Source organism: Procambarus clarkii, chromosome 81 (assembly GCF_040958095.1).
Source record: "Procambarus clarkii isolate CNS0578487 chromosome 81, FALCON_Pclarkii_2.0, whole genome shotgun sequence".
NCBI lineage: Eukaryota > Metazoa > Arthropoda > Malacostraca > Decapoda > Cambaridae > Procambarus > Procambarus clarkii.
In genome coordinates this window covers 3,717,306-3,778,253 of record NC_091230.1, presented here as the reverse complement: position 1 = coordinate 3,778,253, position 60,948 = coordinate 3,717,306, and the positions used below count along the sequence as shown (strand labels likewise).

General features: G+C 45.5%; 2 protein-coding genes and 1 long non-coding RNA gene across 3 annotated transcripts in view; 2 read left to right on the top strand and 1 right to left on the bottom strand.

Moving 5' to 3' along the window:
* Window positions 1-5,863: 5,863 nt before the first annotated feature.
* Window positions 5,864-45,106, top strand: LOC138358106 (uncharacterized). The gene is made up of 3 exons (XR_011225222.1): window positions 5,864-5,893; window positions 38,165-38,255; window positions 45,014-45,106. It is a non-coding gene; the product is annotated as an uncharacterized lncRNA (long non-coding RNA).
* LOC138357969 (uncharacterized) lies at window positions 14,506-25,366 on the bottom strand. The gene is made up of 3 exons (XM_069315177.1): window positions 24,906-25,366; window positions 24,209-24,788; window positions 14,506-14,543 (listed from the first exon to the last, which is right to left on the bottom strand). The coding sequence occupies exons 1-3, from the start codon at window positions 25,296-25,298 to the stop codon at window positions 14,506-14,508; spliced, it is 1,011 nt and encodes a 336-aa protein (XP_069171278.1). The 5' UTR covers window positions 25,299-25,366.
* Window positions 45,107-52,508: 7,402 nt separating the features above from the next.
* LOC123747915 (tyrosine-protein phosphatase non-receptor type 7) overlaps window positions 52,509-60,948 on the top strand; it is a 76,554-nt gene continuing 68,114 nt past the window's right edge. The window contains exon 1 of the mRNA XM_069315603.1: window positions 52,509-52,717. Coding sequence (XP_069171704.1) covers window positions 52,607-52,717 — 111 coding nt within the window. The 5' untranslated portion in view covers window positions 52,509-52,606. The remainder of the gene's footprint in view (window positions 52,718-60,948) is intronic.

The window sequence follows — 60,948 nt, the reverse complement described above, 5'->3', positions numbered from 1 at the left end:
GTGGTGGTGGTGATGAGTCACCTTCACACACTAAGTGGTGGTGGTGAGTCACCTTCACACACTAAGTGGTGACGGTGAGTCACCTTCACACACTAGGTGGTGGTGAGTCACCTTCACACACTAAGTGGTGGTGGTGGTGAGTCACCTTTACACACTAAGGGGTGGTGGTGAGTCGCCTTCACACACTAGGTGGTGGCGGTGAGTCACCTTCACACACTAAGTGGTGGTGGTGAGTCACCTTCACACACTAAGTGGTGGCGGTGAGTCACCTTCACACACTAGGTGGTGGTGAGTCACCTTCACACACTAAGTGGTGGTGGTGAGTCACCTTCACACACTAAGTGGTGGTGGTGAGTCACCTTCACACATTCAGTGGTGGTGGTGGTGAGTCACCTTCACACACTAGGTGGTGGTGGTGAGTCACCTTCACACACTAGGTGGTGGTGGTGAGTCACCTTCACACACTCAGTGGTGGTGGTGGTGAGTCACCTTCTCACACTAGGTGGTGGTGGTGAGTCACCTTCACACACTAGGTGGTGGTGGTGAGTCACCTTCACACACTAGGTGGTGGTGGTGAGTCACCTTCACACACTAGGTGGTGGTGGTGGTGAGTCACCTTCAAACACTAGGTGGTGGTGGTGGTGAGTCACCTTCACACACTAGGTGGTGGTGAGTCATCTTCACACACTAGGTGGTGGTGGTGGTGAGTCACCTTCTCACACTAGGTGGTGGTGGTGAGTCACCTTCACACACTAGGTGGTGGTGGTGGTGAGTCACCTTCACACACTAGGTGGTGGTGGTGGTGAGTCACCTTCACACACTAGGTGGTGGTGGTGGTGAGTCACCTTCACACACTAGGTGGTGGTGAGTCATCTTCACACACTAGGTGGTGGTGGTGGTGAGTCATCTTCACACACTAGGTGGTGGTGGTGGTGGTGAGTCACCTTCACACACTAGGTGGTGGGGGTGGTGAGTCACCTTCTCACACTAGGTGGTGGGGGTGGTGAGTCACCTTCTCACACTAGGTGGTCGTGGTGAGTCACCTTCACACACTAGGTGGTGGTGGTGGTGAGTCACCTTCACACACTAGGTGGTGGTGGTGGTGAGTCACCTTCACACACTAGGTGGTGGTGGTGAGTCACCTTCTCACACTAGGTGGTGGTGGTGGTGAGTCACCTTCACACACTAAGTGGTGGTGGTGAGTCACCTTCACACACTAAGTGGTGGTGGTGGTGAGTCACCTTCACACACTAGGTGGTGGTGGTGATGAGTCACCTTCACACACTAAGTGGTGGTGGTGAGTCACCTTCACACACTAAGTGGTGGCGGTGAGTCACCTTCACACACTAGGTGGTGGTGAGTCACCTTCACACACTAAGTGGTGGTGGTGGTGAGTCACCTTTACACACTAAGGGGTGGTGGTGAGTCGCCTTCACACACTAGGTGGTGGCGGTGAGTCACCTTCACACACTAAGTGGTGGTGGTGAGTCACCTTCACACACTAAGTGGTGGCGGTGAGTCACCTTCACACACTAGGTGGTGGTGAGTCACCTTCACACACTAAGTGGTGGTGGTGAGTCACCTTCACACACTAAGTGGTGGTGGTGAGTCACCTTCACACATTCAGTGGTGGTGGTGGTGAGTCACCTTCACACACTAGGTGGTGGTGGTGAGTCACCTTCACACACTAGGTGGTGGTGGTGAGTCACCTTCACACACTCAGTGGTGGTGGTGGTGAGTCACCTTCTCACACTAGGTGGTGGTGGTGAGTCACCTTCACACACTAGGTGGTGGTGGTGAGTCACCTTCACACACTAGGTGGTGGTGGTGAGTCACCTTCACACACTAGGTGGTGGTGGTGGTGAGTCACCTTCACACACTAGGTGGTGGTGGTGGTGAGTCACCTTCACACACTAGGTGGTGGTGAGTCATCTTCACACACTAGGTGGTGGTGGTGGTGAGTCACCTTCTCACACTAGGTGGTGGTGGTGAGTCACCTTCACACACTAGGTGGTGGTGGTGGTGAGTCACCTTCACACACTAGGTGGTGGTGGTGGTGAGTCACCTTCACACACTAGGTGGTGGTGGTGGTGAGTCACCTTCACACACTAGGTGGTGGTGAGTCATCTTCACACACTAGGTGGTGGTGGTGGTGAGTCATCTTCACACACTAGGTGGTGGTGGTGGTGAGTCACCTTCACACACTAGGTGGTGGGGGTGGTGAGTCACCTTCTCACACTAGGTGGTGGGGGTGGTGAGTCACCTTCTCACACTAGGTGGTCGTGGTGAGTCACCTTCACACACTAGGTGGTGGTGGTGGTGAGTCACCTTCACACACTAGGTGGTGGTGGTGGTGAGTCACCTTCACACACTAGGTGGTGGTGGTGAGTCACCTTCTCACACTAGGTGGTGGTGGTGGTGAGTCACCTTCACACACTCAGTGGTGGAGGGGGTGAGTCACCTTCACACACTCAGTGGTGGAGGGGGTGAGTCACCTTCACACACTCAGTGGTGGAGGGGGTGAGTCACCTTCACACACTCAGTGGTGGAGGGGGTGAGTCACCTTCACACACTAGGTGGTGGTGGTGGTGAGTCACCTGCACACACTAGGTGGGGGTGGTGAGTCACCTTCACACACTAGGTGGTGGTGGTGAGTCACCTTCACACACTCAGTGGTGGAGGGGGTGAGTCACCTTCACACACTAAGTGGTGGTGAGTCACCTTCACACACTAAGTGGTGGTGGTGAGTCACCTTCACACACTAAGTGGTGGTGGTGAGTCACCTTCACACACTAGGTGGTGGTGGCGAGTCACCTTCACACACTCAGTGGTGGTGGTGGTGAGTCACTTTCACACACTCAGTGGTGGAGGGGGTGAGTCACCTTCACACACTCAGTGGTGGAGGGGGTGAGTCACCTTCACACATTCAGTGGTGGAGGGGGTGAGTCACCTTCACACACTCAGTGGTGGAGGGGGTGAGTCACCTTCACACACTCAGTGGTGGAGGGGGTGAGTCACCTTCACACACTCAGTGGTGGAGGGGGTGAGTCACCTTCACACACTCAGTGGTGGAGGGGGTGAGTCACCTTCACACACTCAGTGGTGGAGGGGGTGAGTCACCTTCACACACTCAGTGGTGGAGGGGGTGAGTCACCATATTGTGAGTTACAATGTTACGGTGTCTGGAGCCTGGGGGATCCAGATAACGCAGTGTTCCCGGGTACTGTTGCTGTAGTACTAAGGTACTGTTACTGTAGTACTAAGGTACTGTTACTGTAGTACTAAGGTACTGTTGCTGTAGTACTAAGGTACTGTTGCTGTAGTACTAAGGTACTGTTGCTGTAGTACTAAGGTACTGTTACTGTAGTACTAAGGTACTGTTACTGTAGTACTAAGGTACTGTTCCTGTAGTACTAAGGTACTGTTACTGTAGTACTAAGGTACTGTTGCTGTAGTACTAAGGTACTCTTGCTGTAGTACTAAGGTACTGTTGCTGTAGTACTAAGCTACTCTTACTGTAATACTAAGGTACTGTTCCTGTTGTACTAAGCTACTCTTACTGTAGTACTAAGGTACTGTTGCTGTAGTACTAAGGTACTCTTGCTGTAGTACTAAGGTACTGTTGCTGTAGTACTAAGCTACTCTTACTGTAATACTAAGGTACTGTTCCTGTTGTACTAAGCTACTCTTACTGTAGTACTAAGGTACTGTTGCTGTAGTACTAAGGTACTGTTGCTGTAGTACTAAGGTACTGTTCCTGTAGTACTAAGGTACTGTTCCTGTAGTACTAAGGTACTGTTGCTGTAGTACTAAGGTACTGTTACTGTAGTACTAAGGTACTCTTACTGTAGTACTAAGGTACTGTTACTGTAGTACTAAGGTACTGTTGCTGTAGTACTAAGGTACTGTTGCTGTAGTACTAAGGTACTGTTACTGTAGTACTAAGGTACTCTTACTGTAGTACTAAGGTACTGTTCCTGTAGTACTAAGGTACTGTTGCTGTAGTACTAAGGTACTGTTACTGTAGTACTAAGGTACTGTTGCTGTAGTACTAAGGTACTGTTGCTGTAGTACTAAGGTACTGTTCCTGTAGTACTAAGGTACTGTTACTGTAGTACTAAGCTACTCTTACTGTAGTACTAAGGTACTGTTGCTGTAGTACTAAGGTACTCTTGCTGTAGTACTAAGGTACTGTTGCTGTAGTACTAAGCTACTCTTACTGTAATACTAAGGTACTGTTCCTGTTGTACTAAGCTACTCTTACTGTAGTACTAAGGTACTGTTGCTGTAGTACTAAGGTACTGTTGCTGTAGTACTAAGGTACTGTTCCTGTAGTACTAAGGTACTGTTCCTGTAGTACTAAGGTACTGTTGCTGTAGTACTAAGGTACTGTTACTGTAGTACTAAGGTACTCTTACTGTAGTACTAAGGTACTGTTACTGTAGTACTAAGGTACTGTTGCTGTAGTACTAAGGTACTGTTGCTGTAGTACTAAGGTACTGTTACTGTAGTACTAAGGTACTCTTACTGTAGTACTAAGGTACTGTTCCTGTAGTACTAAGGTACTGTTGCTGTAGTACTAAGGTACTGTTACTGTAGTACTAAGGTACTGTTACTGTAGTACTAAGCTACTCTTACTGTAGTACTAAGGTACTGTTGCTGTAGTACTAAGCTACTCTTACTGTAGTACTAAGGTACTCTTACTGTAGTACTAAGGTACTCTTACTGTAGTACTAAGGTACTGTTGCTGTAGTACTAAGCTACTCTTACTGTAGTACTAAGGTACTCTTACTGTAGTACTAAGGTACTCTTACTGTAGTACTAAGGTACTGTTGCTGTAGTACTAAGGTACTGTTACTTCTACTCAAGTACTAATGTAGAACTAAGGTATTATTAATGTAGTACTAAGGTACTGTTGCTGTAGTACTAAGGTACTGTTACTGTAGAACTAAGGTATTGTTACTGTAGTACTAAAATATTACTAAGGAACTGTTACTATAGTTCTAATGAAATACTAATGTAGTACTAAGGTACAGTTACTCTCATAATAAAGTACTGTACTAAAGAACTGGAAATAGAAAACTGTATTATCAAGGTACTTAAGTACATGTGCTACCTTACAGACGCATCACAAGTACTAAGGTACTAAATTGTACTACCTTACAGACGCAGTACTAAGGTACTAAAGTACTTGTACCGCCTTACAGACGCAGTACTAAGGTACTAAAGTCCTTGTACTACTTTACAGACGCAGTACTAAGGTACTAAAGTACTTGTATTTTCTTACAGACCCAGCACAGTAGTAAGGTACTAAAGTACTTGTACCGCCTTACAGAAGCAGTACTAAGGTACTAAAGTACTTGTACTACCTTACAGACGCAGTACCAATGTACTAAAATACTTGTACCACCTTACAGACGCAGTACCAATTTACTAAAGTACTTTTACCACCTTACAGACGCAGTACCAATGTACTAAAATACTTGTACCACCTTACAGACGCAGTACCAATGTACTAAAGTACTTGTACTACCTTACAGACGCAGTACCAATTTACTAAAGTACTTGTACCACCTTACAGACGCAGTACCAATGTACTAAAGTACTTGTACTACCTTACAGACGCAGTACCAATGTACTAAAGTACTTGTACTACCTTACAGACGCAGTACATCTACAGTCACAAGCTGCTACAAGAAGTGTTGTCTGAGGGCAAGACCAGCTACACCTGTGGAGAGTTCCCTCATGTGGTGGAGGACCTCCGTCTCCCTCACCCTCCCTCCAACACCTCCACCATACTCCAACAGTTCCAGGTGAGACATGTGTGTCCTCCTCTACTACCAGTATCACTCACCCTCCCTCCAACACCTCCACCATACTCCAACAGTTCCAGGTGAGACATGTGTGTCCTCCACTACCAGTATCACTCTCCCTCCCTACAGCACTAACACCAGCTCCACCACCCTAACACCAACACCTCCACCCTAACACCAACACCACCACCCTAACACCACCACCACCACCCTAATACCAACACCCCCACGCAAACACCAACACCACCCCTAACACCAAATCCACTAACCTAACACCAGCACCACCACCCTAACACCAGCAACCCCACCCAAACACCAGCACCACCATCCTCACACTACCACGACCACCCTAACACCAACTCCACCACCCTAACATCAGCACTACCACCCTAACCCAAACACCACCACCCTAACACCATCACCACCACCCTAACACTAACACCACCACACTAACACTAACACCACCACCCTAACACTAACACCACCACCCTAACACTACCACCCTAACACTAACACAATCACCCTAACACTAACACCACCACCCTAACCCTAACACCACCATCCTAACCCTAACACCACCACCCTAACACCACCACCCTAACACCAGCACAACCACCCTAACACCAGCACCACCACCCTAACACTAACACCACCAGCCTAAAACCAACACCACCACCCTAACACCAGCACCACCATCCTAACACCAGAACCACAACCTTAACACTAACACCACCACCCTAACACTAACACCACCACCCTAACACTAACACCACCTCCCTAACACCAGCACCACCACCCTAACACTAACACCACCACCATTAACAGTAACACCACCACCCTAACCCAATCACCACCACCCTAACATCACCATCCTAACACCATCACCACCACCCTAACACTAACACCACCACTCTAACACCACCACCCTATCACCACCACCCTGACACTATCACCACCACCCTAACACTAACACCACCACCCTAACACCATCACCACCACCCTAACACTAACACCACCACCCTAACACTAACACCACCACCCTAACACTAACACCACCACCCTAACACTAACACCACCACCCTAACGCTAACACCACCACCCTAACACTGACATCACCACACTAACCCTAACACCACCACCCCCCTAACCCTAACACCACCACCCTAACACTAACACCACCAGCCTAACACTAACACCACCATCCTAACACCAGCACCACCACCCTAACACTAACACCATCCTAACACCAGCACCACCACCCTAACACTAACACCACCAGCCTAACACCAACACCACAGGCCTTGGAAGAGCTCGAAATTACGAGAGAGGAGGTCAAGAGACACCTGCTGGATCTGGATGCTAGAAAGGCTGTTGGCCCAGACGGGATCTCACCATGGGTACTGAAAGAGTGTGCAGAGGCACTTTGCTTGCCACTCTCCATAGTGTATAGTAGGTCACTGGAGACGGGAGACCTACCAGAAATATGGAAGACGGCGAATGTGGTCCCAATATACAAAAAGGGCGACAGGCAAGAGGCACTGAACTACAGGCCAGTGTCCTTGACTTGTATACCATGCAAGGTGATGGAGAAGATCGTGAGAAAAAACTTGGTAACACATCTGGAGAGAAGGGACTTCGTGACAAATCGCCAACATGGATTCAGGGAGGGTAAATCTTGCCTGACTTGCTTAATAGAATTCTACGACCAGGTGACAAAGATTAAGCAAGAAAGAGAGGGCTGGGCGGACTGTATTTTCTTGGATTGTCGAAAAGCCTTTGACACAGTACCGCATAAGAGGCTGGTACATAAGCTGGAGAGTCAGGCAGGTGTAGCTGGGAAGGTGCTCCAGTGGATAAGGGAGTATCTAAGCAATAGGAAGCAGATAGTTACGGTGAGGAGTGAGACCTCAGATTGGCGTGAAGTCACCAGTGGAGTCCCACAGGGCTCAGTACTCGGTCCTATCTTGTTTCTGATATATGTAAATGATCTCCCGGAGGGTATAGATTCATTTCTCTCAATGTTTGCGGACGATGCCAAAATTATGAGAAGGATTAAGACAGAGGAGGACTGCTTGAGGCTTCAAGAAGACCTAGACAAGCTGAAGGAATGGTCAAACAAATGGTTGTTAGAGTTTAACTCAAGCAAATGTAATGTAATGAAGATAGGTGTAGGGAGCAGGAGGCCAGGTACAAGGTACCATATGGGAGATGAAATACTTCAAGAGTCAAAGAAAAAAAAGACTTGGGGGTTGATATCACGTCAGACCTGTCTCCTGCAGCCCATATCAAGAGGATAACATCAGCGGCATATGCCAGGCTGGCCAACATAAGAACGGCATTCAGAAACTTGTGTAAGGAATCATTCAGAACTTTGTATACCACATATGTCAGGCCAATCCTGGAGTATGCAGCCCCAACATGGAGTCCATATCTAGTCAAGGATAAGACCAAACTGGAAAGGGTTCGAAGGTTTGCCACCAGACTACTACCCAGGCTGAGAGGTATGAGCTACGAGGAGAGACTACGGGAATTAAACCTCACTTCGCTGGAAGACAGAAGAGTTAGGGGGGACAAGATCACCACATTCAAGATTCTGAAGGGAATTGATAGGGTAGATAAAGACAGGCTATTTAACACAAGGGGACACAGGTGGAAACTGAGTGCCCAAATGAGCCACAGAGATATTAGAAAGAACTTTTTTACTGTCAGAGTGGTTGACAAATGGAATGCATTAGGGAGTGATGTGGTGGAGGCTGACACTATACACACTTTCAAGTGTAGATATGATAGAGCCCAATATGCTCAGGAATCTGTACACCTGTTGATTGACGGTTGAGAGGCGGGACCAAAGAGCCAGAGCTCATCCCCCGCAAGCACAACTAGGTGAGTACAACTAGGTGAGTACCACCAGGCTAACACCAGCACCACCGCCCTAACACCAACACCACCTCCCTAACACCAGCACCACCACCCTAACACTAACACCACCAGCCTAATACCAGCACCACCACCCTAACATTAACACCACCAGCCTAATACCAGCACCACCACCCTAACACTAACACCACCTCCCTAACACCAGCACCACCACCCTAACACTAACACCACCAGCCTAACACCAGCACCACCACCCTAACACTAAAACCACTCAGTGAGACAATCGCGTGGGAAAGTCGAGGGCTTGAGGCTCCGCATTAATCGTCCATAAAATCGGGCCTCTTAGGTTTACAGTGATTGATCACGGATCTGGGATATCACAAAGTGTATAACCGCACATAGAAAAAATAAACACAGTGATATCACTAGAACTTTTGTGTTAAACAGAATAATCAGAGCTCCAGGCCACGTGGGGAGCATAGGGCCTCGAGGCCGATGTTTACATATTTGTATCAAGGTGTACTCGGGCTATAGAGAACAGTGATACAGTAAATTAGTGAACAGTAACACAACAGGCGAAAGGATACAGCAAACTGAAACAACCAGCAGCACCGGTCCACTGGCACTCAGTGGAAGAGTGGGACTCCACACCACGTGGAGAGACGACGAATCCACCGAGGACCTCGACATAAGGACATCATTATAAACTCACCTGGTTGTGTGAGCGGGACGGTTTTGGCCGGTGAGTACTGCCTGCTCGGTTAGTTAACTGATGTACGGTTAGGTCTATTATAAGAGAAATCTTGTTCAGTTTATATATATTTAGACTCTCAAAGTGGCTCATTCCGGGTAGAAGTGTGACACACAGGGGACCCTCGTGACACGCACACGCACAAGCAAACACATACACAAGCAAACACACACACTCACAAGCAAACACACACACTCACAAGCAAACACACACACTCACAAGCAAACACACACACACACAAGGGAATCGACAGGGTTGATAAAAACAGGCTATTTAACACACGGGGCACACGCACTAGGGGACACAGGTGGAAACTGAGTGCCCAAATGAGCCACAGAGATATTAGAAAGAACTTTTTTAGTGTCAGAGTGGTTGAAAAATGGAATGCATTACGAAGTAATGTGGTAGAGGCTGACTCCATACACAGTTTGAAGTGTAGATATGATAGAGCCCAATAGGCTCAGGAACCTCCAGTCTCCATGGTGTAGTGGTAAGACACTCGCCTGGCGTTCCGCGAGCGCTATGTCATGGGTTCGTATCCTGGCCGGGGAGGATTTACTGGGCGCAAATCCTTAACTGTAGCCTCTGTTTAACGCAACAGTAAAATGTGTACTTGGATGAAAAAACGATTCTTCGCGGCAGGGGATCGTATTCCAGGGACCTGCCCGAAACGCTACGCGTACTAGTGGCTGTACAAGAATGTAACAACTCTTGTATATATCTCAAAAAAAAAAAAACTGTACACCTGTTGATTGACAGTTGAGAGGCGGGACCAAAGAGCAAGAGCTCAACCCCCGCAAGCACAACTAGGTGAGTACAAGCAAACACACACAGTGGCCGAGGTGGCCGAGCGGACAGCACGCTGGACACGTGATCCTGTGGTCCCATGTTCGATCCCGGGCGCCGGCGAGAAACGATGGGTAGAGTTTCTTTCACCCTATGCCCGTGTTACCTATCAGTATATAGGTACCTGGGAGTTAGTCAGCTGTCACGAGCTGCTTCCTGGTGTGTGTGTGTGTGTGTGTGTGGTGTGGAAAAAAAATAGTAGTATTAGTAGAATCAGTTGATTGACAGTTGCGAGGCGGTTCGAAAGAGCAGAGTTCAACCCCCGCAACCACGACTAAGTGAATACAGTAAGGGATGGAGTAAATCAAAATACGAAAAGTTTTTACTTATGTGAAACATCACACCAGTCACAGGATAAACCCCCCACCCCCCCCTCTTTCCCACCCCATCTTTACCGAAACCCTCCCCCCCCCCCTTCTCCATGCATGGGAACCCTTTAGATTGGGGCCTCTGACACTTAGTTGACAACTGTTGGACAACTGACCATACCTCCAATCTCTCGCCCTCCTCCTCCTTCCCCCTAAGCATACACAAATAGATCTCTTCTGTGTCTCTCCCCCTAACCTCCCCATACACATACTCCGTATGCACGCGCACTCACTCACGCACGCTCCCCATCTCACTACCAAAATACTCCCCTCCACTCCCACTCCCCCCTACAATTGACCAGATACACACACACACACACACACACACACACACACACAGTGCTGACATAATAGCACTAGAGATCTGCCATGAGGATGATAAACTAATGATCATAAATGCATATAGTCCACCGTTAAGCAGCACATGGTCAAAGGAGGAGCTAGATAGTAAACGAGAAGGTCTTATAACAATAATGAGAGAGATCATAGCGAGAGCGGATAACGATAGTTCACGACTGTTGATATTCGGCGACTTCAACTTGAAATCCATAGACTGGGAAGCATGTGAAGCTACAACAGAAGATTTCTGGACCTGTAAATTTGTAGACCTCATCCTGGAAACATTCTTGTATCAACATGTTAAACAAGCTACGAGGATGAGGGAAGGGGACGTCCCCTCCATGCTAGATTTGATATTTACCAGGAAGGAGGAAGAAATATTTGACATTCAGTACCTTCCTCCCTTTGGTAAAAGTGACCATGTCTTTTTGGGAATAAAGTATGCAATGCGATATAATCTGGAAGAAAATATGACGGTCGATGCAAATGAAAAACGTGACTTTAGGAGAGGACATTATGGCAACCTTAGAAAAATTTTTAGTGAGTATAATTGGACAGACTTGTTGCTAGGCAAGGAAGTGAATGAGATGTATGTCAGGTTTTATAAAATATATGATAAAGGCACAAAAAAATTTATACCAAAACAGAGAAGCAGAACTAGGAAACAGGATTGGTTCAACAGAAAGTGCGAGAGGGCCAGAGACCAAAAGACACAAAAATGGAATCAATACAGGAAGAGGCCAAACCCCCAAACATACCAGCGATACAAAGATGTGAGAAACAACTACACGGCAGTGAGGAGAGAGGCAAAAAGAAATTTTGAAAAAGGGATTGCAGACAAATGTAAAACAGAACCAGGTCTATTCTATAAATTCATAAACAACAAATTGCAGGTAAAGGATAATATTCAGAGGATGAAAATGGGAAATAGATTCACAGAAAATGAAAAGGAAATGTGTGAAACATTAAACGAAAAGTTCCAAAGTGTGTTTGTACAAAATGAAATCTTCAGGGAACCAGATACAATAAGAATTCCAGAGAACAACATAGAGCACATAGAGGTGTCTAGAGACGAAGTGGAAAAAATGCTCAAGGAGCTAAATAAGAACAAAGCAGTTGGTCCAGATGGAGTTTCACCATGGGTTCTGAGAGAATGTGCACCTGAGCTCAGCATTCCTCTTCAACTGATTTTTCAGGCATCCCTGTATACAGGAGTTGTAGCTGATGTGTGGAAAAAGGCTAACATAGTTCCAGTCTACAAAAGTGGAAGCAGGCAAGACTCCCTTAATTATAGACCGGTATCATTGACAAGTGTAATAGTCAAAATATTGGAAAAAATAATTAAAACTAAATGGGTAGAACACCTGGAGAGAAATGATATAATATCAGACAGACAGTATGGTTTTCGATCTGGAAGATCCTGTGTATCGAATTTACTCAGTTTCTATGATCGAGCAACAGAGATATTACAGGAAAGAGATGGTTGGGTTGACGGCATCTATCTGGACCTAAAAAAGGTTTTCGACAGAGTTCCACATAAGAGGTTGTTCTGGAAACTGGAAAATATTGGAGGAGTGACAGGTACGCTTCTAACATGGATGAAAAATTTTCTGACTGATAGAAAAATGAGGGCTGTGATCAGAGGCAATGTATCGGACTGGAGAAATGTCACAAGTGGAGTACCACAGGGTTCAGTTCTTGCACCAGTGATGTTTATTGTCTACATAAATGATCTACCAGTTGGTATACAGAATTATATGAACATGTTTGCTGATGATGCTAAGATAATAGGAAGGATAAGAAACTTAGATGATTGTCATGCCCTTCAAGAAGACCTGGACAAAATAAGTACATGGAGCGCCACTTGGCAAATGGAATTTAATGTTAATAAATGCCATGTTATGGAATGTGGAATAGGAGAACATAGACCCCACACAAACTATATATTTTGTGAGAAATCTTTAAAGAATTCTGATAAAGAAAGAGATCTAGGGGTGGTTCTAGATAGAAAACTATCACCTGAGGACCACATAAAGAATATTGTGCGAGGAGCCTATGCCACGCTTTCTAACTTCAGAATTGCTTTTAAATACATGGATGGCGATATACTAAAGAAATTGTTCACGACTTTTGTTAGGCCAAAGCTAGAATATGCAGCAGTTGTGTGGTGCCCATATCTTAAGAAGCACATCAACAAACTGGAAAAGGTGCAAAGACATGCTACTAAGTGGCTCCCAGAACTGAAGGGCAAGAGCTACGAGGAGAGGTTAGAGGCATTAAAAATGCCAAAACTAGAAGACAGAAGAAAAAGAGGTGATATGATCACTACATACAAAATAGTAACAGGAATTGATAAAATCGATAGGGAAGATTTCTTGAGACGTGGAACGTTAAGAACAAGAGGTCATAGATATAAACTAGCTAAACACAGATGCCGAAGAAATATAAGAAAATTCACTTTCGCAAACAGAGTGGTAGACGGTTGGAACAAGTTAGGTGAGAAGGTGGTGGAGGCCAAGACCGTCAGTAGTTTCAAAGCGTTATATGACAAAGAGTGCTGGGAAGACGGGACACCACGAGCGTAGCTCTCATCCTGTAACTACACTTAGGTAATTACACACACACACACACACACACACACACTACCCCCTCCCCACCATTCTTTTCACACTTCCTCTGTAACATACCAGATATCCACCCCCCTACACCCAAACCCCTCCCACACAGTGGGACCCCTCCAGCTCCCTTACTCCCTCCCATCATCTGACCACCTGACCTGAAGCGACTTCTTTGCCCCCTCCCATCCCCCAGTTTCCCAAGCATCCTCTCCCCTACAAACACACACACACACACGCAAACACGCACGCACGCACAAAAAACACATAAAACAAACACACTTACACATAAAACAAACACACTTACACATAAACACAAACACACACACAAGAAAAAGCCAGAACGTTTTTTCCCTCAGCCAGGGAAAATGATGGAGGGACATCACCAAACACAGGGACAGGGGAGAGTGGTGGATACTACCTTTGAATTGCTCAACCAGACATTAGGAGGATTCGGCAGAGACCTGCAAGAAATGAAAGGGGGGATTTGGCAGAGACCTGCAGAAAATGCAAGCATTAATACAGAGCCAAAGGATTGAGTTAGAGGAAGCCAGAGAGGAGATAAAGAGACTCAGGGGAAAATCAGAATTCAAACCAGCACAGGGTATGCGACCTCCTGGAAACAGGGGACGAAGCTGATGGAAGGCTCCTTCCAGGGGGACTTGCTTTTGCAGAAATACTGCAGAACAGGCAAAGTGCCAAGGCCGCTCTAGAGGCAGCAGCTATGAAAGCAGCTACTTCACAGAAAGCTGCAAAATGCACTGAACAAATGATGGAAAGGAAACGAACAATTAAAGTTGTAGTAGTACAGGAACCAGAGGGATCCAATCGGGAGGAGTAGAGAAGGAGGGACCAATCAACCATGACAGATCTTGGAGGGACTTGATATGGAGGAGTCAAATGGCCACAAAGAGAAGGTTTTCAGGCTTGGCATCTACAAGAAGTAAAGGAAACGATTGATAAAGGTAGTGCTCACAAACGAGGCAACAAAGGAGAAAATCCTATCCAGGAAGAGCAGACTTGTGACATTAGGGGGGATACGAAGTCTTTCTGCAAAGGGACATGACAAGGGAGGAGAGAAGGAAGGCTGCAGAAGCAAGGAGGAGAATCAGAGAAACGGGTAGGGATATGGGAGCCACAGGACTCAGCTCAGTGTCTCCAGGAACGTCAGAGGGTAGCGGGAATCCCCCCATCAGCAGGCCAGCACCCCCAGGGAGGATTATAACAGAGGCCTCCCACCATCCAACCCCTCAGCCATCTCCCATCAATCACCTGCACCTCCCTAGACAGTAAAGTCCCCCTTCAGACCATGCCCCCCATGTTCCCTGACCCCAGAACCCCCCCCCCCCCCCCATGCCCTTTTTCTTCTCCAACTCCTACCCCAAACCCTCACTATTCCTCCACCCCATGCCCTTCCCTGTTTCTCCAGCTTGTGCCCTTCCCAGTTTCCCCACCCCAAGCGCTCCTCCCTTCCCCCACCCTCTCCCACCCGGCCCCCCTCCCCAGGCTCCCCTCCCCTACCCAACCCCTGACTTCCCTGTCAACCCACCCCAGTCTACCCTGCATACCCCAACCCGTGACCTCCCACCACATGCCCCTCCAGCTCCCCCATACCATGCCCCAACTAATCCCCAACCCCAGAACCCCCCCCCCCCCTCAGCCGCATCACGTCAGACCCCCTAGCGCCCCTGTTCCAGATCCTCCCAGCCCCCTCACACCCCAGACACCCCAGGTCCTCCTTCCTAGGCTCACCCGTCCCAGACATCCCTTGCCCCCCAACTCCAATGGAATCAACAGAAACTGAGAATGGACAAAAGAGAGTCAGCTTCAAGGACATGTACTCGAACATAGATAGGATTATAAACAAGGCCAGTAAACTTATGGAAAGAACACAAGACGTAAACCCAGATGTAATTGGACTCACAAACAAAACTCTCAGGAATCATAACGAATGCGGTGTTTTCCCAGGACTACACTGTACTAAGGAAAGAGAGGGAAGGAAGGGGAGGAGGCGGAGTGGCTCTACTGATGAGAAAGGAATGGAGTTTCGAGGAGATGGTTATTCTGGGGTACAAAGAGTTCAGAGACTTCATAACAGGCACCATGACAATGGAAGGACCAAGAGTAGTAGTAGCAGTGATATATAACCCACCACCAAATGAAAGAAGACCCAGGCAAGAGTATGACAGAAACAACATGGCAGTTAACATTATCATAGAGAGAGCAGCCGCTGCTGCCTGTAGAAATCCATCTTATCTGCTCATCATGAGGGATTTTAATAATAGAAGGATAGACTGGGAAAACAGAGAACACATGGAGGTGAGGAAACATGGAGAGCGAAACTGCTAGAGGTGACGACTAGAAACTTTTTAAGTCAGCATGTCAAGGGTCCCACGAAAATGAGAGGACGAAAATGAAAATGAGAATGATGAACCAGCAAGACTCGACCTAGTATTCACTCTGAACGATTCACACGTAAGGGAAATCGGTCTTGAAGCCCCCGTGGGTATGAGTGATCACAGTGTAATGTTTGAATATCTGGTCAAAGAAGGGTTAATTTACTCAAGGAAGGGACCAGAAAGCAAGAGGGCCGGCATTCTGTAAGGGAAACTATGAGGAGATGAGAAAATTCCTAACTGAAATAGCTTGGGAAACAAGAGCTCAGAGGAAAGACGGTTCAAGACATGAAGGACCACTTTGCACAGAAGTGTAAGGAGACAGCAGACAAGTTCGTCCCAGTCCAAAAGGAAAAAAATGAAATGGAGATGAGAAACCTATGGTTTAATTAGAGTTGCAAGCTAGCAAAGCAGCTTAGTAAGAGGGCATGGAGAACTATAGAAACAATAGAACACTAGAGAGCAGAGAAAGATACCAGAGGGCCAGGAATGAATACGTCAGGGTGAGAAGAGAGGTAGAGGGGCAATTTAAAAATGGCATAGCGAGCAAGGCAAAGACTCAACCCAAACTGCTGCATAGCCACATCAGAAGGAAAACAACAGTGAAGGAACAGGTAATGAAAGTGAGGATAGGGGCAGAAAGATTCACTACAAACGACAAAAAAGTGTGCGAGGAACTCAATATGAAATTCCAGGAAGTCTTCACCTCAAAGCAAGGAGAAGTCCCAGAGATAAGGGAGGGAACATCAACCCAGACACCACTAGAGGAGTTTGTGATTACTAGTTGGGAGGTGAGGAAACATCTGTTAGATTTGGACATGACAAAGGCTATAGGCCCGGATGGAATCTCACCATGGATTCTAAAGGAAGGAGCAGAAGCTCTGTGCCTACAACTCTCCATGGTGTACAACAAGTCACTGGAAACAAGTGAACTGCCAAAAATTTGGAAGACGGCCAATGTAGTCCCAATATACAAGAAGGGTGATAGGCAGGAGGCACTGAATTACAGCCCAGTGTCCCAAACTTGCATTCCAAGCAAGATGATGGAAAAGATTGTGCGAAAAAAAGCTAGTGGAACATCTGGAGTAAAAGAACTTTGAAACACAACATCAACATGGGTTCAGAGATGGCAAATCATGCCTAACAGGATTAATTGAGTTATATAACCAGGCAAGAGAGAGAGGAATGGGCAGACTGCATATTTCTGGACTGCCAGAGAGCTTTTGACACAGTACCACATAGGAGACTAGTGCACAAACTGGAGATGCAGACAGGAGTGAAAGGGAAGGTACTCCACTAGATAAGAGAGAAGCTAAACAACACGACACAGCGAGTCACCGTGAGAGGTGAGGTTTCGGAGTAGCGGGGAGTCACCAGTGGAGTCCCACAGAGATCAGTCCTTGAATCTATACTGTTTCTGATATACGTAAATGATCTCCCAGAAGGAATTGACTCGTTCCTCTCGATGTTTGCTGATGATGCATAAATAATGAGGAGGATCAGGACAGGGGAGGATAGTGTGAGGGAACAAGATGACCTAGACAAACTGAAGGAATGGTCCGACAAATGGCTACTAAAGTTTAACCCAAGTAAGTGTAAGGTAATGAAAGTAGGAGAATATCTAGGAGGCCAGTCACTGGATACAGAATGGGAGATGAAGTCCTTCACGAGAAGGACAGAGAGAAAGATCTGGGAGTTGATATCACGCCAAACCTGTCTCCCGAAGCCCACATCAAAAGAATAACATCAGCAGCATATGCGAGGCTGGCTAACATCAGAACTGCTTTCAGAAACCTATGTAAGGAATCATTCAGAACCTTATATACCACATATGTAAGGCCAATCCTGGAGTATGCAGCCCCAGCATGGAGCCCGTATCTAGTCAAGCCCAAGACGAAGCTGGAAAAAATTAGGAGGTATGCCACTAGGCTAGTCCCAGAACTAAGAGGCCTGAGTTATGAGGACAGACTTCGTAAACTGCACCTCACGTCGCTGGAAGACAGAAGAGCTAGGGGAGACATGATCACCACATACAAAATTCTCAGGGGAATAGACAGGGTGGACAAGGATGGATTATTTAACACGGGTGGCACACGCATAAGGGGACACAGGTAGAAGCTGAGTACCCAAATGAGCAACAGAGACATTAGAAAGAACTTTTTCAGTGTCAGAGTAGTTAGTAAATGGAATGCACTAGGAAGTGATGTGGTGGAGGCTGGCTCCATACACAGTTTCAAATGTAGATATGACAGAGCCCAATAGGCTCAGGAATCTGTACACCTGTTGATTGACGGTTGAGAGGCCAGATCAAAGAGCCAGAGCTCAACCCCCACAAGCACAATTAGGTGAGTACAATTAGGCGAGTACCACCCTAACACTAACACCACCACCCTAACACCGAGACCCTAACACCAACACCACCACCCTAACACCAACACCACCACCCTAACACCAACACCCCCACCCTAACACCAGCACCACCATCCTAACACCAGCACCACCACCCTAGCACCAGCACCACCACCCTAACACCAGCACCACCACCCTAGCACCAGCACCACCAACCTAACACCAACACCACCACCCTAACACTAAAAAAAAAAAAAAACTACGACCAACACCAACTCTCTAACTCTAGCACCAGAACCCTAACACCAACAGCACCACCCTAACACCAGCACCTCCACCCTAACACCAGCACCTCCACCCTAACACCAGCACCACCCTAACACCAACAGCACCACCCTAACATCAACACCACAACCCAAACACCAAATCCACCACCCTAACACCAACCACCCCCCCTAACTCCGGCACCACCACTACCCTAACACCAACATCCCCATCCTAACATCACCACCCTAACACCAACACCACCTCCCTATCTATAGCACCCCCATCTTAACACCACAACCCTAACATCAGCACCACCACCCTTCCACTAAGACAACGACCCAAACACCAACACCACCACCCTAACTCCAACACTCCCACCCTAACACCATCATCCACACCCTAACACCAACACAACCATCCTAACGCCACCACTAACACCCTAACTCCAAAACAACCACCTTAACACCAGCACCACCACCCAAACACCGACTCCACAACTCTAACACCACCCCCACCAACCTAACACCAACACCCTAACACCACCAACCTAACACCTACACCACCACCATAATACTAGCACCACCACCCTAACATCAACACCACTTCCCTAACACCAACACAACCACCCTAACACCGGAACCACCACCCTAACATCAACACCACCACCCTAACACCGGCAACACCACCACCCTAACACCAATACAACCACCCTAACCTAAACACCACCCTAGCTTCAACACCACCACCCTAACACCAATACCACCACCCTAACACCAGCATCACCAACCCAACACCATAACCCACGACATGACACCGTCACCCACACCCTAACATCAACACCCTAACACCAGCACTACCACCCTAACACCAGCACTACCACCCTAACACCAGCACCACCATCCTAACATCAGCTCTACCACCCTAACACCGACACCACCACCCTGACACCAGCATCAGTACCCTAACACCAGCACTACCACCCTAACACCTGCACCACCACCCTGACGCCAGCATCAGTACCCTAACACCGACACCACCACCCTATCACCAGCACCACCACCCTGACACCAACTCCAGCACCCTATGTCGGAAAATCCGACACCATTTAATAATATTACATTCAACAGGCAGATAATATTGCTGCTGTGTTGTATACACAAGTTACCCCATAGAAAATACAGCTTGTAGTGGAATTTTTCGTCTATAGAAAACGGGATATCATTGAAATTGAAATTGAAATTGAAATAAGTTTATTGAGGTAAAATACACACAAAGGGATGAGGTAGCTCAAGCTATTCTCACCCCGTTCAGTACAACGTGTTAGTACATACATAGACACACATCACAAACAATAAACCTGTTACCAAACATTCTGAGAGATAAACATGTACATTTCCTCCTTCACAAGTGGTATGGTATCAGACGTACGCAAATACTTTTATGACCTAGTTATACGGATAATTCAACAAAATATTACAGTCTTGGTGCAAAATTCTTATATCTCTCAAGAATATCATCAACCTTTCCTTTGTGACACATCCAGGCTATTTGCTCAGGAACAGTCCTTATCTCAGTGTTTCTATATACATTAATCAACGGACAATCAAGAACATAATGGGCAAGTGTGTGAGACCTTAACATACCACATAGTTTACACTTCGTGTCATTATCATGAACACCTATCCCATATTCCCAGTAATATTTGTACCCAAGCCTGAGCCGCATGTACACAGAGTCACTCCAAGCATTTCTCCTTTTACCATAAGTGAAATGGGTGTTTTGACTCACATACATGTAGTGTTGCATGGTTAGATTTCTCTCATACATTATCCCTCTCCTCTCCACTCCTGCCTGTGCCTGAATATTTCTGATTTTGCTTCTTATTTGTCTCATTGTGAATTCACATTCAATGTCAATTTGTGGTTTTGATGTGGCACGTTTGGCCAAGTCATCCGCCACCTCGTTGAGCACTATTCCAACATGAGATGGAATCCACATGAATTTCACACTATGACCTTTCAGCTGTATCTCAGTTATTCTTCTCTTACAATCCTCAACTATAGACATGAAGACTGGGTTTCGACTGTTTAAGGACTCCAGTGCTCCTCGGCTATCGACAAATACAAAAACATTTTTGTCGTCATGACGTACTTCCTCCAAACACCTGCAGTTCAGCTTGTGTGGATGATATATAATTACTAAGCCGGAGTTCAATTATCCTGTCCACAGTCCCAAACTCTGTATATTCCCTTATTAGGACACCACACCCTGCCCTGCCATCCTCCGCCACCGACCCGTCGCAATATACATGTAAACTGTTGCCTCTTGGTAACCGAGATATCATGCTTCCATACAAACACCGTAATTGTCCCGGTTCATGATGAATCTTTTTCACCTTGAGGGGTACAATTTCGACGTCTATTTTCTGTACTTTCCAGGGAGCAGACATATTACACTGTCGAGAGGGTTTACAGCAGTCAAGTACATCGTATTCCCTGAGGTCATGAGCTAATCCCCTCGTGTAGCGTGTCTCCCTCAGTTTCCTGGAAGTGTGTACGTCACTCAAGCAGGTCTGAACGCTCTCAAACAACTTATCCCCTCCTTTTCTCCGCATGAAACGAATAGCTACTCTAGTGTTAATGTCATGGACTCTATCACACACACTCTGTAAATTTAATTCCATTCTCATTATTTCAATCATTGCATTTCTTTGACATCCAAGAATAATCCTCATAGCCTCGTTCTGTATCAGCTCTATTTTTTTAATTCTGCCTTGGCCTGTGTAAGACAAAACGGGTGCTGCGTAGTCTATCAGGGACCGAACAGTGCTTATGTATAACATCCGTAAGATAGGTACCCCAACACCTTTACCAGAAAAAGCCAGTGCTTTTAGAGGATGCAGACGGGCTTTACATAAGGTGCTGATATGATTTATTTCAGCATTTTTACTCTCACATGTGTATCCAACATACATGCCCAGATACTTGTACTTCTGAACACGGCTCAGTTCCACACCATTTAGAGTAAGTGTTATATTTCTTCGTTTCCTATACTCATATTTGGTTTTATCTGCATTTATAACTAAGCCTAACTTGTGACAGGTTGTACCAAGTATGTTAAGAGCAGTTTGAATTTTGTTCCCGGAAGTGCCTTGTATAAGAATGTCATCAGCATATATGATCGTCGTGACCCCTGGAGGATACATCTCTGATGCTAATCTGTTCATTAATACATTGAATAAGGTGGGACTTAATACTCCCCCTTGTGGGGTACCTAACTGAAACCTCCGTTCCTCAGACATGTATCCCTGATAATACACCTGACCTTTTCTGCCTTGTAGATAATCCCTTATCCAGTGTAGCAATCTCCCTGTTATTCCCAGATTGGCTAATTCGTATAAGATTACTTCCCCATTGGCTTTATCAAATGCTCCTTGTAGATCAACAAAAACTCTACAATTGTCATCCATATTAGACAAACACTTTAAGAGACAATCCGCAGTACTTTTGCCTTTGATAAAACCAAAGAGATTACTGGACATGTTATTACCTACAAGGTAGAGTAGCCTATTTAACAAAATCCTTTCCATCATTTTACAAAAGCAGGATATTAAGGAGACAGGTCTGTAGCCTCCGTTTGACTTAGGGATAGGAATGATGACAGCCTCTTTCCATTTTCTTTGTAACTTTCCCTCTCTATAACTCAAATTAAACAAATCAAGTAAGGGACTAGGTTTCATACCGGCTAAATAATTAAGAATGTCATACGTTACTCCATCTTTCCCGGGAGCAGTAGAGCTGCCACTTTTTATAGCATCCAGTAGCTCATCGTGAGTTATCTCAGTGCACGCTATAGATCTTGTATTTAAGGCACATAAAGTTACTCCATTTCTAATATTTTCCCATGACTCAATGGTGACTCTCGTGTCTGCAGGTAAGGACTCCATACCAGCAGCACTAGCCCATTTATCTACTAACTCATTAGCAACCTTCCCTGGATCTGAGTGAGCAATGAATTTGGTCTTACAACCCCTGACTTTATTTACTGCTCTCCATACGTCTTTAAGGTTCTTAGTATTACCAATGGACTGAGCAAAGTCTTGCCAGTATCTGTCCCGCGCCTCCTTCCTCACCTGACTGCATTCCCTAGCCACTTCCAACATTGTATTTTTCTCTTCATCCCTCATTCCATTTTTTAACCATTCTTTATGTGCACTCCGTAGCATTCTCTCCCACCCCTTGACTTGCTGATCATTGGAATATTTAAATTTCTTAGGTCCATGCGTCTTGCTTCCACTACCCCCGTTATTTTCCCTCTGTACTAATTTCTCTATGTTCTCGACCATATCCTCGTAAAAACTATCAACGCAGAGTGGCGTGTATTGTTGATACCAATCTCCCATATTTTGAATAAAATAATTTTTCATATCTTTATTAATATTTAGCCTTTTCCTTTGAAAGTGGACTTGTTTTTTCCCCAGTGGTAATTCAACGTTCAAGGCAAAGTGGTCACTAAGTAGTTCCCGAACAACCCGAGCCTCCCCCATAATCCCCTGAGAGTTTAAAATGCAGGCATAGTCAAGCCGTCCTCCCCTGATGTGAGTTGGTTCATTGTTTCCCAATAGAGAGGTATCTGGATGATCTTGTATAAACTGTAACCACTTGACCCCATTAGTACTAATGCTACCCACTGTCCCAAGGCTTATGTGCCGAGCATTAAGGTCCCCTATGACCAGTGAAGGATCAGTATAAATGCAGTCAGGTAGATAGTTAGCGTCGAAGCAGTTCCTGGATACATACAAATTAACTACAATAAATTCCCCTTCCCTTAATGATAATTTAACACAGACAATCTCTATACCTTGCGTTTTTGATGGCGGTTCTACTAACTCTGCTGGTATGGAGTTCTTTACATAAATCGACGTGCCTCTGATGTTATTTGCGGCGAAGAGGTGAAACCCTTTATAACCATTTAATTTCAATAAGCCTTCATTCCTATCCCCTGTCTCTTGGAGAGCTACAACATCAATATCATTTCCCATCACATAACAATGAACATCTGTAACACTGTTTCTTAAACCATTAACATTCCATGACAAAACTTTCAGTCTAGGGTGATCCATTATTAATCAATTCACTGCCTAAGTCATCCCCAATAAATTCACTAAATGATAGCCATACCTTGCATAACATCTCCCACCTCTTCCCAAGTTCACCAGTAAAAGCGACATTACGATTCTCAAGAGATTTTTTCAGCCCTGTGACGTCCATTATTGGCCCAAATGATTCCTTCATTTTATGTGTAATTATAGGGTTCTTCCTTTCACTACGACTACCATCATTCACACACACTTCACTTTCCTTCATTTCATCACTCAATATTTCATTATTGCCCTCAACCACTATATCCTGATTTTCCTTCACAGTTTTGTGAATTTCCTTGACCTCCTGAACGGTTAATTTCGCCTCGATGGACTCGATTCTCTGCCCAAGATTTTGGAGGAACTCACCAACTTTTCTTAGTTTAGCCCACACCTCCTTGACCATATTATTATGACCCTCTTTCTGAGCCACAGTAGGCACTTCACTCACCGTTACATTGTCACTGCCGGAGTCCTGAGTGGTGGCGTGGCTGCTTGTTGCTTGAGCCTGACGAAGTAAAGGAGACTCCTTTACCCACGCATTCGTCCGGTTCACTGGTGCTGTTTGGGGCAGACTGTTTTGCTGTGCTCCCGGTGTCTGGGTAAGAGCTCTTGCTTGCTCTGTAACATTCACCGGCCGGATAACACCCATACTCGGCCTCTTGCTACACACAGCTGAGCTGGCATTGTGAACGCCTCCACAGTTGCAGCATCTGGGAACTATTTTCTCACCCAGATTAAGTCTGTTTCTACACACATTAGAGAGGTGAGACTTTCCGCAGAAACGACATCGTGGATCATTTTGACAGCTCCAGGATTTATGCCCCCATCTGCAGCATTTCAGGCATATTATGGGCTCTTCCACATACTTTGCTACATGCCTGTAGCCAGCCCCGGTGATGAACACTTTCTCGGGAACTTCACCTCTCACTAAAGCCACCACCTGACTCCTAGCTTCACCTTTAATAAGGTGACGCTTGGCCCACACAAATCGTTGGTCGTCGAGGATGAATTCGGGGTCCAGAATCTGAGGGTATTTATAGATAATTACCTTCGTCAGCTTCTCGTTCCCCTCCGGTATTTCCATAACAATTCCATCATATCCGTGCTGGGTAAGATACTCCATTGCCTCCATAGAACCTACCGTTAAGTAAGGTCTGTTTACACCTTCCTTCAGCAGGGGCTCGAACTTGCGGTGTTCTCTTCCAAGTGTGACTGTCCACAGCAGCTTCTGATGATAGGCCAGCGTGCATGAGGCAGGGAAGAGAAGCCTCCATCTCCGCTGACCCTCACCTTCCTGACATCGTTCCGTCCGTTTGTCGACATCAGTCTCGGCGTCGTTCTTCATTCTCTTGTCGTTTCCGTTAAGTGTACCATTACTGTCAACACTACGCCTTGCATCCTGTCTTATTCGTTTCTTCTGTTGCCTTGTTAGAACGTCTTGATACTCACCCTCCTCGACTGACTGGCTGCTTTCTGAGTCCATGTTAATATTGCCGTGGGAAGTAGCCAGTTCTTCTGGTGACTGAGTCTCCATTGGTGGTGGGGAGGCCTGTGGTTGTGCTGGCCTCCACCCCTCACACACACACACACACTAAATATATGAATCAGCAAAATTATAAATTAAATATGCAATCTGGTATGCATATGACTTGAAACTGGAGTTATGTAAATTAATTGGCTCAGGTAAAGCATAGTAAATTTTATCATAAAACTGAGAAATGTCACACACACACAAAATATATGAATCAGCAAAATTGTAAATTAAATGTGCAATTTGGTATGCACATGACATGAAACTGGAGTTATGTAAATTAATTGGATCAGGTAAAGCATAGTAAATTTTATCATAAAACTGAGAAATATCACACACACACACAAAATATATGAATCAGCAAAATTGTAAATTAAATATGCAATCTGGTATGCACATGACTTGAAACTGGAGTTATGTAAATTAATTGGATCAGGTAAAGCATAGTAAATTTTATCATAAAACTGAGAAATGTCACACACACACAAAATATATGAATCAGCAAAATTGTAAATTAAATATGCAATCTGGTATGCACATGACTTGAAACTAGAGTTATGTAAATTAATTGGATCAGGTAGAGCATAGTAAATTTTATCATAAAACTGAGAGATGTAAATTTCATGAAAATAATTACACAAGTATACAACACTCAACATGTAGTACAATATGATACTTAATAATGGATAAAATGTAGAAAAATATACACAAAAGAATTATCATGTAATGCAGAACATGTAGCAATAAGGCATCAAGAATTTAAAACATTAACTTTCTGTAAATGTGTAAATAATAATAATAATAATAATCACTGTGGAAAGAATACAAGAATATTCTGCAATGTTATAGCAACTGCTGTAATTAGCTTATAATAAAGTTATAGAGTACAGTACTATAAACACAGATACCGTAACATTTAATATAAAATGCTAAAGGAAACTTCAGATTAAGGTCTGGGGAAAACATAAAATTTGTCTATAATGCACTTCAACTGCTGAAAAAAACAATATTATTTATACTTAATACACTGCACCAGAATGTACTTGGAATCACTTAACATAACATTACTAATGAACAATGGAACTTGTAGCACCAAACACCACAAAAAGGAATTGAGTGAGGAATGGGCAGCTAATTCCTCTTATCAAGTCACTGGAGGAAAGAATATTTGATATACAGGGTTATTTCCTTATTAAATCGCAATTATTGTATAGCACAGAGTGTACCAACTATAGTTTACTTAGCTTCGATCTGTGGTATCCTCAGAACAAGGTTGGCTATCGTGAAAAACAATCCATGAGGAGTCGTGTTGGGAGGGGGGGGGGGGGGGGTGAGGAGAGTGGCGGCGTTGTTTACATCCGGAGGCGATCCTGGCATCGGTTTCCTGAACCTGGGCTGACGTCATGGACTGCTGTGACGTCATGGGCTGCCGTGACGTCATGGGAGGACGAGGGCGACGATTACAGAAACGAAGAGTACAGATGAATGTTGTAATGTAGAAAATACTCCATCCAGTGAGCAGTACACTTCAAAAGGCGCTGGAGTTGACACTCGGCGGCGATAATAGTAGCTAGGGAGCACCAACGAAAATCTGGGCGAGTAGGCTGCAGCGTCCCTGGACGTTTGAAATTCAAAATGGCTGGGTGAAGCTGGCCTTTCCTCCTCCCTGGATGAAGTAATGTTCTTGTTGGAAATAACTGCCTTACTTGGAGACGTTGACCTAGTGCAATAGTTGTCTGGTAGGACCCTGGACTAGTAAGATTATCGATGAAAGCAAGTGTTGCTGTGGTAGGTGGCTTGTGCTTGCTATGGCGTCGTGAGAGGCACACGAGGGGAGATTTTGCTTTGAGAGATATCCCTCCCTGCTCCCCAGTATTGTGTGTTCCTCTTTCCTTTTTGTTTGTATTGTTACTTCCTTTTGTGTAGGTCTTGCTTAGGGTCTTGGAGTAACACACACATGTACTTCTTGGTATTATTACTTGAGGTAGGATAAATATCAGCACACAAGGTCCTGTACGTCCTGCCTCTAGCGTTGTCTGAGAGGAACTGGGGATATCATTGCCACATACTATTGTAAGTCACCAACTATTGTGTTGGAATTATTCTTAAATACATTAGTCTGGACTTTTACATCATAAAAACATCTCATTTGAATTAACTTAATTATCAGTATCAAAATAAAGTAAATGTGACCCTTCTATCAGTTACTGACATCTCTACAAAGTGAGGGAGGCGTCAGTGAGAAGGAGAGGTCAGCCATTGTTGTTAGACCAGAGTCGTGGGGCAAATTCAGCTCCTATAAATTCTCTTGGACGAAGTGTTATGGAGACCAAAGTTCTGCCATCATCAACACGGGAAGGGAAGTGTTTTTCCGAAACCCATTTATCTAATAATTTTTGGTCATTAATGTTAGGTAGATATTGGGCAAACTGGTGAGAACACAAATGATCGACTCAAAAAAGGTAATTCAGCCTTGGTCCTTATGATTCATTATACAGTGTTTTCTCTGATATAGCTGTCATATATTAGGTTTCTGGCTTTACATCTAGCGCCCTTGGACAGGTCAAGAAGAGAAAGCAAGCTTGGTATATAAGTTACCAGGGTGATGGAAGCTAGCCTCAATCGAGGATAATTTGGTGTCTACATCCTAGTTATACCTGGTGGACTAAGCCTGCTGTACAATAAGATAAGGAACCTCCTCAATATATACTAATATATGTAGTTAATACTGTAGTTTGATTGGCTGCATATATACAAATTTAATATAAACCCCCCCTAACGTGTATGGATCGATTTGTGAGATTATTGCAGAAGTACAATCCACTTAACATCATACGAATTGATATCGAAATATATAAATTACCGTAAAAATAAATAAATAAATTCATATAAATTAAATAAATATAAATCTCACAGGTCGGTTCCCACACCCTAACACCAATACTACCACCCAAACACCAACACCACCTCCCTAACACCACCACCCTAACACTAACACCACAACCCTAACTTCAGCACCACCACCCTAACACAAACACCACCACCCTAACACTAACACCACAACCTTAACACCAGCAGCACCACCCTAACACCAACACCACAATCGAGTCAAGTCAGCCGCCGAGGGAGTGTGTCGGTGGTCGTACTCTACAATAAACATAATTATTCTCGAGTTAATTAAGGCTACAGTGATAGATCACAGTTCTAGGGTATCACAGATTGTATAACCGCCGCGCATAGGAAATAAAAATACATTGCCATCACTAGAACTTTGTGTTAAACAGTGATCATTCACCAGCACAGGCTAAGTGGGAGGTGTCGATGCTTTGTTTACATATTGGACTATAGTGAATAGTGGTACAGTAAATTAGTGATCTGTTACACAACAGACATAACGATACAGTGACGGACTCCAGAGGTTTGTGTTAGATAGAGAAGAACCGCCGTCATCAATTTACTGGCACTTAGGGAATCACCACTTGGGAGGCGACGACGCGTCACCTCGTCATCCAGACATCTTCCTTATTCACCTGGTTGTGTGAGCTGGAGACCTGACTGGTAAATAACCCCCCCCCCCCCTCTTGCCAAGTATTCTGGTGTACAGAGTGAGGTAAAATATTATCAAATTCTTGTTCAGTGTATCATATATACTAAAATCTCAAAAGTGGCTCATTCCGGATAGAGGTTGACACTTAATCTCGTGACACACGCATGTACACACTCACACACGCACGCGCACACACGCACGCTCACACAGTGTGTGCGTGCATGCACACTGAAAGAGTGTGCAGGAGCACTATGTTTGCCACTCTCCATAGTGTATAGTAGGTCACTGGAAACGGGAGATCTACCATAAATATGGATCATGACCTGTAACATGTAAATCTGAGGGGATCTTGTCAACGACTATGGCTTGAATTGGGCTGGTGCAGCCTCCTAAACGTACCAAGACTTTAACAACCTGGTAGTCACGAGGTCCACTATTGGTTAGGAATCCAGATATATTCAAATTCACTCGAGCAATAGGCTTCAGTTTCAACTGATCAACTAGCTGTTGAGAAATAAAGGTTTTCTGTGAACCTTGGTCAAAGAGACCACGAGTGGAAATTCTAGATCCCTTATTTATTAATTTTAATTGAGCTGTTGGTAACGTAGTTGTGTCATTCGACTCTGTTGCAAGTACACATATGTCTTGATGCACCTTGCAATACTGTACAGAAGTAAATTTTCCAATTTTCTTATGAGGATTGGTTGATCTTGACTGATCACTACCACACAAGGAGTAATGGTGTCTACCCTTGTGGCACTTGTTGCACATACGTAAGGAGACAGTACAGTTATTGGGGTCATGAGGACCCGTGCACCTTGTGCATCTGTGTAACTCTTGCAAATGATGAATTTGGTTGTTATGGTCTGGATAAGTACTACACTTATAAGTAAGATGTTCATTATTGCAGAACAAACACTTCTTCACTGTAGGAGAAGTCGTAGGAGTGGTGCTCACTACGGGGTTTGAAGGGTTCACTGTGTATGTACCTACATTTCCAGATTTCCATTTCGGATATGATTTATTGAAATCTGGTTTTACTACAGTAGTTGCAGTACGTTGGGGTTTATGATGAGAGTTAGTTGAGAAGTTTGAAACACGCTTCCCATCTTGGTTGGCTCTTTGTCTTTCGACTAGGGTATGTAAACCTTCTGTAATTTCATTCATGGTCAGAGAGGTTTTATTGTACATAGTACACAATTTATCTAAAGTTTCTCTTGGTAATTTGCGCCTTACAACTACTTTTGTCATCCATTCAGCAGTCTGAATTTCGACTTTAAGGCTTAAGGCCTTGAGTAAAGATTCTAGCTCTAGTCTGAAAGTTTGGAGAGAATTTGTAGAATTATTAGCAGATGGTAAATCCAGCAATTTTTGGACTAAGATAGTAATAGTCTTTTCCTTGTTATCGTAGTTGCTCTTAAGCAATTGAACAGCTAGGTCGTAACCATCACTGGTCAGTGTTATGTTAGAGATTACCTTCAGGGCTTCATTTCTTAACAAGCCTTGCAAATAAGTGAACTTGGTTGTTTTAGGGAAGTTAGTTTTAGATTCTACTGCATCCACGAATTTACTCCAGAAATCATCCCAACTCTCATTCTCGTTACCAGAGAATGTGGGTATATTGATCTATTGATCTTTGATCATCACGATCTGGATGTGCAGTAGAGGCTGTTGTTAATTTGTTTTTAGCAATTTGCTTTTTAAAGGGTTGAAGTTTAACCTGTACATCATCTTCATACTGGGCTAAATCATTTACAATGTCCTCAAGATCAGTTTCATTGAGGTTTGGTAAAGTTCTGTCAAGTACAGATTCATATGTTGTTTAATATGCTTGAATTTACCTTCAGCAACTTGAAGTAAGTCCTCTAATTCAATGTAGTCAACAGGTGACTGTTGTGACAGATTTTGACACTTGGTAATCTGTCGGGTCAAATGACCTTTCAGACTGATAAGGGTCCTTTTCATTTTGTCAGCTGCTTCCATCTTGCTGGGTAAGGGCTGGTCTGATAGTAAATAGTGGTTACTGATGTAACTGGGATATTGGCTCATTCAATGGAGTTCAATATCAATATAATAGCCTAATGTATTTGAATAGACTATACTACCTCGTTTAGAGGTTAATTTACCTACCTAACAATGGATAGCTAATATTTTGAGTAGTACTCGAATGCCAATATTGGATTTTCGTCCGGTTAGCTAATCAATTATCACCATTCGATCCAACAGTGAACATTCAATGGAAAAACTGATCCCTAGAACTAGTGTCCTATGGATCTTAGTGAAACGGTATTTCTTATATAAACGGAGTCAAATTAACTTACACAAAATTGGGGGGTTACATGCTAAAAGATTAATACATCCCTAGCATTATTCTGGTGCTGGTTCTTCACCAGAGTAAATAAAATATGAAAGTAAATAAGGTTGCTTATATAATATTAATTGGAGGTAAATGCACCTCAATATGCTGCTGGATAGAATAGTACAGTATATGTAAATCAATGGGTTAATGTAATTGATCTCTTTGAGAGATCACTGCTGTAACTACAGAGTTATTGCTACAGATAAAAAAGGGACAGCTTGGCTGTAAGTCTAGAGAGGTGTAATCGGTTGCCACACTCCACCGACGACGTGTTGCATAGGGTAAATTGTTGCACATGAAGGTGGAGAAGCCTAGCACCTCGGTTGGCGTCGCCTTGGTACTGAAAGGCAATTACATTGTAGAAATCTTTTACATAATAGGTAACTACCAATGCATCCTAAATTATAAGGATAACTATAAAAATCATCAGCTAATATCTGTGCAATTTATTCAAACACTGTAAACTTCTTCTGGAGAAATTAATGAAAATAATCATCTATTTAGATGGTAAATTTACTAAAGCCACGTACGGGATTTTATTATTTTTTCTACTGCCTAACGACAACTAGCCTAAATGTTAACTGTGGCCACATGATAACAAACAGGTGAACCTAGCTGCCGAGCTGCATGTCCATTGATGTGGAGACTTGAACAATTCTTCGTCCTCCAGCTGCTGCTGCTTGAAAGACGTTGACTTTGGAACTGCAGATATGCTAGTCTGGGACATGGCTATTGTGCCAGATAACGTGGCACCGCTCTACTGGTCGTGGGAGCGAAATAAGTAGGATCAAAATGTAGCTCTGCTACACGACGCCATGTTCTCGTGTCTAGTGACGCTCTCCCGTCTTCCTCCTCTTCCTTATTGCGCATGCGCGGCTCTCGATAGACATCTCGAGCGTAAATGTATATGTATATATCGCAATTGACTAAGGAAGAAAGAGGTAGTGTTGAGTATTAATATCACATTAAATTCTTCTGTGATAAATTAGAATTTTGCGTAACATTAATTGATTTATTAAAGTTGTGGAGCTAATCGAGGAAATTAAAGTAAAATCATTTACATTAAAGTAATTTCCTCTAGAATGTTTAATATCAACTAAATAATGGAGTTCCAGTAAGTAGTAGTATACTACAAAATTAAACTTATTAGTAAGTAACTATTCGTGGTTAATACAAAGGTTGCATTAAATACAAAGATGTATAAAACTGTTGGTTATTTCCAACACTTGTCAAACACAAGACGAAGCTGGGAAGTTCAGCGGTATGCCACTAGGCTAGTCCCAGAACTAAGAAGCATGAGTTATTAGGACAGACTACGTGAATATACCTCACGTCGCTGGAAGACAGAAGAGCTAGGGAAGACATGATCACCACATACAAAATTCTCAGGGGAATTGAAAGGATAGACAAGGATGGATTATTTAACGTGTGTGGTACACGCACAAGGGGACACAGTTGGAAGCTGACTACCCAAATGAGCCACATAGACATTAGAAAGAACATTTTCAGTGTCAGAGTAGTTAATAAATGGAGTGCACTAGGAAATGATGTGGTAGAGGCTGGCTCCATACACAGTTTCAAATGTAGATATGACAGAGCCCAGTAGGCTCAGGAATCTGTACATCAGTTGATTGACGGTTGAGAGGTGGGACCATAGAGCCAAAGCTCAACCCCAGCAACCACAACTAGGTGAGTACCACGACTCAAACACCAACACCACCACCCTAACACCATCACCACCACCCTAACACCAGCACCACCACCCAAACACCAGCCACACCACCCCTAACACAACCATCCTAACACCAGCACCACCACCCTGACACCAATTCAACCACCCTAACACCGGCACAATCACACTAACACCAGCATCGCCATCTTAACACCAACTCCACCACCCTAACACCAGCACCACCACCCTAACACCAGCACCAGCACCCAGTGGTCAACACTGGTCATCAGGTAGCAGCACCAAAGCTAGAGGTCAATACTGAGTGTGGTGCCAACAACCAACCGAGTAGGACGTTCCTGAGGTCTCTCTCTGCTCCTGGCTGGTATTTACGTTGGACGATTGGCGGTTGCCCTGTCGAGTTGTAGTTTGCCACTACGGGGTAACTGTTTTTCAGTCTCAGTATAGGGACTTACGTGCCGCCACTGCAGAGGAAGGAGTCGGCAGGGCTGACATTTTCCTGTAGGGTGGATATTGGTATCATCAGCAACACTGATGTTATGGACATGAAAGTGGGAGATCTCGCTGGTCTTCAGGTCGTTCGTGAGGACAGAGTGGTTGTGAAGTTCGCTGAGAGTGGCTTGTTCAGGAAATTTCTGGACAGGATTGGGAGGTGCGGCTGTGCTACGGTCAAGTCTCTGTGACTGACGAATCTGAGTGAGGAGTACACCACCTGTCTATTAAGATTGCGCCGTTTGAAGTGTTTGAATGCGCCGTTCTTCGTGGGAATGTACCTTCCCTATCAATTGCTGGCTTTATGGTCTGCTTCTACTCCCGTGAGCAAACTCGGACATATTTTAATTGTGGCCACATTGTACATTTGGCTGCTGCGTGCAACACTCGGATGTATGAACGGGTTAACGTGTTTCCTGAAGCGGATTTTCCTCCTTTGCCAGAGCAAGAGGAACTCTCGGTTCTGGACAGTGCCCCTTGTATGAGAACGGATGTAGTGTTGGCTAACGCAAATCTGTGTTCTGCAAGTGCTGCTTTCTTAGTCACTCCTGGTGGAACTGGAGTCCGTCCTGCTGGAGGCTGTTGGAGTGTGACTGTGAGTTCTCTCTGCGCTGATGTGGTGGGGGAGGATTTCCTGCCATCTGCTGTCCCGGTGGTGTTACTGGGTTCCTCGGCCGTCGTTCCCATAAGTGCGGTTGGTGGTGTGGGTGTTATAGTGCTTGCGGACCCGCCCCAGTCGTCGGCTTCCTCGCATCAGCTAGCTCCTTTGCCTCCGCTGGCTTCCTTGCCTCATTTGGCTCCCTTTCTGTTGGATTTTTCTCCTTTGCAGAGCAAGAGGATCTCTCGGTTCTAGGCAGTGCCCCTTGTATGAGGACGGATGCAATGTTGGCTGACGCAAATTTGTGTTTTGCAAGTGCTGCATTCTTGGTCACTCCTGTTGGAACTGGAGTTCGTCCTGCTGGAGGCTGTTGGAGTGGGATGACGAGTTCTCTCTGTGCTGATGTGGTGAGGGAGGATTTCCTGCCGTCTGCTGCTCCGGTGGTGTTACCGGATTCCTCGGCCGTCGTGCCCATAAGTGCGGTTGGTGGTGTGGGTGTCGGGGTTATGGTGGTTGCAGACCCTTTCCCGTCATCTGCTTCCTCGCATCAGCCAGCTCCTTCGCCTCCGCTGGCTCCCTCGCCTCATTTGGCTCCCTCACTTCCACTGGCTCCTTCCCCTTTGCCGGCTCCCACGCCTCTGTCTGCCCCCTCGTCTCCGCTGGCCTCACATGCCCTGTCTCCAGTGCTTGTTCCCTGTGTCGCATGTGGGGTATGGGCCTGTAACCCCTGTTGGTGAGGATGGTGTACTTCCGGCTTGCACTTTGCTCAGTGTGGTGCGGCCTGCCGAGGGCTCTACTCACATGCCTCCTGCTGGTGGCGACAGTTCGGATGATCAGCGACCTGTGTCCAAGTGTTCTCGGACGGCTTGGAATGTGTTGCCCCCTCATGAGTGGGCTGTCAAGTGTGACGATGTGGTTGGTGGTGCTGTGGAGGGCTCTGTGCTGCCTCCTGTGTCGTCCCTGCGCCTCCTGCTGTTGGCTCCTCTCCGTGCGTGATTGCCCTCGGTGCTCGTGACCTCGTCGTGGTGCTGAAGAAGGATGTGCCCGGAGGTGGGGGCCCTGGCGCGTCTGTGTCCCCATGCGGATACCCCTGGTGTGAAGCCCCGTACGAATCCCAGTGCGGCTCCCTATGACAAACCAAGTACGTCACTCAGTGCTCGACCCCCTCGTGCGGCACCCGTCTCTGGTCATTGCCTCCGGGGACGTGGTCCCTGCGTCGCAGTCTTTGAAACTTACCTTGGATGGCCGGGTGCGTCCGAGCCCGTGGTGCTCCTCTACTATTTGGGTGCCGCAGGTGAAGGGATTATATTATGTGGTGCCGGATCTGATGCCTCGGCCCTGTGCATTTCCTGGTAGACAAATGCCCAATGACGTCATGCTGATTTGGGAGGTTTACTGGTTGCGCTTTCCGGCGCTGGTGTTCCCGGACAAATAAGCAGAGTGCTTGAATTATATACACCCTGTATTTTTGTAATTGTTGCCTTGTCTACTATATGTATGTTTTGTATCTATGTTTTTGGCTCGCCTCGTTTGGACGTTGTGTTTAGTTGTTTTGTTTGTGTTTTGTTTATACTGTGCTATTGTTTTGCCTGTGTGTTTGAATGTTGTATTCTGTGTTGTGTTCTTGTGGTGTTATGTTTGTGTGTGTGTGTGTGCACACTTTCTTATTTGTGTGTGTTTTGTGTTTCCTTTGCCGGTTCCTGCATGTTCCGGTATTTTCTTTCATGTGTGTTTGGGGTGTGGTTGTCGCTTTGTTTCCCGGTCGTGCGTTATTTCTTTGTTTTGTGGTGTGCCGCATGTTCCGTGTGTAATGTGTCTGTTTTGTATTGTTTTTATGTTTGTTACTTTTGTTTTCTGGTGTTTTTCTTTTGTGTACGTTTGTAGTTTAATGTCCATACTTGGCACGCCCCATCTGGGTGGTGCGGTTCCTTATTGTGTGTTCCTATGTCTTTAAATTTTTGTTCTGTTTATGTTTCCTTTTACGTTCTTTGCTCTATGTGCCTTGTAATCTGTGTTTCTTGTTATTATGTGTTCGTTGTTCTGTATTTTGCTGTGAAGCTTATTTTGAATGTTCTACGTTGCATTTCTGACTTCGCGTGTTTTTGTGTGATGTGGAGCAGATGCTCGGTTTTATTTTGATGCTTCGGTACCTTTATATTGTATATTTTATGTATTTTCTTTTACGAGAAAGAAAAGAAAAAAAAAGGTCAACACTGGTCATCACATAGCAGCACCAGAGCTAGAGGTCAACACTGGTCATCACATAGCAGCACCAGAGCTAGAGGTCAACACTGGTCATCACATAGCAGCACCAGAGCTAGAGGTCAACACTGGTCATCACATAGCAGCACCAGAGCTAGAGGTCAACACTGGTCATCACATAGCAGCACCAGAGCTAGAGGTCAACACTGATCATCACATAGCAGCACCAGAGCTTGAGGTCAACACTGGTCATCACATAGCAGCACCAGAGCTAGAGGTCAACACTGGTCATCACATAGCAACAGAGCTAGAGGTCAACACTGGTCATCAAGTAGCAGCAACAGAGCTAGAGGTCAACACTGGTCATCAAGTAGCAGCACCAGAGCTAGAGGTCAACACTGGTCATCACATAGCAGCACCAGAGCTAGAGGTCAACACTGGTCATCACATAGCAGCACCAGAGCTTGAGGTCAACACTGGTCATCACATAGCAGCACCAGAGCTTGAGGTCAACACTGGTCATCACATAGCAGCACCAGAGCTAGAGGTCAACACTGGTCATCAAGTAGCAGCACCAGAGCTAGAGGTCAACACTGGTCATCACATAGCAGCACCAGAGCTAGAGGTCAACACTGGTCATCACATAGCAGCACCAGAGCTTGAGGTCAACACTGGTCATCACATAGCAGCAACAGAGCTAGAGGTCAACACTGGTCATCACATAGCAGCACCAGAGCTAGAGGTCAACACTGGTCATCACATAGCAGCAACAGAGCTAGAGGTCAACACTGGTCATCAAGTAGCAGCACCAGAGCTAGAGGTCAACACTGGTCATCACATAGCAGCACCAGAGCTAGAGGTCAACACTGGTCATCACATAGCAGCACCAGAGCTTGAGGTCAACACTGGTCATCACATAGCAGCAACAGAGCTAGAGGTCAACACTGGTCATCAAGTAGCAGCACCAGAGCTAGAGGTCAACACTGGTCATCAAGTAGCAGCACCAGAGCTAGAGGTCAACACTGGTCATCAGGAAGCATCAACAGAGCTAGAGGTCAACACAAGTCATCAGGTAGCAGCAACACTGGTCCTGACTGTACTGTACTATGTGCAGTTGCCAGGTCAACATTGTAGTGATACTCGTCACCCTTCTCTATGCCAGTGTGACCAGGACTGTCTACAGCAAACACGCCGAACAACTTAATCACTTTCACTTAAGCTGTCTCCGCAGGCTCCTCCACATCAGGTGAAAAGACAAAATCCTGGACAGGGAGGTCCTGGAAGGGGCCCGGTATTCCCAGCGTCTACACCCTTCTACAGAAAACTCAGGTCAGATGGGCAGGTCACGTTGTCATACTGCCTGACAGCCGATTGCCAAAACGGCTGCTGCATGGAGAATTATGTCAGGGCACGAGTTCAGTTGGGTGGCAGAAGAAACTATTCAAGTATTTCCTCAAAGTAATCCTCATAGACCTGGACATTAACCCCAACACTTGGGAGTCGTTTGCTTAAGATATTCCAACTAGGAAAAGCAAAGTCACCACAGTGACCGGTGCGGCAAAGAATAGACGGACTGTAGAGTCCCAGAGGAAACATGCCGCGTGCAAAGCTAGAGCAACCTCCACCCCCTGCAGTAGCACTTACCCACAAACGTCCCGTGTGTATGTGGGCGAGCCTTCTGAACCCATAATGGTCTCACCCTCTTTCAACGGGCACACAGGCCACCGACCTTCAACCTGATATATTGATGTCATGGTCATCTTCGACTCAGAAGGACGACGGTGATCATCGTGTGTGAAATCCTGAGAAGGTCGCGTGTACTTATTAAACTGTGGCAAAGCTCCCTGCACATTAGTGTTGTGTATTACATATTTTCCGAGCTCATTATACTATTCTATACACATTAAACTGAAGCAATCGAGTGTTTTTCACTCACCACTTATTAACATGCTGAATATGATAACACTGTTATTGTTCACAGAAGCTGAAGGACATGCCCAAGGACTTGAGTTTCAAGTTTGCTAAGGACCCGAAACATGCCCACCTGAACAGGAACCCCGACATTCTGCCAGGTAAGGTGTGACCCAGTTTATGACTTATCCCCCCCCCCTCCCCCCTCTCCCGGGACAGGACAAGAGCAATCCTAATACACAAGTTCTAAGCTATTTTGATAAGTACAATGATCTCTACGTTGTTAATAATATCATCATTAAGAGTAACCCAAGACTATAGAAAAGTGTAAAACGCCTATTGGCCTATATGAGGCAGCTCCTATTTAACTCCACCCAAACTCGTTCATATATTTTAACCTTTGCCTGGACCAATCCAGCGATCCAACGCCTATTGTTTTATCAGGCAATATGTTCCATAAAACAACAACCGTGTTTCCAAAGCAGTATTAACCCAGATCTTTCAACAAATTTTATTTTGTGCTAGCAGTACCCGGCCACGCGTTGTTGCGTTGCTGAGCCACAGCAACCTTCCCTGTCCCCCAGTCCTCCCCACCATTCCCTCCTCACCCGTCTCCTTGGCCTTCCAACCATTCCCCACTCCACCGTCCCCTCGTCATCCCCACTCCACCATCCCCTCTTCCTTCCCACCGTGCCCCACTCCTGTCCCTTTGTCCTCCCCACCATTCTCCCTTCCCCCCATCCCCTCGTCTCCGTCATCCCAAACTCCCCAGTCCCTTCGTCCTTCCCCACCATTACCCCCTCTCTTGTTCCCTCGTCTTCCCCACCATCTCTCACTTCTGTCCCCTCATCATCCCCACCATTCCCCACTCCCTCGTCCGATGCCTTCTCAAATGGTCTGATGTTCCCATCATAAAATTGGAAACATCAAATGATGCGATGTTCCCATCACTGAAATATAAGAAAAACAGTTAAAAATGAAATGAAAATATGAAAAAATAAGAAATAAACTATACTCACGAAATTGAACGGTATAGTAAACAACACAGCTCAATTCCAATGCAATTCACACAATTAAATCAAAATGAAAAATCAAAATCTACGAAAATTCAATTTATCAATGCAATCAGAAACATTGAAATGGAATTGTAACATATTTAGTATAGTGTGTGTGGCTCTTACATGCAATAGATGGCGCTGTTTTTCAAGAAAAGCGTAGTTTTACCTGTCACGGGTGTGGCATCTATACTTATACTTACGAAATGAATGGTATGGTAAACAACACAGCTCAATTCCAACACAATGTCAAACAAAATAATTCAATAAAAAAAAAATCGAAGTCTATGAAAATAAAATTTATCAATGCAATCGGAGACATTGAAATGGAATTCGTAACATTTATTATAGTGTGCATATTGCTATTATGTGCAATAGATGGCACTGTTTTTCAAAAACGCATGTTTACACCTGTCAGAGGGAAGGCATCTATATAGTGTGCATATAAAAAGACACACCTATTCGAATGCAACGTCGTGTGAAAATTTTAAAGCAATCGGTGAAGAACTTTCGGAGATTAGCGGTTATGCACAAACGAATATTTCCATTTTTATTTATATAGATTGATAAATTTAAAACCTTGTTTTCGTCCGTTATACACATCTTTATCCATGTATATATTTCAGCATTGTCATCCCTTACTCTTCGTCTTTCTAGACAATGTAAATTAAGATTTTATTACATCTCTTCTCAAAGTTTCTAATTTCTGGGATTAGTTGTCATCGTTCTCTGTTTGTATTCAAGTGAATTTATGTCCATTCAATGGTATGGAGACTAAAACTGAACTTATATATATATACTAACTGTACCCGGCCACACATTGCTATGGCTCAGCAATGCATGCACATTTCTGAGCCCCAGCAATCCTCCCTTGTCTCCCCCGTCCTACTCACCATTCCCCCTTCTTCGTCTCCTTGTCCTCCCTACCATTCCTCCCCTCGTCCTCCCCACCATCCCCCAATCCTCCATTCCCCCGTCCTTCCCTCTCCCCTGTACCCTTGTCCTCCCCACAATTCCCCCCTCCCCTGTGCCCTCATCCTCCCCACCTTCCATCACTGCCCCTGTCCCCCCCCCCCACTATTCTCCACTCCCCCATCCCCTCGTCCTCCCCAACATCCCCCTCTCCCCCATCCTCCCCACCATTACACCCCTCCCCAATCCCTTAGTCCTCCCCACCATCCCCCACTTTCGTCCCTACAGCCTACCCACTCCCTAGTCCAATCAGTTTTCAAATGATATGATGTTCTCATCAGAAAAATGGGAACATCAAATGATTTGATGTTCCCTCACTGAAAAATAAAAAGAAAAGTTAAAAAAACAAAATGAAAAAATGAAAAATTATAAAAATTAACTATACTCATGAAATGAATGGTATGGTGAACAACACAGCTCAATTCCAATGCAATGTCAGACAGAAATTAAATCAAAATGAAAATAAATCGAAATCTATGAGAATTAAATTTTTCAATGCAATCAGAAACATTAAAATGGAATTGTAACATTTAGTATAGTGTGAGTGTTGTTTTTTCGTGCAACAGATGGCACTTTTTCCAAAAAAACGCAGGTTTTTACCTGTCACAGGTGTGGCATGTATATAGAAGGTATATAAAAACATGCATGTATTTGAATAGAACGTGTCAAAATTTGAAAGCAATTGGTGAAGAACTTTCGGAGATTACTTCATGTGTTGCCTTTACATGCAATATATGGAGCTGTTTTTTTCAAAAAAAGCATGTTTCTACCTATCACAGGTGTGTGGCATGTATATAGTAGGTATATAAAAACACGGGCGTATTCGAATACAGCGTCGTGTTAAAATTTCAAAGCAATCTGAAAAGACGTTTTGAAGATTTCCCTCGCACGAGAAAGTTTTTTTTTTTTTAAATGTATTTTACCTGTCACAGATGTGACATCTATATAGTATGTATATAAAAACACTCGTATGCAAATGGAACGTTGTGTCAAAATTTCAAACCAATCGTTGAAGAACTTTCGGAGATTAACGATTTTGAACAAACGAACATTTACATATTTATTTATATAGATAGATGTAAACAGCTGAGGTCCCAAGACAGACTCCTGGGCCACTCCGCCCTCAACGGCCTCCCTGTTGGACTCATCTATACCTATGCCAACTCTCCGCTTTCTCTGAAACAACCAAGCATCAAACTAATCCAAGACAACCACACACAATACCATACACCCCCTACCCCCTCCAATGAGTCCTTTATTAAGAATAGTATCACAGACTCCAACAAAGTCAAAATATTAAATGTCACAATCTTCCCTGCTATCAACTGAGATATACCTGTGGAAGAACGAAAATAATTCTACCAAACCCGAACACCCCTCACATTAAACAAATGGCCCCTGTGCTCATCAATCCAAAGCAACCCTCCCACAATAGATGCCAAACTAATTGAATAAGAGTTCGCCTCAAGTGAGCTATCTCTCTTCATATAACTTTGTACCACACCCGAAACCTTCCACAACTCTAGTGCCTCGCTCGACTTCAGTGATCCACCAAATATGCAAGGCAAGGGCTCACCAAACACCTCCTTACATTCTTCAAGTACTCCAGGAAATACCTCATTTTACCTTGGGGACTTGTTTGGCATGAACACATCCATCTGTTTAACAACTTCCTCCCTGGTATCCACCAAACCCGTCAACCCATCCTCGTCACTAACAGTCTAGCTGTTTAAAGATAGGATGTAGACAATTATATATATCGAATTGTATTGTATACATGGGTAATCTATCTTCAGCAATCAAAGGGTAGTTTTTTACCTGGGAAGTTGGGCATGGTTCATCCCAGGGGATTTAGTGTTGGAGTGCTTAATTAAGATTGTCACATCTCCCTTTATGTCTAATTCATCAATTTAGAGAAATATATGTATTAAAAGTGATTGCAGTTAATACCCCTGGAAACACAAACCGTAAATGTCTATTTTCCGCTTGTTACAACTTGTAAAGAAGTTGTTACATCTTGGCTTAACGTGTTTATGACGTATTAGAACGTTGTTACAACTTGCTATATTGGTTGTTATAACTGGTTAGGTGTTAAAACTTGCTCGAACGTTGTACCAACGCCGTAGTTTCGATGTGTGTTTGGCGGGACCTCTCTTTGTTAAGCACATTTTTACACTTATGTAGGCTAGGGCGCACCTATGTGTTACCTGTGAGCCAGAACCAACTGGCACATCCGCCATCTAGTGTGGATACTCTTCAGTTTGATAACATTAATTTTCGTGTTACATTGTCACTTTTGGTATTAAATTGTTCACAATATAAAGGCGCGCATTTTACAATTTGTCCCATAATAATAGGACAATAAATGGAATTTTGACAAATATTTTAATTTTGACACTCAACGCAGCAAAAGTATTCATAATCTTTCCAGTGTTCTGACCTCAATTGTCATGCTACGTCGTTTATTATGGTATATTATGCGCAATCTAAAGGCGCCCATTTTAAAATTAGTCCCTGAATGATCGGATAAAAATTTGAAATTTAACAAATATTTTAATTTGGGGCGCAACCTGCGTCCCTGGTGAACGTCCTTGAGAAAAATTTCGAACGGAGGGACTGCGTCTCTGGAGCGCGAAACTGTGTCAGTAACGTAATTCTCGTTTTAAAAGAGGAAACTTTTCTTTAACGTTTTTCATACCGTTTTGAAACAGAATTTCCTGCCCACCTAACCTATCAGAGGACCCTTAACTTACTGTTGTTGAAAACAAAAAATTATTTTCATTTTTTTTCCATTTTCAAATTACGTCTATATTCGGCCATACGGAGCAAACGGCCACAAGTGACGTTCTTTGTAAGAGGACAGGTTAGCGAGACACAAATCTGCCCTCCCTTGTTACGACTCAGCTCACCGGCGGTGGTATCGGCGAGATACAACGTTTTTCGTAATACACACACACATAACTCAATAATCCCTCACTGACTCCTTGTGTGTGTGTGTGTGTGTGTGTCACCCTCACACTTCATGCCCCATTGCCAAAACCGCCCACCTAATCACTTTCCTAGACCTGAGGGGTCTCACTTTAAAAAAATAAATCCTGAGAATGAGACCCACTATCAGTCAAAGCTACCGACTACCTTCCCCTCCCCTTCCCCTCTCTCCTATCCTCCTTAACGGGCCCTGCCCTAACCACCCATTTTTAAAGCTCGGTCTCCAACTGTTACGACCACTTAAGACTAGAAACCGGGTTCTTGTTGGAGGAACCTATGTGCTGTATCCGATCCAGAGTCCGTAGTACGCTTTCAAGAAAGTGGCGATATAGTGCAAAATAAAGCAGGGAGGGCATGAACAAAACGCTGTTCCTTTCACCAATGTATTATATATTTAACCATTACCGTTAAGTTTATATATATGTACACCATCACCATTAAATATATATAAAAGAACAAATGGCTATTTCTACACCTATATGCAAGGATATCCTTTCACTCAGGATAATGAACGTGCTCACGTGCAGATTCGTCAAAACCCAGTGTTTCTCCACTGCCCAGTAACTTATCCAACCTTACTGGGAAACACTGGCGAGTCCACCTGTACATGGGCCAGCCCACTGAAAGTGTCATGATGTGTCTGAACCCCTCCCTCGACCGCTCTCCAGCTACTCGCTGGCAGAGGACCTCACCCACACTCTGAGCGCGGTCACAAACCAATACAGGGGTACCGGTCTCCTGGCAGCAGTCTCTAACGTCCAGCTAGCAGCACTACTCAACAGGTACCTCCCTGCCGTCAGTTTCTCCCCTAAGCCAATTCTGGAGGCACGCCGATCTCTTTCAACATTATGTAACTAGCAGCTACCACACTGCTTCAGAACGGCGGCGGCTTACATGGTCGTCTTTCCAGGACCATGTCGGGAGACCGTGGACTGCCCAAGATGAACTGCCGTCTCCAGTACCGCTGCCCCCAGACGTCACCTCTGTTGACACAAAAACGTCATCAATAACCTTGCCGGTACTGGTGAAACTAGGAAATACCACTAACCCACTGGGGAGTTGACATTGTGCTCTGTAGCACACCCTAGGTGGCGCTGGTCTTGATTCGCCACCTCACCAGAGGTTACTCACAACGACCCCTCTGGCTGACCAAGACAGGAATTTTGAGCCACTTGCAGGTATTAGACAGCCACCACCAGATGGCATTGTCCACATTACGTCGGAACCCATGGGGGGCTTAGAGAGCCGACTCACAGATGGCGCTGACGTCGCTACTCCATACTCCGAAGATGTTGTTGGGTTCGTAACACCTACCCTGGTCCAGCCGTGGGGAGGGGGGTCCCTTTATGCCCTCTTACCCCTTTTACTCCTGCGACAACACCTTTCCCAATCTACGGACCTTACACACACTTTTGACTACATTTTTACCCCCGCGACAACACCCGTCCCAATCTGTGTGTGGACCTTCCACACACTTTTTGACTAGGACCAAGTTCGATCCTATGATTCGAGCATCGGCTCAGGTTTGGGACGGTTCTAGTCTCAATTTTCCCTTCTCCAGTTTATTCCACTAAAATTAGTTCCCTATAAATCGAGCAGTGGTTGTAACCAAATAGTTTGTGGGAGCGGGACAGTGTTGATCCCCTCTTTGATATTAGTTAATTTTTTCCCTGGCAAATATTGCTACTCCACCTCCTCGTCTCATTTGTCTGTTCGTGTGAGATAATTGGTATTCATGAATTTTCTTCATTCCCCAATGTGTCTATTTGCGCAATAATATCTTATATCTAGTGTTATTGTGTACGCATGTACACTTAACTCGTTTATTTGGCTTCTAAGATTACTGTTATTTGTATAGTACATCTTAAGGTTGTTAAGAGCTAACAGTGTTGTGTGGTTGGCAGCGGACAGCAGGAAGGTTCTCCTGAAGAGTTTGGAGCACGTCTCAACGACCGAGTACGTCAACGTGGCCAGAGTCAACGGTTTGGACTGTAAGGTAGGTCTTGGGTCACGGTCAATGGTTTGAACTTGAAGGTAGGTCATGGGTAAGGTTCCAGGGTCAATGGTATGGACTGGAAAGTAGGTCATAGGTCATAGGTCAGGGTCAACGGTTTGGATTGGAAGGTACGTCATGGGTCACGGTCCAGGGTCAATGGTATAGACCGGAAGGTATGTCAAAGGTCATGGGTCAGGGTCAACGGTTTGGATCAGAAGGTAGGTCATTGGTCATGGTCCAGGGTCAACGGTAAGGACCGGAAGGTAGGTCATGGGTCATGGATCAGAGTCAGCAGGTGCTATGATGACACGTTATGAGAAACTTGTGAATGTCTTGTGGAAGAGTTTCACTTAATATTGGGTTCTATGCTCTAAAGAGCGTGGTGATGCTCTGGCTCAATAAACACGACCTCTTCCTGTTAGGTCTTGGGCCCCGCCTTTCTTACCCTCGGATGTCTAATGAACTGACTCCCAACAACAACATATGGCAATGTCTCGGTTTCCACGATGAAAGAAATAATTGAGGGTGGTTTTCTTGGCAAGTTAGTGATGACTGAAGATTTCCTAAAGTATTATAAAGGAAAATTTCTTAAATTTGAACAAAAAAAGAAGAACAAATCAGGGAAATATGGAAAGAATATTACACATGGAAAATTAAGGGGATGAATTTGAAGGCGCTAATAGGAAAACATAAATTTGTAGGTCTCAGTGCATCTTTGCTTGCCAGCCAAAACAAGGAGTTAGGCAAAGGTATGCCAAATGAAATCTTGAGCGGCAACTCATCTAGGAGAAGATTGGAAAAGTGTAAAGAGGAAGTGAAGGAAAAATATGCACAAGTTGTAAAATAGAAATAAATAAATAAATATATTTGGCAGTGAAAAGCAGAAATTAGAAGCAAGAAAGAGACATTATGCAAGCATTGAGGAACGAGCTGGTTACCAGCAGTATATTTGCACAAAACACTGTAGGTAGGTACCTACAAACCGGAAGGTAGGTACCTCACTTCCCAAGAACCAGTAAGTCCATAATAATTTTTGGGTGTTTGCAAAAGGAGATACTGTCTATGGACAGAGCAACAGATGAGGTAAAAGTCATTGAGAAGATAATAGGTTTAGGAGAAGGTCTCCCGTCAGAGGTAAATGTCCGTAATTTTAGGAGAATAGGAAAATATGAAAAAGATAAGAATCGCCCATTAAGGGTGATATTTAATGGAGTGAAACAAATATCAGAAGTGCTTTGGAATGCCAGGAAAATGCTAAATTATAAAAATAGAAAACTGTGATCATTAGGATGAGATTTTTCAATGGAAGATGGGGAAAAGCTAAAACTTAACCTTAAGGAAATAAAACATCTAAACAAGGGTAGGAACAAAGATACAAGAAAGTCATTTTGTCTGCAAGGTGATAGGGAAGCCTGTGAAGTGGTATATATATACAAAGCAAAACTTTTTAGAGGAAAGCGGAATAAAAGACAAAGGGAGTCCGAACGTGTTCCTGAAAATTATATATACTAACATAGATGGAGTGAGATAAACAAATATTAAAGCTAAACAATACAATACAGCTTACGACGCCAGAGATTATTGAAAAAACAAAATTAAAGCAAACCCTGCGGTTTTATTCCCGAGGCACTACTCAATTTTGAAATGTAACAGAACAATTTGTCAAGGTGAAGGAGTTGCCGTGACGTGACAGTGAAAGAATCCCTGAAGCAAAGAGAAATTTTAATTGACAAGCCACAAGATAATGACATAATGTTACTAGAGATTTGTAATCAGGATGATAAACTGTTAATCATTCAAACCTACAGCCCACCAGCAAGCAACACATGGATAGAGGAAGGGCTGGATGACAAACGAGAGGGCCTCATAGTGATCATGAGCGAAATTATAACAAAAGCATATAAAGATAAAACACAGTTTTTGGAACTTGAAGACTTCAGCTTGAAATAAATTGACTGGAAAGCCTACGAAGCAAGAATGGAAGACATTTAGACTGGCAAATTCGTAAACCTCATCTTGCAGACACTGTTGTATCAAGCGATAAGTCACAATAACGTGGCTGAAGTATGTTGACCAATCCACACACTAGAAAATGAAGGGACGACGACGTTTCGGTCTGTCCTGGACGGACCGTCTAGGACGTTTTGGACAGTAAACCAAGTTGACAGTTGATTTACTGTCTTCCTTTGGGGGCCCTTATCCCCGCTCATGGCAGTGTGGTTCTAACAGCCGCCACCTTCCTCGTGGCTCCCAGCTTGCCCTTGCCTCCCTGAAGGCTAACAACTCCACTGTTATCCTTCCTTCCACCAAAGGCAATTCGGTGGTTGTCCTGGACCGTGTGGACTACCTCCAGAAGGCTGATGTTCAACTGTCCTGGACCGTGTGGACTACCACCAGAAGGCTGATGTTTAGCTCTCTGACTCCCGCACATATGCCCCTCTAACTTCTAACCCTTTGGATCGCCTTAAAACTTCTTTTAACCATAAACTAAGAGAGCTCTATAGTCCGTGTTCTCCTGACTCTGATCCCGTAAAATGTTTACTTTTCATCTGTCCTTCTCTTCCTAATTTCTACCGTTTACCGTCTACAATTTAAACCTTTTCTCCTGTCCACCTTTGTCACTCTCGTGCCTACCTTCGTCACTCCCCTGCCCACCTTCGTCACTCTCCTGCCCACCTTGGTCACTCTCCTGCCCACATTCGTCACTCTCCTGCCCACATTCGTCACTCTTCTGTCCACCTTCGTCACTCTCCTGTCCACCTTCGTCACTCTCCTGTCCACCTTCGTCACTCTCCTGTCCACCTTCGTCACTCTCCTGCCCACCTTCGTCACTCTCCTGCCCACCTTCGTCACTCTCCTGCCCACCTTGGTCACTCTCCTGCCCACCTTCGTCACTCTCCTGTCCACCTTCGTCAGTCTCCTGCCCACCTTCGTCACTCTCCTGTCCACCTTCGTCACTCTCCTGTCCACCTTCGTCACTCTCCTGTCCACCTTCGTCACTCTCCTGCCCACCTTCGTCACTCTCCTGTCCACCTTCGTCACTCTCCTGTCCACCTTCGTCACTCTCCTGTCCACCTTCGTCACTCTCCTGTCCACCTTCGTCACTCTCCTGCCCACCTTCGTCACTCTCCTGCCCACCTTCGTCACTCTCCTGCCCACCTTCGTCACTCTCCTGCCCACCTTCGTCAATCTCCTGTCCACCTTCGTCACTCTCCTGTCCACCTTCGTCACTCTCCTGTCCACCTTCGTCACTCTCCTGTCCACCTTCGTCACTCTCCTGCCCACCTTCGTCACTCTCCTGCCCACCTTCGTCACTCTCCTGTCCACCTTCGTCACTCTCCTGCCCACCTTCGTCACTCTCCTGCCCACCTTCGTCACTCTCCTGTCCACCTTCGTCACTCTCCTGTCCACCTTCGTCACTCTCCTGCCCACCTTCTTCACTCTCCTGTCCACCTTCGTCACTCTCCTGTCCACCTTCGTCACTCTCCTGTCCACCTTCGTCACTCTCCTGCCCACCTTCGTCACTCTCCTGTCCACCTTCGTCACTCTCCTGTCCACCTTCGTCACTCTCCTGCCCACCTTCTTCACTCCTATGACTTAATAGAAAGGTTGCACCTGCAGCCCTCTCCCCTCCCCTCTAAGATGCTTGGTCTTGATGTCGACTGATGTGTTTACAAATGTTCCCCCTTGATGACGTTCTCGTTTCTAAGTTAATAATAATAACATTATTATTAACTTAGAACTGCCTTTCCTTTTAATTAGAAGGCGTCTGAGGGCCTTCTTCATCTCCCGCTTCCCACTGACGTTTTCCTCGAACTTATCAGAGTGTGTGTTGACTAACTCATCAGACTGTGATGATTAACTCATCAGACTGTGATGACTAACTCATCAGACTGTGTTGATTCTAATTCATCAGACTCTGTGTTGACTAACTCATCAGACTGTGATGACTAACTCATCAGACTCTGTCTTGACTTTAATTCATCAGACTCTGTGTTGACTAACTCATCAGACTGTGATGACTAACTCATCAGACTCTGTCTTGACTAACTCATCAGACTCTGTTGACTAACTCATCAGACTGTGATGACTAACTCATCAGACTGTGTTGACTAACTTTCTCTTTGAACGGAAAATAGTTCTCTTAAAGTTGGGGTGCTGCCGAGGGTTCCCGTCTCTTCCCTGTTCTTGCCGCTCTATATGGACCACTTTGTAACTGTTCTTCTTCCATATTATACAAGTGATTATATTGTACAGGACCATATTACACAGGACCATATTATACCAGTGATCATATTGTACAGGACCATATTACACAGGACCATATTATACCAGTGATCATATTGTACAGGACCATATTATACAGGACCATATTATACCAGTTATCATATTGTACAGGACCATATTATACCAGAGATCATATTGTACAGGACCATTTTATACCAGTGATCATATTTTATTTTTATTTTTTTTACATGAATGCATGCAATTAAATACAATGAAACATTGGAACACAACAACAAAGCAAAACAGAAAACCACCGGCCAGAAGGACCGACAGCACAGGACAACAATAATCATAACTGGTGCAAACGCAAAAGAAACACAGCATACATCAAGTCAAGAACATAACACAAAATATAAGACAATGTAAACAAGCAATCATGCAAGCAAATAATGACAATAAAACAAAACATAAGAACACATTAAACAAATCAAACATAGTCACCGGCCAGAAGGACCGACAACAAAACACATCATAAAGTACAACGTGAAAGATAACATAATATACATAAGAAATTATAATATACATCAAGCAGAAACAAAAAACAATACAACATGTAAGGCAGAAATATAACACACAGGGTATATTAACACAAAACACGCACATGAACAAGAACACGCACAACAAACTACTGGCCTCACAACAAACAAAGGGAGAGGCACGAGCACACAACACAATAGGGCAAGCAAACGGCCAGAGGGGCATACAGTACTACCCAAAGCACACAACCAGGAAATCAGTGGACATACATGCTCGGAAACCTTGCCCATGGGAACCGCACATTGAACGCTTCCCAGAGCAACCACTGCCGAGGGTCTCGCACATCCACAGGGGAAGCCATAACATCCGGAACCCCGGAAACAAACACCCGCAAACAGGGGACCCAGATGGTATCACTGACGAGGCGAGTTGCCGCCACGCGCCCCCACAGGAAGGGAACCTGCCCACCAAGAAAGTTCTCTGGTTCATCAGACAGCACTTACTCGGCAATCGTTTTCCTGTGACCCGGGGGCATCACAGGCGCCGGCAACACGCCCCCCAGGGCCCCAACGTACATCCTCTCAAGAACGAGCTCGACAGAGGGCACCACCACAGGGGCACCCGCAACCACGGGCACACCAGACAATGGCAGGGAACCCGGACGGCGCGTGCATCCCTCCGTAATGTCACCACCAGGCCACGCCCAGCACCTGTATCCATACCATCTCTGTCACCGGAAGCCACTACACCCCCCCCTCCCCCCCACTGCGGAGAGCCCTCTGGTGGAGAAATAACAGAAGACACGTCAGAGAGACAGGCACCAGTACCAGCAGGCCATTGGACCTCCGACACCGCCAACTGTGTAGACATCGACGCATCCGGAGCCACACCATTGACACCCGAAGACCCACAGTCACTGAAGTCACCAACATCGGCCCAGGCAGAAGACGAACGCCGAGAACGTTTGGGCACTGGCCGGATATCGTCAGAGCCGGATGCGGACCCAGAAACACGGGCACCACTTGCCGGACGAACCGATGCCCGACGCAGAACGGCAGCAGCTTCTACCACAGGGGGAACTGGGCCACACACAGCAGGAGGCTCTGCAGCAGCCCCAGCTCCCAGCACAGCCAGGACCCGAGGTGACGACACAGGGCCAGGCGCAGCAGCTGAAGACAAGGGAGAAGAAGACGGCAACGCCTCACAGGGAGCACCAGGAAGGCCCACTGGAGCAGCGGGGACAGTGACAGAAGCAGGAGAATCATCCGACGGCACCGCAAAATCCGGAGGAGGGTCTGCGACAACCGGAGGAATGTCAGGCGACGCTAGGGGAGCCTCATCAGCTAACGGGACGTTCACCTCCTCACCCCCGGAGTCCTCCTCCAGAGGGACCGGCGGGAAAATCCTCTTCCCGGAACAAGTTGACAGAAGCAACCGGAGCCGCAGTGCACCCGGCAGCCTGATGCCCCAACAGGCCACACCGGAAACAGGTACAGGGTTGCCGGGCATAGTACTCCCGGACATAGTATCCCATAAGCTGGACAGAAGATGGAATATCCAACCGCAGGCGCATCCCCAAGGTGCGAATGTTCGTCCGCCTACCTGCATACCTACCTGAGGAGAGCGTGTTCACCCACACACTGACGACCGCTCCAAACCTCTGGAAGTAACGTCGGAGGAGGTCCTTGGGAAACTCCAGGGGCGCCCCATGCACACTGACATAAGTCAGGGCACCACTATGGTCCGAGATGGACACAGAGCCGGCACCACCCCGGCAACGGCAATGAATGCCCCTCGTAACGTCGGAGGAAGTCACTGTAATCCTCATCACTCACGAACTTGAAAACAACCCGGTGGGCAGTTATAAGCTCAACACTGTAGATGGCCATCACTGGGATACGAAGCATGTCACACATAACCATCTCGATTTCCGTATATCCAGCACGACCAGTGAACTCCAAGCCCACGGAGTTCATCCGCACAACAGGGGGAAGATGGCCTCCCATGTCAAGCTCGCCACGTCAACATGTAGCCAGACAGCAACAGCAGAGGGGGATGGGGCAGAGACGCCCACACCCCCTGGCGACGAAATCGGCAAACACCCCAACTACCAGAGAGGCCAGGCGACACGTCTGTACTTCACCCCAAGTGATCATATTGTACAGGACCATCTTATACCAGTGATCATATTGTACAGGACCATATTATAACAGTGATCATATTGTACAGGACCATATTACACCAGAGATCATATTGTACAGGACCATATTACACCAGAGATCATATTGTACAGGACCATATTATACCAGTGATCATATTGTAAAGGAACATATTATACACGACCATATTATACCAGTGATTATATTTTATAGGACCATATTATACCAGTGATCATATTTTATAGGACCATATTATACCAGTGATCATATTATACCAGTGATCATATTGTACAGGACCATATTACACCAGTGATCATATTGTACAGGACCATATCATACCAGTGATCACATTGTAATGCACCACATTATGCCAGATATTATATTTTTCTGGAAGATATTAAAACATATTGATAAAAACAATGTTAAACCAATGATCATATTAATTAATTTAAACAGGACTTTATTATACCAGAGATTGCATTGAAATAGACCATATTATAACCGAGATTATTTTATACAGAACTATATTTTATCATTCATCATATTATACCAGTGATCATTTTATACAGGATGCATATATGGTTGGTGAACACCCTCAGCCACACACTGTTCAGGACCTGTGGCGCCTGGTGTATGAGAAAAGAGTTCCTGTATGGACCTTGCTGCACACCCTGCCACTGCACCTCCTGGTATGTTGTCCTCACCCTGCCTCTACACCTCCTGGTATGTGGTCCACACCCTGCGACTTCACCCCACAGTATGTTGTTCTCACACTGCCTCTACACCATCTCGTAGTGTCCTCACCCTTCTTCAACACCACCCTACTATAGTGTCCTCACCCTGAATCAACACCACCTAGTATAGTGTCATCACCCTGCCTCAACACCATCTAATATAGTGTCCTCACCCTGCCTCAACACAACCTAGGAGTGTCCTCACCCTGCCTCAATACCACCTAGTACAGTGTACTCATCATGCCTCAACCCCTCCTAGTATAGTGTCCTCACCCTGCTTATACACCACCTAGTATAGTCTCTTCACCCTGCCTCAACACCACCTAATAAAGTGTTCTCACCCTTCCTCGACACCATCTAATATATTGTCTTCACCCTGTCTCAACACCACCTAGTATAGTGTCCTCACCCTGCCTCAACACCACCAAGTATAGTGTCCTCACCCTGTTTCATCCCCACCTTGTATAGTGTTCTCACCCTTCCTATACACCACCTAGTATAGTCTCCTCACCCTGCCTCAACACCATCTAATAAGGTGTCCTCGCCCTGCCTCAACACCACCTAGTATTGTGTCCTCACCCTGCCTCAACACCACCTAGTATTGTGTCCTCGCCCTGCCTCAACACCACCTAGTATTGTGTCCTCACCCTGCCTCAACACCACCTAGTATAGTGTCCTCACCCTGCCTCAACACCACCTAGTATTGTGTCCTCACCCTGCCTCAACACCACCTAGTATAGTGTCCTCACCCTGCCTCAACACCACCTAGTATTGTGTCCTCACCCTGCCTCAACACCTCTTAATATAGTGTCCCCACTTTGCCCCAACACCACTTAGTATAGTGTCCTCACCCTTCCTCAACACCATGTAATAGTTATGAAAACTACCATTGTAATAAACCTGTCCTACTCTCTACTCTTTTCCTTCTTCACTCAATACCCCAGTTTAACACTGTTACAGTCCAGTATGACCCCTAACTGGACTGCCACGAATATAATCTGAATATTAAATGAGGAGGACACAAAGAGAACAGGGGTTATTAATTTATAACTAATAATTAAAATCATTAAAACACTGCCACCACCTTCCCAACCATAAATAAATGTGTCTAAATTATTGTTTCCCCAGGAAGGAAGGGACTCAATAATCATGGCACTCAAAAGGGGCAAATAAGAATTTTGGAAAAATGCTTGGGAAATAAAAAGGAAATCTTTGTTGATTGAGGATCAAAAGGCTTCCAATACCACCCAAGAATATCCCCCATAAAATAACTCACACCGCATCAAAAGAAAAGGAGAACAGATAACTAAACACAATTACATTAAAACCCTTTATTATTTAAGACGTAAATTGAAATCAAATTGAAAGTTATATCCTACTTTGATAAGACATCCTACGAGGCAATTGGAAAATTTGAGGTGCATTTTCTGTTGTATCAAAACTCAGACAGACATTACTTTAATCCTGCAATCTCGGCCAAGATGTTGATTGACTGCCCCCAGATCATGAGATCTGGACCCCAGTCCACTTCCAAGACACACTAACTAATATTTTCTAAAAATGCTTACCAGTGGAACAGGCTCCACCCACTTAGTTCCTAGGCCCAATTTAACTCTACCTATTCCAAGCCTATGGCCAATGGATTTAAACACAACTGGGTGCTCTAGAAGACAGGCCTCCATGGCTTCAACCAATCAAAACCAGGCTTAACCATAAGGGTCAATTCCTCTTGACAGAAAACTCCAGTAACTGGGAAAGCAGCACGACGGTCCTGTGGGAAACGCCGGCTGGGCACCGACGTGTAATTTGAGAGCACAAGTTTATTGGCCCTGAGGTACTATTTCCAATTCGTCACTTGAAAGATGGACGGGAGGGAGAGGGGAAAACGGATTGGAAAAGGGGATTGGGAGACGATTGCAAAGATTCGAGAAATAGGAATTGGGGGAACAAGTGACTTCAAACTGTTTATGACCACGAGGAACAGAATGAGAAAAATGGGAGGGATGACCAAAGGGAGGGGGAGATGAATGACGGGCAAGGGGAGGGAAGAAATGGGGAGAAAGGGAGAAGGAAGGAGGGAAGAGGGGAGAGCCATGATCTGAGCACCAGATCATTACTTCCCCCTAGTATAGTGTCCTCATCCTGCCTCACATCCACCTAGTATAGTGCCGTCGTCCTGCTGACACTCACCTTGTATTGTGTCCTCACCTTGCCTCAACACCAACTAGTAGTGTTCTCACCTGGCCTTACCACCACCATGAATAGTGTACTCATCCTGCCTCAACACCACCTAGTATAGTGTCCTCACCCTGCCTCAACACCAACTAGTAGTGTTCTCACCTGGCCTTACCACCACCATGAATAGTGTACTCATCCTGCCTCAACACCACCTAGTATAGTGTCCTCACCCTGCCTCAACACCACCTAGTATAGTTTCCTCACTCCTGCGTCAACACTATCCAATATAGTGTCCTCATCCTGCCTCAACAACATCTGGTATATTGTCATCAACCTGACTCAATGCCACCTAATGTAGGGACTTCACCCTATCTAAACCTTACCTAGTATAGTGTCCTCACCCTCTCTCAACACCATTTAATATAGTGTCCTCACCCTGCCTCAACCTCACCTAGTATAGTGTCCTCACCCTGCCTCAACAACAACAACAGGAGAAGACCCCCCTGGTCTTCCTCCTGCCCCAAGCCGGCCCAGTCACGAACTAAGTCCTCCATCCCCGACCCCAGTTCTAAGCCATCCTCCCCCTTCCCCTCCTTCCCCCCCCCCCACCCCCACCTCCCTCAGAACCCCTAGTAACTACCCCACAGGAGGATGAGCCTACCCAAGCAGCATTGCCCATGGAACAGCTTCCTGCACTAGTGTGGAGAGTGGGTGAAAATGGATATAGGAAAGTGAGCTTCAAGGCAATGTACTCAAACATTGATGGGATTAACAACAAAGCAAGTGAACTGGCAGAAAGGGCGCAGGAAGAAAACCCAGATGTAATAGGACTCACAGAAACAAAATTCTCAGGAGTCATAACAAATGCTGTGTTTCCAAAGAACTTTTATATAATAAGGAAAGAGAGAGATTGGAGAGGAGAAGGAGGAGTGGCTCTGCAGATAAGGAAGGACTGGAGCTTTGAAGAGATGGAAATTCCGGGCTGCGACGGATTCAGAGATTACATAACAGGAACTATGACAATGGGTGGACCTAAGATAAGATTGGCAGTCATTTACAACACTCCATTAAATGACAGAAGACCCAGACAAGAGTTTGACAGAAACAACATGGCTACCATTAACATAATAGAGAGAGCAGCTTCAATTGCCTGCAGGAATGGATCCAGACTCTTAATCATGGGGGATTTCAACCATGAAAAGATAGACTGGGAGAATGGGGACCCACATGGAGGTGAAGACACATGAAGATCTAAACTTTTGGAAGTGAGTACAAGGAACTTTCTGAGCCAACATGTCAAGGGATCCACATGAATGAGAGGAAATGACGAACCAGCTAGACTCGACCTGATATTCACCTTAAATGACTCAGAAATAAAGGAAGTCAAATATGAAGCCCCCATAGGAATGAGTGACCACAGTGTATTGATATTTGAGTATCTGGTAGATGTAGGGATAACCTATCCAAGAATGGGATTGGAAGGAAAAAGACTAAATTACCGAAGAGGAAAATATGACGAGATGAGGAACTTCCTAATGGGAATACCATGGGAAACAGAACTCAGAAAAAAGACTGTATAGGATATGAGGATTATGTCACTCAGAAGTGTCAGGAGGCTGAAGATAGGTTTAACCCAGTCCAAAAAGTGAAAAATGAAAAGCAACAGAAGAATCCGTGGTTCAACCAGGAATGTGCGGCAGCGAAGCAATTGAGTAAAAGAACATGGCGAAACTACAGGAACAACAGAACACCAGAGAGCAGGGATAAATACCAGAGGGCCAGAAATGAGTACATCAGAGTGAGGAGAGAAGCAGAGAGACAGTATGAAAATGACATCGTGAGTAAACCTAAGACCCAACCAAAAGACCCTGTGGCTGTGGTCACAGCCACATCAGGAGGAAAACGGTAGTGAAGGAACAAGTGATGAAACTGAGAAAAGGGGAGAACAGATACACAGAGGACGAGAAAGAGGTGTGTGAAGAACTCAACAAGAGATTCCAGGAGGTCTTCACAATAGAACAAGGAGAGGTCCCTGCACTAAATGAGGAGGCAAACCGAACAACCTTGGAGGAATTTTACCTCACCAGTGATGAGGTCAAAAGGAATCTGTTGGAGCTGAATGTATCAAAGGCTGTTGGGCCTGACAGAATCTCACCTTGGATTCTAAAAGGTACAAAAGCACTAAGTGTGCCACTTTCTATGGTGTATAACAGGTCACTGGAAACGGGAGACCTTCCGGAAAGCTGGAAGACAGCTAATGTAGTCCCAATTTACAAAAAGGGTGACAGGCAAGAGGCACTGAACTACAGGCTAGTTTCCCTAACTTGTATACCATGCAGGGTGATGGAGAAGATTGTAAGGAAAAGGCTCGTAGAGCATCTGGAGAAAACAGCTTTGTACCACACCACCAGCATGGGTTCCTAGATGGTAAATCGTGCCTCACAGGCCTAATAGAATCCTATGACAAAGCAACACAAATTAGGCAGGAAAGAGAAGGGTGGGCAGACTGCATTTTCTTGGACTGTCAGAAAGCCTTTAACACAGTACCTCACAAAAGGCTGTTACAAAAGTTGGAGCAGCAGGCAGGAGTAAAAGGTAATGTGCTCCAGTGGATAACGGAGTATCTAAGCAATAGGAAACAGCGAGTAACGGTGAGGGGTTAGGCATCAGAGTGGCGAGATGTCATCAGCGGGGTTCCACAGAGCTCTGTACTCGGACCCATACTGTTCGAGTATGTTTCTAGTATATGTAAACGACCTTCCAGAGGGAATAGACTCATTTCTTTCAATGTTTGCTGATGCTGCGAAAATTATGAGAAGAATCAAAACAGATAAAGATAGACAGAGACTACAGGACGACCTGGACTAACTGGAGGAATGGTCTAGAAAATGGCTGCTAAAGTTCAACTCAGGAAAGTGTAAAGTAATGAAATAAGGCGAAGGGAGCAGAAGGCTGAGCACAAGGCACCATCTGGGAAGTGAAATCCCGCAAGAGTCAAATAGAGAGAACGATCTGGGGGGTCGATATCACACCGAACCTGTCCCCAGAGGCCCACATCAAAAGGATATCATCAGCGGCATATGCTAGACTGCCCAATATAAGAACTGCCTCTAGAAACTTGTGTAAGGAATCGTTCAGGACCCTGTATACCACTTATGTCAGACCAATCCTGGAGTATGCAGCTGCCAGCCTGGAGTCCATACCTAGTTAAACACAAGACAAAGTTAGAGAAGATTAAGAGGTATGCCACCAGACTGGTCCCGGAACTGAGAGGAATGAGTTACGAGGAAAGGCTAAGGGTGCTGAAAATCACAACCCTGGAAAACAGAAGAGTAAGAGGAGACATGATAACCACCTACAAAATTCTCAGAGGAATTGACAGGGTGGACAAAGACAAACTCTTTAGCATGGGTGGAACACGAACAAGGGGACACAGGTGGAAACTAGTACCCAGATGAGCCACAGAGACGTTAGAAATATTTTTTTCAGTGTCAGGGTAGTTAACAAATGGAATGCATTAAGTAGTGTTGTGGTGAAGGCTGACTCCATACACAGTTTCATATATAGATATGATAGAGCCCAGTAGGCTCAGGAATCTGTACACCAGTTGATTGACAGTTGAGAAGCGGAACCAAAGAGCCAGAGCTCAACCCCCGCAAACACAACTAGGTGAGTACAACTAGTATAGTGTCCTCACCCTGCCAAATCACCGCCTAAAATAGTGTCCTCACCCTGCCTCAACACCACCTACTATAGTGTACTCAACCTCCATCAACAGCACCTAATACAGTGTCATCACCCTGCCTCAACATCATCGAATATTCTGTCCTCACCCTACCTCAATCCCACCAAGCATAGTGTCCTAAACCAGCCTCAACATAATCTAATATAGCGTCCTCACACTGCCTCAACACCACCTTGTATAGTGTCCTCGCCTTGCCTCAACACCAACTAGTATAGTGTCCTCACCCTGCCTCAACACCACCTAGTATAGTTTTCTCACCCCAGTGTAAACACCATCTAATATAGTATCCTCACCCTGCCTCAACACCACCTAGTATTGTGTCCTCACCCTGCCTCAACACCAGTTAATATAGCGTCCTCACCCTGCCTCAACACCACCTAGTATAGTGTCCTCACACTGCCTCAACACCACCTAGTATAGTGTCCTCACCCTGCCTCAACACCACCTAGTATAGTGTCCTCACACTGCCTCAACACCAGTTAATATAGCGTCCTCACCCTGCCTCAACACCACCTAGTATAGTGTCCTCACCCTGCCTCAACACCACCTAGTATAGTGTCCTCACCCTGCCTCAACACCACCTAGTATAGTGTCCTCACCCTGCCTCAACACCACCTAGTATAGTGTCCTCACCCTGCCTCAACACCACCTAGTATAGTGTCCTCACCCTGCCTCAACACCACCTAGTATAATTTCGTCACCCTGCCTCAACACCTCATAATACAGTGTTCTCATCCTAATCAAACCTAACCTAACCTATCTTGAGGTTATCTTGAGATAATTTCGGGACTTTTTAGTGTCCCCGCGGCCCGGTCCTCGACCAGGCCCCCACCCCCAGGAAGCAGCCCGTGACAGCTGACAAACACCCAGGTACCTATTTACTGCTAGGTAACAGGGGCATAGGGTGAAAGAAACTCTGCCCATTATTTCTCGCCGGCGCCTGAGATCGAACCCAGGACCACAGGATCACAAGTCCAGCGTGCTGTCCGCTCAGCCGACCGGCTCCCATACAACCTAGTACAGTGTCCTCACCCTTCCTCAATACCACCTAGAATGAGAACTACCCCCTCCCACCAGTAACACTGTAGTTGTGTTATCAGAACTACCTCCCCCCCCACCAGTAACACTGTGGTTGTGTTGTCAGAACTATCCCCCCCCCTCACCAGTAACACTGTGGTTGTGTTGTCAAAACTAACCCCCCCCCAGTAACACTGGTTGTGTTGACAGAAGAACCCCCCCCCCACCAGTAACACTGTGTTTTTTGTCAGAACTACACCCACCCCCACCAGTAACACTGTGGTTGTGTTGTAAGAACTACCCCCCCCCACCATTAACACTGTGGTTGTGTTGTCAGAACTACCCCCCCCCCACCATTAACACTGTAGTTGTGTTGTCAGAACTACCCCCCCCCCCTCCAGCAACACTGTGGTTATGTTGTCAGGACTACCCCCCCCCTCTCCAGTAACACTGTGGTTGTGTTGTCAGAACTACCCCACCCCCACTAGAAACACTAATTGTGTTGTCAGAATTACCCCACCAGTAGCACTGTGGTTGTGTTGCCAGCACTACCCTCCTCCCACAAGTAACACTGTAATTGTGTTGTCAGAATTACCCCACCAGTAACACTGGTTGTGTTGTCAGACCTACTCCCCCCCCCCCCCAACCAGTAACACTGTGGTTGTGTTGTCGGAACTACCCCCTCCCACCAGTAACATTGTGGTTGTGTTATCAGAACTACCCCCACCAGTAAAACTGTGGTTGTGTTGTCAGACCTACCCCCCCCCCACCAGTAACACTGTTGTTGTGTTGTCAGAACAACCCCCTCCCACCAGTAACACTGTGGTTGTGTTTTCAGAACTACCCCCCACCAGTAACACTGTTATTGTGTTGTCAAAATTACCCCTTCGCCAGTAACACTGTGGTTGTGTTGTCAGAACTACCCCCTCCAATAACACTGTGGTTGTGTTGTCAGAACTACCCCCCCCCCACCAGTAACATTGTGGTTGTGCTGTCAGAACTACCCCTCCACCAATAACACTTTGGTTGTGTTGTCAGAACTGCCCCCCCCCCCACCAGTAACACTGTGGTTGTGTTGACAGAACTCCCCCCCCCCCCACACCAGTAACACTGTGGTTGTGTTGTCAGAACTACCTTCCTCCCACCAGAAACACTGTGGTTGTGTTGTCAGAACTACCCCCCCCCCACCAGTAACAATGTTGTTGTGTTGTTAGAACTACCCCCCCCCCCCCCCACCAGAAACCCT

Excerpts from the sequence above, each read along its gene's own strand:
- LOC138357969 (XM_069315177.1), bottom strand. The coding sequence starts at position 25,298 with ATGGAGACTCAGTCACCAGAAGAACTGGCTACTTCCCACGGCAATATT. Across the intron at positions 24,789-24,905 it reads TAAACAGACCTTACTTAACG|ATTCTGGACCCCGAATTCAT; the intron begins GTAGGTTCTATG and ends AAATACCCTCAG. Across the intron at positions 14,544-24,208 it reads CAGTGACAATGTAACGGTGA|ATGCCAAGCCTGAAAACCTT; the intron begins GTGAAGTGCCTA and ends TACTTCTTGTAG.